At 42.4% G+C, this 72,089-nt stretch overlaps 2 gene segments (V, D, J or C); both read right to left on the bottom strand.

Moving 5' to 3' along the window:
* Positions 1 to 33,319: 33,319 nt before the first annotated feature.
* On the bottom strand, positions 33,320 to 49,964 carry LOC140716193 (Ig heavy chain C region-like). The segment is given in 6 exon segments: positions 33,320 to 33,715; positions 33,890 to 34,210; positions 38,099 to 38,416; positions 40,109 to 40,411; positions 41,447 to 41,767; positions 49,895 to 49,964. Coding segments are annotated over 5 exon segments (1,557 nt in total).
* Positions 49,965 to 51,206: 1,242 nt separating this feature from the next.
* LOC140716175 (T cell receptor alpha variable 41-like) lies at positions 51,207 to 54,037 on the bottom strand. The segment is given in 2 exon segments: positions 51,207 to 51,520; positions 53,989 to 54,037. Coding segments are annotated over 2 exon segments (363 nt in total).
* Between the last annotated feature and the right edge of the window lie 18,052 nt (positions 54,038 to 72,089).

The following is a 72,089-nucleotide window of genomic DNA, read 5'->3' as shown; positions in this document are numbered from 1 at the left end:
TTCGGAGAATACGCAAAGAAGAGGCAAATGGAATACAATGTTGTGAAGTGTATGGTCATGCATTTTGGCAGTAGGAATAAACAAAACATTGGCTGACGGGGTGGCGGGTTGTCTCATTCAAACCTATCGAATGAGTGGATGTGGAGAGGATCTTTCTAGTGGTGAGAGGAGTCTGGGACCACAGTGTATATCCTCAGAATAAAGAAATGTCCATTTAGAATGGTGATAAAGAGGAGCTGTTTTAGCCCGTGGGTAGTGAATCCATGGAATTTGCTGCCACATGCGGCCATAGAGTTCTAAACAGTTTTAGGAAAAATCTATCATTTGTAATTTTCCCACTTGTGATGCAAGGTTATTAATCTGAAATGTCACCATGGTTTCCCTCTCTACAGATATACTGAGCTGTCGATTTTGTTTTTACTGCACTTCCTACTTTTGAGTTCATTTGTGTCATGTCTTGTTTAGACCTCATCTATGGTACAGTTTACTTCAGACCAGAACCAGAATACATACAACATAGAATATTGCAGCCTATTTCAGCTGCTATGTATTGACAAATGCTGAATTCAACGGATACTCGAAATATTAGCCTCGCAGAAAAGACAGTGGAACAGCAATGGCAGGTATTCTTGGGAATAATGCACAAGGTGCAACATCAGTTCATCCCCCAGAGAAGCAAGGATTCAAAGGGGGGAAAGGGGCCACAGTGGTTGACAAAGGAAGTCAGAGATTGCATAGCATTAGAAAAAAGGAAATATGATAGAGCTAAGGTGAGTGGGAGGACAGGTGATTGGGAAGTAGTTAAGGAACAACAGAACTTAACTAAAAAGACAATACGGGGAGAAAAAAATGAGGTACGAACGCAAGCTAGCCAGGAATATAAAGGAAGATAGCAAAAGCTTTTTTAGGTATGTGAAGAGAAAGAAAATAGTTAAGAACAATGTTGGGCCCTTGAAGAATGAATTGGGTGAAATTATTCTGGGAAACAGAGAAATGGCAGAAGAATTTAATGAGTACTTTAGATCTGTTTTCATTAAGGAAGCCACAAGCAATCTCCCAGATGTATGGATGGGCCAAGGACATAGGGTAACAGAGGAAATGAAACAGATTGACATTCGGAAGGAAACGGTGATGAGAAGACTGATGGGACTGAAGGCTGACAAATCCCCAGGTCCAGATGGTCTGCACCCTAGGGTACTAAAGGAGGTGGCCCTGGAAATTGCGGATGCGTTGGTAATTATTTTCCAATGTTCCTTAGATTCAGGATCAGTTCCTGAGGATTGGAGAATGGCTAATGTTATCCCACTTTTTAAAAAAGGAGGGAGGGAGGAAACAGAGAACTATCGACCTGTCAGCCTGACATCGGTGGTGGGAAAGATGCTAGAGTCCATTATTAAGGATGAAATAGTGGCATATCTAGATAGCAGTGATAGTATTGGGCCGAGCCAGCATGGATTACCAAGGGTGAATCATGCTTGACTAATCTGTTGGAGTTTTTCGAGGATGTAACCAGGAAGTTAGACGGGGGAGATCCAGTGGATGTAGTGTACCTCGATTTTCAGAAGGCATTTGATAAGGTCCCACATAGAAGATTGGTGGGTAAAATCAAAACTCAGGGCATCGGGGGGAAGGCATTGACATGGATAGAAAACTGGTTGGCAGATAGAAAGCAAAGGGTAGCGGTGAATGGGTGTTTCTCGGAATGGCAGGTTGTGACTAGTGGGGTGCCACAGGGCTCGGTATTGGGACCACAGCTGTTTACCATTTACGTTAACGAATTGGATGAAGGCATAAAAAATAACATCAGCAAATTTGCTGATGATACTAAGATGGGTGGCAGTGTGACATGTGATGAGGACGTTAGGAGAATTCAGGGTGAATTGGATAGGCTGGGTGAGTGGGCAGATACTTGGCATATGGCGTTTAATGTGAATAAATGTGAGGTTATCCACTTTGGGAGTAAGAACAGGAAGGCAGATTATTATCTGAACGGTGTGGAGTTGGGTAAGGGAGAAATACAAAGAGATCTCGGAGTCCTTGTTCATCAGTCACTGAAGGTGAATGAGCAAGTGCAGCAGGCGGTGAAGAATGTTGGCCTTTATTACAAAGGGAATTGAGTACAAGAGCAAGGAAATCCTCTTGCATTTGTACAGCGCCCTGGTGAGACCACACCTGGAGTATTGTGTACAGTTTTGGTCTCCAGGGTTAAGGAAGGACATCCTGGCTGTAGAGGAAGTGCAGCGTAGATTCACGAGGTCAATTCCTGGGATGTCTGGACTGTCTTACGCAGAAAGGTTAGAGAGACTGGGCTTGTACACGCTGGAATTAAGTAGATTGAGAGGGGATCTGATTGAAACATGTAAGATTATCAAAGGATTGGACAAGATAGAGGCAGGAAATATGTTCCAGATGCTGGGAGAGTCCAGTACCAGAGGGCATGGTTTGAGAATAAGGGGTAGGTCATTTAGGACAGAGTTAAGGAAAAGCTTCTTCTCCCAGAGAGTTGTGAGGGTCTAGAATGCACTGCCTTGGAAGGTAGTGGAGGCCAATTCTCTGGATGCTTTCAAGAAGGAGCTAGACAGGTATCTTATGGATAGGGGAATCAAGGGATATGGGGACAAGGCAGGAACAGGGTATTGATAGTAATTGATCAGCCATGATCTCAAAATGGCGGTGCAGGCTCGAAGGCCCGAATGGTCTGCTTCTGCACCTATTGTCTATTGTCTATTATTTTATATAACAGCAGCACAAAGTGCTGTCAAGCCAAGCTGCCTCTGCAAGTGACACACAAAAAAAACTTTATAATGCATGGTCGTTTATCATGTCAGCAGTTTTGTTTTATTTAGGGGTATGTTATCCATGGGGAGACTGAGTAGAATTAATTGAATAATATGAGCTTTTGAATTGTGTAGAACGCGAGAGGCCTGCTATCTTTGAAGTTGAGAAGGACATGACTGATTACAATGAAACTTTAAAATGTTGAAACTTGTTAGATCAAAACGGAATAAAATAACACTGCTGTGGGAGTCATTAAAGAGACCTAATTGAAATCAGGAGATAGGTTTCTGTTTCTTTCCATTCACACACTATCAAAAGTATTGCCCAATGGTAAGCAGATGAAGGAAAGGATGAAATTCAGGCACACTGAGGCCAATAGTTTATTTCTTTTACATAAATTTATCAGATGCCCTCAGATAAATCCGATAAAGTGAATTAGAATACAGAAATTGAGCACTTTGTGAATGCTCACCTCCTGAGATGCTATACCAACAACAATTACTAGATGGGGTAATGGGATTAAGTTTAATTTTTTTCCCAGCCATTGAATCATCAGCTGAACATTTCTGATTAAATTATGAAGGTGTTCAAGCTTTTCTGCTGGGATCCAATTAATGTGGATTAGTATCTTTCTAAAGACGTGGGCTATATTTTTTATCTCGATAATGGCTGAGAAATACAGATAGTGAGTCTGAGGAAACTGGGTTGGGAAAGCTTGCCAGTATTCTTTCAGGAAGGGTATTGGAGAACTACATGAGCATTTATGTTAATGTGGTAGTGCCTTGCGGTGTACTGAAGCTAACTTTAAATCAAAATTCTGGTTGTCTTTCGTTAATTTATTTACCATAGAAAACATTCTGATTCCTCGTGTACCTAATGAAGCGGCCAGTGTATGTTGGTGGTCTTCTGTTGCGGTAGCCCGACAACTACAATGTTCGATGTGCTGTGCATCAGAGATGCTCTTCTGCATTTCACTGTAGAAACACGTGGTTATGTGTGTTACCGTCGCCTTCCTGTCAGCTTGAATCAGTCTGGTTATTCTCTCCCGACCTTTCTTACTAGTTAGAGGTTTTCGCCCATAAAACTGCCACTCAGTGGAATTGTTTGATTGTTTCTCGATCCATTCTCTGTAAACTCTACAGAACGATCTGCATGAAAATTCCAGGAGATCAGCAGTATCTGAAATACTCAAACCACAATGTTTGGCACTAGCAATCGTTCCACGGTTAAGTAACTTAGATGACTTTGGCCCTGACCTTGGCCCTGAGATTCATTGGTCAAGTAGGGGACAAGCTACAGGCAATGGAATCTGTTCTGAGTGAAGTTACTTAAGCAATGAGGCAGGTAATCTCGTGCTGATGAAACCCAGTCTCATCGGAATCAGGTGTCTGTGATTTCTGCTCTAACGGCCGCCGTTCACGAGCTCTCTGTGGACATCCAGCGTCAGATGATTGCTGTTTACATTCCCGCCAATACAATTCAGCAGCTTCTGCCCGCTCAGTCCTACTCCCAACATCTTGCAGGTCCTTTTCTGCTGCCCCGACAACCTCCGCTACTCATGCTCCCGCTCCCGCTCCCGGACAGGAACCAACTCCCTTCGGGCGCCACGGATCCCCGCGTCCCTACAAGAACCGAGTATTCCACAAGCAGGGAGATATTCTGGTGATCCCGATTGATACAGGAATTTTATTACTCAATGTGAGCTGACATTCCAGGCCCAGCCTGGTCGTTTTGGTAAAGATGTTCAAAATCTGGCGTTCATGATCAATCTTCCAGGTGGATCCATTCTCAACCTGTTCAACGCTTTACGGGAGTAAGGATACCCCGCAGCACAGTCGTTCCGACATTTCGTGGCAGAGTTATGAAGAGTTTTTGACCTTCCAAGACTGGGTCAGGAGGCTGCCCACCGACTCTTGGACCTGCGCTAAGGCAGAGGAACGGTGAGAGACTACGCAGTCAAATTCCGCATGCTTGACGGTTTGGAATGAAGGATCGCTCATCACTACTTTTTAGCGTGGACTGATCGCGGGGTCCGGCAGAAGATCGCTGTCCGGGACGAGCAGGATAGTCTGGATGATCTGATTCATCAGGCTATCCGAGCTGATGACCGAGTCATTGAGTGGCACAGGGAAAGTATGTTTCAAGCATCCTGTGCCCTGTCTGATCACCGTCTTTCATCGCCCTCTCTCCATCCGTCACCTTCAGAACCCAGTCCACAGAGGAGCCTATGCAAATAGGGCGCATGCGCCTCTCTCAGGAGGAAAGGGAGCGGCGCAGGAAAACATGTTCCTGCCTCTGATGTGGCGATCAAAGACACTTCCGGGCTGCAGGTTTCAAGCGTCCGGTAAAACAGGACACCCGTCAGCAGGGAGCGGAATCCTGACGCGTCAGTTCTCTCTTCAGTCAGCCTCCCCTAATTGTGTAATGCTCGCAGCTACCTTGTCGTGGAAGTCTCAGACCCATGAACTTAAGGCGTTTATCTACTGTGGTGCAGCTGGGATTGGGAATCTCATGGACACCTCTCTAGATAAAACATGGGGAGTTCCAACTCAGGAATTAAAAGAGAACATCAACGTCAAGGCGCTGGACGGTCGACCTCTGGGCATAGGCTCCACTAACATATGCTCGAAGTCAACCATCATGACCAACCCTTTCTATCTGGTTGCTTTGCCTGAACTGCCACTGGTACGTGGTCTCCCCTGGTTATCCCGTCATAGCCCTTCTCCCTGCTAGGTGGATGGTTCCCTGGTTTTTACGGTGTGGTGCCTCCTGTCACCTTGCCGGGTAGGTCCAGTATATTGTGGACAGGGAACGGTGATTAACAATCCAGAACAACGTTCTTGGATACCCGCGGAGGACATTTTGGACAATTTCCTCATCCGGGACTTACAGCGGACACAGGACTGTGGGGCCTCGGAATTTTCGCCGAGAGAGGGGTGCCCTGTTACAACCGTCGATCCGGCAGCGCTGAAATACGGCAATTGCGCTGCTGAATATGCACCTGACAGCTGATTAATATTTCATTGTGATAGTATTTAACTTCATTCTTTTCGTTGTAGTACTTGTCGAGACATGTGCAAAGCACAACAACATTTCGGTGTCTGCTTGCTTTCGGCCTTGCCTGAGAAATTGGAGAAATTGGACTGTCGGGTCAACTAACTCGAAAGACTAGCAGTATTCATTTCATATTTAGTTATTCCTTTCAGCCACAGTGTTGGTTTCGTTTGCTATTCGAGAGTTTTAGTTAACGGCCCTGTTTGGCCTAGCGTTTATTGCTTTCTTTTCCCTCAAACACTGTTGGCATTATAGTCTGTGAACTATCGACCTGCTTCAGGGTCTCTCCTTCCGCAGTTGGGCAATAACCGAACGTAGTGACGCATTGGGTGTTTGACGGTCTTCTCCTGTGCCTTTCTTTATTTCATGGCTGCCTCTTCGGAGAAGAATCTCAAGGCTGTAGAATGTATAGGTAGTTTAATAATAATTGTACTTCAAACATTTGAATTTTGGATTGATTTCAACGTTTTGGATAGATTTGCATGTGAGAGAATCTAGCAGGCAGAGAAGATGACTAGACTGGAATGCAAAGCTAAATTTGCTTTTATTTGAACTCAGCAAGTTTAACTCGCAAGGTAAATAAACTGATTTCTTTATCTCAACAAGATTCTAAGCTATGAAGCTCGACATAATCAGTAATTTACACAATTTAGCTCACAGTGTTGCCCTTTCACTTTTATGAAAATAAAGTTAATTTTAATTCGTTAATTTGTATTTCAAATTCTGTGAGGATCGTTGCCGATTTTTGTTTTGTTGGTAAAGAATGAATAAATTAATCCAACTGATTAACTTTGTTGCGAAGGCAGAGTACCAACAATCTTTTTGTAATCATCATCATTCAAGTTTATTTCAATGGTGTAATATTTTTGGTTACTTCTGCAGCAGGCCCAATTCTTGGCAAGATGACTCGATTGATCCTCAGTCTTTAGGATGCCAGTTTCACTGTTGCATGCATGAATCAAATCGCCACCTTGTTTTTTTTAGATATACAACATACAGCTTTAATTATTATTGTGGGAAGTTTGACTAATATCAAGCAAAGTTAAACGCATGTGGAGGAGCATGAGATTTAAACCAGAATTTTCAGTTAAAATGCACCTGCATGGAACAATTTTATTGCATTCTCTTTGTTGATATTCTAGCAGGAATTTACTACATGTAAGGAAAATATTATTGTTTAGATCACCGACAGGATATAATCTGTTGAAGAAAGCATTTATTATTCCCCTGACTTTAGGTCCTCGGAAGAATCAACACAAGTTCGGCCTTGATGGCAAAAAGATATCAGGATATATGGAATTAAGGTGAAGGAATATAACTAATGTATAAATAGACGTGTTCCGAATGTAATTGCCCATGACTTAATCATACCTGATATGTCAATACAGTAATAACGAAACTTTATAGATTCAATTGATTGGCAATGTTATCATTGCGCAAAACTCAGGCTGCACAGGTGAAATTGAATGAGAACAACAACCTGATTGTAATCACAGGAATTTTTTTGTCATTCAGGTTCTGATGCAGTATCTCCTGTGTTCTTTCGGGAATGTAAGCCTTTGATTCTGACTTAAATGGATGAAGATTTTACTCATCTTACTTCACTCGCGGGAAGTGCTCATCACCAAACACATCTGCAGGATGTGTTTCCTCCAGTCACTAAGTAATTCTGGAAATTGATAGTGTGAACAAAGGCATGTTTTTACTGCTAGATTTTAATTACAATGTGTGTTGCCATGTAATTTTGGAGTCACAGTAATGCTTTTTATTGCCCACGGGGAACATCACAACCTGTGCCCATAATGTGATTCGGACTGTTATCAATATCCGGCAAAAATCTTGAAGCTTTTGAGTCTAGGACGGTCGGGAACCATGATGGGACTATTTCCACTGAAAGCGTCACTAACATCCTGACAGCAGTTTTCGTAGAGAACACACTATGCAATGTAACACGTTGTGGTATGTATCACAATACATTCGTTGCTAATTTTTGCCGTTAACTGCTTATGCTCTACCAAGGCACACGTGGATCTCGTCTATTTATTCTACAATGTGTCAGCAAATATTTTACATAGGAATCACTTTAAAATGCAACTTAATCTACATTGACCAACTTCTTCGTAATTCAGCGAAGCATTTAGGTCTCATGTAGAAAAAAAAATGTTCTCAACTGGAGAATGGAAGTCGCAGCTGGGATGTGTTATTCGAGGTCGTTGAAAGAAATAACGTGATTCTGTAATACCATGGGTGATTGATAAGTTCGTGGCCTAAGGTAGAAGGAGTCAATTTTAGAAAACCTAGCACAATTATTTTTCAACATATTTCCCTCCTACATTTACACACTTAGTCCAGCGGTCGTGGAGCATACGGATCTTGAACCTCCAGAAAGTGTCCACAGATGGGTGATTGATAAATTTGTGGCCTAAGATAGAAGGAGATGAGTTGTACAGCTCTCGTTACATGCACCTGCAGGTCAACTCTTTGAGTGATTATGCAGAGAGTTTGAAATTAATAACTCATCAGGGGTGGATGATAAGTTCGTGGCCCAAGGTAGAAGAAGACTTTGCCCTCTATAGATTTGGCTGCATCTACAAACATCTGCATCCTCTTTCGATCTTGTGCATTGGAGCCTTCATAGCAGCCGGTGATACAACCAGTCCTAATGTTCTCCACAGTACATTTGTAGAATTTTGTTCGAGTCTTTGGCAACATTTCAAATCTCCCGAAACTCCTAATGAAGTATGGCCGCTGGTGTGCTTTCTTACTGATTGGATTGATATGTCGAGCCCGGAATAGATCGTCGTTGATGTTGATGCTCAAGAACTTGAAGCTGCACTCTGAGATTTTGAAGTCTCAGAACATGAAGGAGATAGACAGCATAGTGGCATGGAATCATGACAACATTTCCCTCAATAACAACAAAACAAACGAATTGGTTATTTACTTCAGGAAGGGAGAAGGTGGACATGCTCCTCTCTACACTTACTGTTGACGAGACGGTTGAGAGCTTTACGTTCCTGAACCCATTATTGACTCACCAGCATAATTTTCCAGTGGTCCAATATTAGCTCTCACCTCCCTTTTACTTTTCATTTAACTGATATCTCATGCACAGCATATCTCTGCTAGATGCATCTTTACCATCCAGTTTCTACTGCTAATATCCTTCAAGGTATCATTGTGTCCGTCCAGTCCACGCAATTTCACTTTGCTTACTTTGTTACTTGCCCTTTCTTTGCAATGTACGCATTTAAAGCAATAACAAGCTCCACCAGTCAGTAGGGTCACAGCCGACTCTTTTCCTCTACTGCATATTCGTGATTGCTTTACTATCAATTTAGTCTGGAATATTCCCATCACCTAAACATCTACGTCCTGTATGAACGGCGAATTCCAAGCAATCCCTACCAATTGCTTGAAACACTTTCTGTGCTTTTTAAACAGAAGCATCATCATCCCCTAATTATTCCGTGGATCCCCACGTGTTTCTTGTACCTCCAATGCTATGAATCACATTTTTGTAAATTTTAGAGAGATTTTTTCTAGTATCTTATCAATCGACTCCCAACGTCACATCACCACCTAGCGACTGATGCTGAGAATAAACATGATGTGCTCCGATTATCCGGGAAATTGACAGAATGCTACCGTTTATTATCGAGAAATTTGAAACAAAATAAGTGAAGTTTGCTAGAGTTTTATTGGACGTTGTTGAGATAACACCTGGAAATCTGTTTACAGTCATATATTGCTTCTTTGGAAATAAAGGCTCACTGAATTCATAGATGTAACGGTGGGGTTGGGTAACCTGTCTTAAAATGGAATATTGAATAGGTTGCGAATGCATTCGCTCGGCTTTCAGAGAGTAGTATGTAACAATTGAAAAAAAAAGTAAGATCCCGATGATATTTGGCAATATGTACGTGAGCATGTCGTGTCCTGTAGAAGTTGGATGTAAATAAAGATTGCTACTTAAATTAGAGAATTGGTAAATTGACATCCCCCCACCCCTCTCTCTGTCAGTCTGTCCCCCTTTCACTGCTTCTTTCTGTCTGTTTGTCCCTGTTTCTCACACAAATACGCAGTCATACAGACCGTCTGCCTCTCTCTAATTTTTCTCTCCCTCTCTCTCTCTCTCTCTCTCTCTCTCTCTCTCTCTCTCTCTCACACACACACACACACACACACACACACACACACACACACACACACACACACACACACACACACACACACACACACACACACACACACACACACACACACACACACACACACACACACACACACACACAGACACTCACTCCAAAACAATCTTTCATTGTTAGCGTTCACATTTCTAATTCGAGGTTATCAAATTCAAATGTTAACATTGAATCTTTCCTACAGATGCAGCGAGCTGCTGATTATTTCCAGCGTTTTCTGCTTTTGAGTTCAGTTGTAGCTTACAGATCCCAACTGTAGGAAAGTTTCATTGCTCACCACAGTTAATGCAGCAAGCACGTAATTCAGCAAGCATTCACAAATGCTGAATTTCACGGATGCTGGTAACCCTTCGCAAAATAACAGACACGTATGTCTGTAAAACGTGTCAGATGGTACTGCGCCTGGAAGAGGCACAAAGATTTATTGTGAACCATGGTTCTTCCGAGCTGTGCTTTTATTTATGACAACATATTCCCTGGGCATTCAGTGCTGAATTGGTGAAATGATATCGGTACCCAAATATGTAGGAAACGGAGAGGTCCATTGTCTTCTCTGCTCTTCATTAGAATAAGAGAGATTGCATTGAAGTGTGAAGTGTGAATAAAATTTATGCTAAAACAAAGGCTGGTGTGGGATTCTATAAAAGGATATGAATAAAATGAATGAGATATGAGTAAAACGTCCTATTTTTTCCCTCACAAGTTCAAGCAAATATTGCGTAAATTTTACCTGTGAAATTTTGGGTAGGCTGAGTCCGATAGCTTTTAGTTTTTTTAGATGAACGTGTTGATATTCATGAGTTAAGGCGGATAAATGGATTTAGAACACATAAATTTTGAACATGATGAATGCTTAAATCTTGTCTTGGTATACCAACAATGATCACAGGATGGCAGTAATGGGGTCTACCTGAACTGAAATATATTCCAGTCCATAAGGGAGAACTGGAGATTTCAAATTCAAAATCTTATGGTATTCATTTTTTTTAAAGTCTGGTTTCAATTACGGTGGATTATTATCTTTCTAAAGACGAGGATCCTAAATGTTCCGTGATTATGGTCAAGAAGATCAATTCGTGACACTGGAGCCAGCTGGGGAAGGAGAAGAGATATTCTTTCCTACAGAGCATTAATTTTCTTCCTGTCTTTTTAGCTCATGCCTTGCGATCTGCCAAAGATAACTTTAAAATAAAGCCATTTATTTTTAATGAGATGATGATCTCAAATTCTCGAGTTGTCATGGTTGGATTTTAACTCATATTGCTGGCTCTAAGTCTAGTGACATATAGGTTTTGAAATTAACCATCCGTTCTATCAAAGCTCACTCATTTTTCTTTCCTTCACCCACTTTCACAGCAACATGCCCGAATTTTATACCGGCAATACCGACTGAACGCTGAAGGAACTCAGCAAACTCGGCAGCATCTATTGAAGGGAAATATCTACACGCTTTTTTTTTCCTTTTCCGGTGTAGCCCGTCTTCCTAAATCCATTTCTATTCTCTTTTCCATGCTTTGCGACCATACAGCATGCTAGACCATGGACTCATCTGTCTAACGACAGCGACGACATCTAATTAGATGTCATTACCGCGTCTTTCACTCATTGAAGGAAATAAATTCTAGTATTCAAGAATCACCCCCCCCCACATTAAACTTAAACTAACCCTCAGTTCCAGCATGTGTATTTTCCTTGTTACCTTTTCCCATGTGATACTACGTGTTAATATTGCCCAAATGTATCGCATTATGCTGTTCCAATTCTGTAACCAGAAACTTGATCCCAATAATTCAAAAACATCTTTTTATGGAGTTAAGTCGTGGATGAATTTACAACCTTCTGGTAAGGATGATCGCAGAGAAACGGGACCCTACTTGGATGTTCATATGGCAACGTGCAATCACCTGGCAGAGAAAAAGTGAGTACATTGGTTGGCAGAGCTGATGGGTTATTTTCACATTTTCTCGTCTCTGTTGAAGTTGTCAAGTGGTTTTATTTTCACTCCTGGTCGTTTTTGACATTTCCACGCTTGAAACCTCATTGAGCAAAAAAGTTCAGGATTCATTTTCTGTTTATTTCTCGCCAAATATCAGTGATATTTATGGACGCAAACACACACAACAGACGCTATTAATACCTATTGGCTTTAAGCACGACGCAGTGTTAAGCGGCCATTTCCCCATCCAGCTCTTTGGAGCTTACGACAACGTTTTACATCATTCAAACCACCAGTGTTCGTGCCTTCTGCAAACTTACTACCCAAGCATTCCAGTTCCTCATCAGAATCATCTGCAAATTTAGTAACTCACCCTTCTTCTTCCTCATCCTGATTAATGATAAAAATCACAAAAATTAGGCGGTCACAACAATCCTGTCTTCTATGGGAAAGCCGATTTGAGTCCACGCAGTCAAGTTTCCATGGATCTCACCCCTCACGTCTGTGCGGAAAAGCCTGTCATCGGTAACCTTGCCAAACACGAATCTAAAAACACGTGCACCACGCTACCTATCTTCATCAATTTGTTTAGTCACATTCTCTAAACACCGAGTAATGCTCAGGAGGCGCGATCTACCCCGTACAAATTCATCAAGATTTCGTGAGCTGAATACTAGTGCATCTTGGTGTGAGCAAACCTGTGAATCGTAGCAATAACATTTTAAACGTCAGTTTATTCGCTCATGTTAAAATTTTGTAACTTGAATTGAACGATACTATTTGATAATCATTTCAATGAAAGAAAACTATTTTGACGAAAGTCTTCAGATATCAAATAGTACGAGTATACTACGAAGCACATCGCCTTCAGCAATGTATATTTGCATTATTTATTTCCCAACTGCTACTCGTACAATTTAAGTGCGTTTAAATTTGACATAGTTGTTCTTGAAATGATTTAAAACATTTGTTTGGAAAGTTAAGTGAACAAATTACTTAAAATTATTAATGTTAATGCTAACGTAGAATAATTGAAATAACTTTGTACCAGTTATAATTAAAATTAATTACACCAGTTTAATCATTTCCTTTTGATTTGCAACACGGCAAATTTTCCAAAAGGATCCATGAGGATCTGATTGATCCTCAGCCTCAAAGTACATTGCTTGTCTGAGTTAAATCTTCCTTATTTTCTTTACTCAACACGTAGGTTTAATTGGTTTTGTGGTTCAGTTTTATCAATAGTCAGTGGATCATGTTAAGAAAAATAGAATATTTAAAAAAGAACTCGTAGGCGTGTGAAATTTAAACCAGAGATCCCAGTGGCAAAAAAGCAATCAATGCGCATTTTACCTTGTATTGCATGCTCTTTGTTGTTATTCTGACAAATAAGTCATATAATATGTTGATATGTCTCACAAATAAGAAGCACATAGTATTGGCCAACACAGCGATAAGCATAAAATCTTTTGGGGATATTATGTAATTTCCCTGTGATGTTAGGATTTTAAGTGATTCAACCTGTTCTGAATTGATCGCCAGAAATATCAGATTTTGGCGTTTTCCAGCATTCTCCAAGGAAGTAAGGCTTAGATCCTGACATAAAGGAATTGGGATTTCAGTCCCGTTACTGTGGCGAGAGTATGGATTCTCCATCGGGTGATCTTATTGTTACACACCAAGCGCCCACGCAATGTCTCCTTTCACGGGAAATTGAACAACCTTAATGCTGTCACACTTTCGTTAAATTTGCAAATCAAAGTTGGCTACCAATGTAAGTCATGAACCGAGTAATGCATACATCTACAGCTCCATTGTTTTTCAAATGTGAGAAGACATGCACCTTCCGAGTTCCAGTAAAGCAACTTTCTGCCCTCAGTGAAATAGCAGAACTCGGTGATTCACATCTGTGATGACATTTCAACAAGGAAGATGGTAGCCCTTGTTTTCAGCCCAGCAGCTTGGTAGGATTCTTTCAATTTCCATGCTCACTGATAGGAACTGCAGAGGCACAGTCTCCCGGATACCTCCTCTCGTGATAGAGAATCACTAAGCAGAAACATAATAGTAATCAATATCTATCCTTTGTAAAATTCTACTCTGAGAGAAACACGTAAATGGTATAATGTCACTCCTCCAAACGCAAATGGTTAAGATTGGTTATTGGCGGAATTTCTTCATAATAGTTCCACAAGGCTTGCTAATAATGATCATGCGCTCTCCACCCCGACTTTTTAAGGCAAGGCAACTGATTAAGATACAGGACACAGAGAATTTTAATTTAGTTAATTCAATTGCACTTTCTTAGTACCGAGTCTTGAGTATCAAACCTTATTTTTGAGCTGAGTCAACGGAGGAAGATACGAGAACTCATTTCTACACAACTTATTGCTTTGTAGGTGCATATAGATATTAGGACAGGGCGCCCCTCATGATGTCATACTAACTTCATTGTTTCGTTCAAGTTCAAAATTAGAATGCTAGATTACAAGGCGTATTGATTTTTTTTTCACATTTGTGGTAGACTCCAATCTCTCACTGTTTGACAATGATTTAATCCCAGTTTATTTTAAAATATTCAGAGGAATATTCTTGGCAAACTTTCTGTGAAATTCTAACCAAAACAAATGTTTCACAAAGCAGAAATCAGAATCAAACTGATAGAGGAAAGGGAAACAAAGTTGCAATTTCACAAGCACCATATCGCAATTAACACAAATGATACAGAGAGTAGTGGTCTATTGTTATCATCTACACAAGAGATCCTGCAGATAGTGGAAATCCAGAACAACACCCCAAAAGTTGGAGGAACTCAGCAGGTCAGGCAACATCTATGGAGTAGATAAATTTCGACGCTCCATCAGGATGGTCACCATTCGTCACCATTTAACTTCGGGTCCATTAAAACAATAGCTGGAGCTGCGTCTGCTTCAGTATTCTCTACTTCACCTGTAATGACAGAACACGAACAGAGAATCCAGTGAGCAGCTGAGAGAGGCAAACAGAGAAAGCGACCGAATGGCCGAAAAAGCACAGTAACAAAATAAAATTTTCTTATATTTTCCATGTACATTGTTAGATTCATTATCAGCTCCAGGCTGCATCGCCAGCCTATATTTCTGTATGCTCCATTAAATGTACTTATAAGTCGTAATTATACAAGGAAATGATTGGTCGACTGGCTTATTTCAAACCAACATCTAATTCCTCATATGTCAGATATGAAGGAGTTGATGCAGTTTGCAGCTTTCTACTTGATCTGTTACCTCATGTCGCGTGGTGTACTTTCGGACGAAGTCTGACCTTACGTATTTTCTTATCCCGTTGCAGCGAGCGGATATTCTAAAATACACTGTGCGTAATTTTACATATTATTTCGGCGAACAAGAAACACCATCCATGTTAACCAACAAGAATAAATTCTTCTCTGCCCTGGTCTGAACTGTTGTGTTGTTGGTCATAGTCCCTGGAGGTAAAAGTGAGAATGCTGCCGATCAAGGTTGCAGATAATCAGGGTGTTTTATGGCTCGTCCAGCTTTATTGCACAATAAATGGAAGTCGAAAAGTACAACGTCAGGCTAAGGACACTCTTGGAATTCTATCGATATTTCTAGTCTGCATACTAGTCTGCATACTATTTGTAATTACTATTTGTAATTCGTCAGACATTTGTATTGAACGCACTACAGTAAAGGTTTGTAGTTTATTCGTTTATATGAATAGCTTGTCTCAGAAACGGGAGTTGGAAAAGAAATGCAAGTATACATAATAGAATTGAGAATCACGTGCGTTGATGCTTTGAAACAAAAACAAAATCGCATTGTGAATGGTAATCATGAATACTGTGAAAGTTTCCACGTATGAGTGACATAGAACTAAGAGAAATAGAAACAACATGATGGCGGAACTCAGCAGACTGGTGGGGTGTAATTAGTAGTTGCCGTCCAAAACGGCGACTCTTCATTCCACTCCATAAATTCTGCCTGGCCTGCTGAGTTCGGTGAGGATTTATTGTCCTTTGCAATGGATTTCCAACATGTGCAGAATGATCTGCAGCTAAGAGATATAGTTTCAGAAGAAAGAACAATTAAGTAAAGATAGCAATGGGGAGGAATATTTAAGACCGTTTTACAGAATACAAAAAATATTGCATCTTTATCGATATAGTTGCGCCGAGTGATTAGATAGGCGGGGTCGAGGCGAGTACGTTGCCTGTGTAGAATACAGACAGGAAGACTGTGTGTGAGGCCGGTGTTCTGTACTCGCTGTCAGATGTGGGAAATCCGGAAGACGCTCAGCCTCCCGAACGGCCACCTCTGCGCCAGGTGCGTCGAGCTGCAGCTCCTTAGGGACCACGTGAGGGATCTGGAGATGCAGCTCGATTACCTTCGTCTGATCAGGGAAAATGAGGAGGTGATAGAGAGGAGATAGAGGCAGATAATCATACTGGGGCCTCGGGAGACAGAAAAGTGGGAAACAGTCAGGAGAGGGAAGGGCAGGAGTCAGATGCTAGAGAGCACTCCTGAGTCTGTGCCGCTTGACAATAAGTGTTCCTGTTTGAGTACTGCTGGGGGCACGGCCTACTTGGGGAAAGGAGCAGAGGCTGCGCCTCTGGCACAGCCTCTCGCCCTGTGACTCAGAAGGTTCGGGAAAGGAAGAAGACGGCAGCAGTGATAGGGGATTCTATAGTTAGGGGGTTAGACTGGCGATTCTGTGGACGCGGGAAAGAAGCACGGATGGTTGTTTGCCTCCCAGATGCCAGGATCCGGGATGTTTCTGATCGCGTCCAAGATAGCCTGAAGTGGGGAGGAGAACAGCCGGATGTCGTGGTACATATTGGTACCAACGACATAGACAGGAAAAGGTAGCACGTCCTGAACGCAGACTACAGGGAGTGAGGAAGGAAGTTGAGAAGCAGGACAATAAAGCTAGTAATCTCGGAATGACTGCCTGTGCCACGTGACATTGAGTATAGGAATCGAGTGAGGTGGAGGATAAATGCGTGGCTGAGGGATTGGAGCAGGGAGCAGAGATTCAGATTTCTCGATCACTGGGACCTATTTTGGGCCAGGAGTGACGTGTACAAAAAGGACAGGCTGCACTTGAATCACAGGGGGACCAATATTCTGGCGAAGGCTATTGGGGAGAGGATTACTAGGGGGTGGGAACAAAACTGAAGAGACGGAGGAAGAGACGGTTCGCTCATAGAGAGAGATTGGAGACAGTGCGAGAGGGAGTATAGGCAGGTGATAGAGAAGGGACGCGCTCAGACCGATAATTTGAAATGTGTCTATTTTAATGCAAGGAGAATTATAGACAAAGCGGATGAGCTTAGAGCGTGGATCAGTACTTGGAGCTGTGATGTTGTGGCTATTACAGAGACTTGAATGGCTCAGCGGCAGAAATGGTTACTTCGAGTGCCAGGCTTTAGATGTTTCAGGAAAAACACAGGGAGGGAGGCAAAAGAGGTGGAGGCGTGACACTGTTGATCAGAGATAGTGACACGGCTGCAGAAAAGGAGGAAGACATGGACAAATTGTTTATGGAGTCTCTGTGGGATGAAGTTAGGAAAAGGAAGGGTCAATATCTCTACTGGGTGTTTTTATGGAGCACCCAAGAGTAACAGGGTTATCGAGGAGCAGATAGTGAGACAGATTCTAGAAAGGGTAATAATAACAGGGTTGTCGTTGTAGGAAAATTTAATTTCCCAAATATCGATTGTCATGTCCCTAGAGCGAGGGGCTTCGATAGGGTGGAGTTTGCTAGATGTGTTCAGGAAGGTTTCTTGACACAATAAGTAGATAACCCTACAAGAGGAGAGGCTGTACTTGATCTGGTATTGGGAAATGAATCTGATCAGGTGTCAGATCTCTCAGTGGGAGAGTGTTTTGGAGATAGTGATCACAATTCTATCTCCTTTATCATAGCATTGGAGAGGGATAAGAACAGACAAGTTAGGAAAACGTTTAATTGGAGTAAGGGGAAATATGAGGTTATTAGGAAGGAACTTGGAAGCATAGCTTGGGAACAGATGTTCTCAGGGAAATATACGGAAGAAATGTTCAGGGTATAAATGCGTTGAGTTCTGGATCGGTACGTTCCAGTGAGACAGAGAAAGGATGAGAGGGTACAGGAGCCGTGGTGTACAAAGGCTGTTGTAAATCTAGTCAAGAAGAAAAGAAGAGCTTGCGAAAGGTTCAAAAAGCTAGGTAATGATAGAGATCGAGGAGATTATAAGGCTAGCTGGAAGGAGTTTAAGAAAGAAATTAGGAGAGCCAGAAGGAACCATGTGAAGGCTTTAGCGGACAGGATTAAGGAAACCCCAAGGCATTCTACAAATAGGTGAAGAGTAATACGATTAGACATGGGAGAATAGGACCAATCAATTCTAACAGCGAAAAGGTGTGTATGGAACCGAAGGAGGTAACAGAGGTACTTAATGAATACTTTGTTTCAGTATTCACTATGGAAAAGTATCTTGGCAACTGTAGGGATGACTTACAGTGGACTGAAAAGCTTGATCATGTAGATATTAAGACAACCGGAGCTTTTGAAAAGCATCAAGTTGGATAAGTCACCGGGACTGGGCGATCTGTACCCCGAGCTACTGTGAGAGGAGATGGCGGAGATTATTGAGACTCTGGCGATGATCTTTGCATCATCAGTTGGGACGGGAGAGGTTCCGGAGGATTGGAGGGTTGCTGATGTTGTTACATTATTCAAGAAAGCGAATAGTGATAGCCCAGGAAATTATAGCCCAGGGAGTCTTACATCAGTGGTTAGTAAGTTGACGAAGAAGATCCTGAGGGCCAAGATTCATAAACATCTGGAGAGGAATAATTTGATTAGGAATAGTCAGCATGGCTTTGTGAAAGGCAGGTCGTGCCTTACGAGCCTGATTGAATTTTCTGATTGAATTTGTTGATGACACAAATGTTGGGGGTCTTGCCGATAGTGTGGAGGGCTTCAGAATTCACAGCAGCGCATTGATACCATGGAAAACTGGGGTGAGAAGTGGCAGACGGAGTTCAACCAGATAAGTGTGAGGTGGTTCATTTTGGTATGTCAAATATGATGACAGAATATAGTCTTAATGGTAAGACTCATGGCAGTATGGAGGATCAGAGGGATCTTGTGGTCCAACTCCATAGGACACTCAAATCTACTGCGCAGGTTGAGTCTGTGGTTAAGAAAGCATAGGGTATATTGGCTTTCATCAACCGTGGGATTGAGTTTAGGAGCCCAGAGGTAATGATGCAGTTATATAGGATCCTGGTCAGACCACACTTGGAGTACTGTGCTCTGTTCTGGACGCCTCACTACAGGAAGGATGTAGAAACCATAGAAAGAGTGCAGAGGAGATTTACAACGATATTGCCTGGATTGGGGAGCATGCCGTATGAGAATAGGTTGAGTGATCTCGGCCATTTTTTCCTTGGAATGACGGAGGACGAAAGGTGACCTTATAGAGGTGTGCAAGGTGATGAGAAGCATTGATCGTGTGGATAGTCAGAGCCTTTTTCCCAGAGCTGAAATAGCTAGCACGTGAGGGCACAGTTTTAAGATGCGTGGAAGTAGATACAGAGGAGATGTCAAGGATAATTCTTTTATGTCGTGAATGGTGAGTACATGGAACGGGCTGCCGCCGATGGTAGTGGACACGGATAGGATCGGTTCTTTTAAGAGACCCCAGGACAGGTACATGGAGCTCATGAAAATAGAGGGCTACGGGTAATCCTAGGTAATTTCTAAGGTAAGAACATGTTCTGTATTGTGCTGTAGGTTTTATATATTTCGATGTTTCTAACCGATTATGAGTTCACCTGTGATCTCAGTGAATAACATTTCGGGGGTCTGATTAGTCAACCCCTTTTTCTATCTTGTCTGCTCCCTTTTTTTCTCTTCTAAAATATTTGGTTGTATTCAGTTTCTGAGCCTTCTGGTGAAAGTTTCAACATATAATTCACAAAGGCGTACTGGTTAGAGAAATGCTTTACAGTAGTAGCTCGCGGGTTTAATTTCTGGCGCTGTCCTGTATGGATTTTTTTACATTCTCCTCAGTGACTGCATGGGTTTTCTCCGTGTGCTCAGGTTTCTACGTGCAGTTCGGTTGGCAGATTGGTCCATTCCACACGGAATTCCGTTGGTAGAAAAATTGGTAATTGTAAATTGTCGTGTGTTTTAGCCACGTGTTACGGGGCGTTGCGGCTGGAAGGCGGATTTAAGTTTAATGAATCAGGTTCCGAGGTTTAGATAAGAAATAATAGAACTAAATACCAAAATATGCCAACATCACAGTGAACCTGAAGTATACTCCAGCTGCCTTGCGTACAATTGGAAGAGCTGTGGGGTATGTGATGAGACCCACAGAATCAAAGTGACTGGCTGCTACGATGATGTGAATCTATATTTTGGTGCGAATTAGAAAATGTAAATAATGACAATAATGAAACCTAATAGTACATATATCACTATTAAAAATGAAATTTGATAGAATCTTTCGTGTAAAATTATAATTAATAGATTTAAAATGACGAAATGTTGGACGCACTGAGCAGGGTACGTCCAGCGACGCATACTGCTAAGAAGCTAACGTTTTCAGTCCAAAACCATTTCTCTAGGTGGTGGTGAATTGGTTAACGTGACAGCCTGCAGCCCATTGCGCCAACTTGCCATGGTTGTTGCAAATGGCACGGCCGTGGAACGTCCCCAGCTGGCTAGGCTGTACTAATGGTGAGAGAAAATTTGAACGAAATCACAGATGGATTACTGATAGAGGTTATCAATTCTGATGCAAAAAGAAATAAAGTGCCGAGTCACATCAAGCTGGATAATTTGACAGTCCAGGCACCAGAGAAGATGATAGAGTAGAAAGGGTAGAATAAGTGTACTTTGCCTGACAGTGTTGAATAATATTGTGTTTACGTCCAGACAATACGAACAGAAAATGAAGGAAGGAAAGGTATGAAATAAAAGGTTGAGTTCTAATGCACAGAAACGGGCCCTTTCGTCCACTTTGTTCTAAAAGAACCACCTATACATATCCGACATTTGTCACATTAGTTGCACAGCATGCGACATCTTGTCTATTCAAGTGATTGGCCACATGTTTACTGTACGTTGTTGTTTAATGTTCTCCACCACTTCCTCTGGAATTGTCTTCGTTTCCACGTTAAATGACCGTCCTCTTCTTCCATGCAACAAAACATAACAAACATTCCAACTAACTACCCCAAACATACTTATTCATACTTAATCATATTTCATTTGATTATATATCTTTGAAGCCAGCCTCCTTCGCTCCAGGAAGAACAAACCAAACCTATAAAATTTCTTCTGACAAACTCCAGTCAAGGGAATAGAGAAATCGACAAATGTCGTTTACATTCTGTTCAGTGCGATCAAGTGATTATCATATAATGGTGACCAGTACTGCTCAGAATACTCCAATCCCGGCCCAGTGAATCTTTTGTGAATTGGAACCACGTCGTCCAAATTTCTTTAATCTTTACTAGTCCAGTGAAGAAAACTGCCACATCCCCTCGTTACTGCCACATCCTCTTGTGATTCCGCCTACAGGGAACAATTGACTTATACACCAATGTGTCTCTGCTCATCAAAATTTCGTAGTGTCTTATCCTGTCCCGCATATGCTCTAATCTCAGTGTATTTCACGTTCCAAAATTCATCCCCTGATCTGTCACAGGACTAACTTGCTTCTGCCAACGTTCTGGTCAGCTCTGCTACTGATATCCTATTTGTATCCGTTAATAAACATTTTGGGCAAACTTACTTATAAGATACTCTACGTCAAATTCAAGTCATTAATAAATGGCACAGTCAACAATGGTTTCAGAGCTGACCATTGTGATGACCACTCCAGAGATTTGCAATTAGAAAATCACTACGTTCTACCTCCTATCTCCAAGCCAATGATAGATCTAGTTTTCCAGTTTGCTATGGAGATCGTTATCAAATGTTTTACTAAGGTCCATGCACACACATTCCAAGAGTGAGACCTGGATGTAGCATTAAATAGAGAGGTAAATGGACGTCCCACATCACTTTTCAGGATGAAACGCAGATATTCTGCAAAGTAATCATCCAACTTCAAGTGGTGGCTCCATTGTGGAGGAGGCCACATCGTGAACGACAAATATATTACACTATATTAGAAGAGGTTTGAAATAGACTGAAACTCTGCTTTATCTGCATTGTGTGGGTCCCTTGATAACGGGATGAAAGGACTTACGTTCTGTAGTGGCATGAGGAAATGTCAGAGTGGTATCCGGGAAGCAATTGCGGTGTATGGAGGCGCAAAGGACTTGGTGCAAAGGAAGTATATGTATTAGTCTGGAATGTTGTTGGAGTCAACGGAAATAGTGAGGCATGATTTATTGACAAGGGCGCGGGTAAAATTGAAGCTAAGGATCCGATTTACTTAAGTCTTGAAATAGAGGCGAAGTGATTCCGAAACCAAAGGGAAAGGTCATAATTAGTCCTCGAGAAGACGAGAGCAAAATGATTCGGAAAGCTATAAACTTTATGAGCTCTTTGTCAACGCATGAAGCAGCAATATTGTAGTAGGTAATAATGTAGTTCGTAGTTCAGGAAAGCGCGTTGATGGAGGTGGCGAAACAAAGGCTGTACCATCTTTTCCTCGAAAAGACGTTCCTAAAGTGCCCCGGTTTCATCTGAGATCTCATGATAATACCTTTCATCAAGTTACGGTAAGAGATATTGAAGGATATGTTGTTCCATGTGAGGATGGTTTCAGCCGCCAGGTAAATGTGTGCATTAGAAACGCCCGTTCAAAGAGCTGGCCATAGTGTCCGACTTTTCCATAGTGGATCAAGAACATCCTTTTTGCTAAGTGACAGCCATGATCAGGCTGCAAGCTAGATTAAAACGTAACGGTATTGATAGTCTCCTCTCCTTTCAAAGAACTTCACAGGCACACAGCAATGCTTATCCTGTGGTCAATATTGCAATGTCAGACAAAGCCGCAGTGACCTACGCACAACTTTGCTCCTACAGAGATGACTGGGAGCAATATACTGAGAGGATTAAAATGTGTCCGTACCTTGAGTATAGGTTCGCCACCCTTCTTCTGAATATAGAAAACAGAGCATAGAAAAGTGCTGCACAATGCAGGTCGTTTGGCTCACATTGCTCTATCGACTTTTAAACCTACTCTAAAATCAATATACCGCTGCCCTCCAGCATAGCGCTGCACTTTTCGTACATCCGTCTATCTTAAAGTTTCTTAAATGTCCCGAATGTACTTGCATCTACCACCACACTATGGCAGCGTGTTGCGCAGACTGACCATTCTCTTGGTAAGAAACCTAAGTCTGAGATTCTCCAATCAGAAACAAGAGAGAATCCGCAGCTGCTGGAAACCAAAGCAACACAACAGGCCAGCACGCATCTATGGGAAAGAAAAAGCACAGTCAACGTTCCGGGCCGAGACCCTTCATCAGGTCAGAAGAAAAGAGATGAAGAGTAGATTTAAAAGGTGGGGGAGGAGAGGGAGAAGCACAAGGTGATGGGTGAAACCGGGAAGGAGGGATAAGTTCACTGGAGAAAGTAGGAGAGGGCAGAAGGCCATAGAAGTAAGAAGAGGGTGCAGGAGCATCAGAAGGAGGCCATGCAGGCAAGGAGATAAGGTGAGAGAGGGAAAAGGGGGTGCAAAATGGGAAAGGAGGATGGCATTACCAAGATTTCATGAAATCGATATTTCCGCTCGCTGTTCTTTTCCAGCCCTGTATCTCTTTCACCAATCAACTTCCCAGCTCTTCACCTCCCTGTTTCACCCACCAGCTTGTGTGTCTGCCTCCCCTCTCCCCCCACACCTTTTAAATCTACTCATATTGTTCTTCTCCAGTCCTCCAAATGGTCTCGGCCCTAAACATCAACTGTACTTTTTTCCATGAATGCTGCCTAGCTTGCTGAGTTCCTCTTATATTCTCCATATTCCTTCCTCCAGTCATCTTAAAAATATATCTTCTCCTGTTAACCAATGCTACTTGGAAAAGGGCGTTTGGCTTTGCACTTCGTCAATGTCTCTTAACATTTTTTTACACTCTATACAGATGTCCGTGATTCCTTTGTCCACTCGTCACTCCCCACTGATATTCATTCTGGCATTTCCTCTGCATCCCTCCGGGTTTCAGTTCTCATCTTGCGTTTCACTCTCCCCTCCCCCACCTTTTAAATCTACTCGTCATCTCTTTTCTCCTGACTACTAAAGGGTTTCGGCCCGAAGCGTCCCTCTGCACCACCATTCAGGGCCCTAAACCGTCCTCTAAATGAGGCAGCAGTTCACCTGTGAGACTGTTCGAGTCATCCATTGTATCCCGTGCTCCCGCTGTAGCCGCCTTTATTGGGGGATCACTTTGACGAGCACCTACCCTCAATCCACAAAAAACAACCGGAAAATGGTAGCCAACGATTTTACTTCTGATCCCTATTCCCATTCCGACGTTCGTTCATAGCCTCTTTTACCGTCAAAATGACGGCACTCTCAGGTTGGAGGAGAAACACCTTATATTTCATCGGGGTAGCCTTCACATTGGCAGCATGAACATCGATTCCTCTAACCTAGTATTTTTCTGACGTCCTCTTCCTGCCTTTTTTCCATGATCCACTCTCCTCTCCAATCCAATTCATTTTTTCTTAAGTCCTTTACCCTTTCCGCCTATTACTTCCCCGATTCTCACTTCATATTCCCTCTAGCTGTATTCAGCTACTTACCTTCCTCACAACCTAACTTTACCTATCACCTTCTAGCTTGTAAATCTTCCCCTCCACTAACCTTATTCTGGCCTCTTTTTCCTTGCTTTACAATTTTGATGAATTTCTCGGCCCGAAATATCGGTTCTTTACTCCTTTGCATATATGCTGCCTGATATGTTCTTCCATCATTTTGTGTGTGATAGTTCTATTAAGTCACCATTCTTCCCCCATTCTAAAGAAAAAAAGTCCAAACACGCTGGGCCTTTCATCCGACGATATGATCTCTAATCTCGCCGAAATCGTGGTAAACCTTTACTGGACACTCTAAAGCAAACACTTTATTACTATAGCGAGGCGATCAGAAATGAACACAACACAATCTGGTAAACCAGAGTTTTATAGAGCTGCAAGATTACCTCGCGGCACTTGAGCTCAATCCTCCGACTAATACAGGCCAACACAGCATAAACTTACTTAACCAATTTATAGAGATATGCAGGAACTTAAGAACGTGGACACCAAGTCCCCTCTGTTCCTTCAAGCTACAAAGAATCCTACCATTAACCCTGTTTTCTGTCTTGAAATTCGACCTTCTGAAGAGAACGTCCTCACAGTTTTCTGTATTGAATTCCATCTGCCACTTCTCAGCCCAGCTCTGAATCCTATTAATATCCAATTGTAACTTATGACAACCATCTGCAATATCTACAACACCGCCAATCTTCATGTCATCTGCCAGCTGACTAAAGCACTCTCCCACTTCTTCACCTAAGTCATCTGTAACAATTCCAAACTACGGGGATGTCGTAACAGTCCCTTGCAGAATATCACTACTCACAGCCCTCCAGTCGAAATACCCTCCACTTACTTACTACCACAGTTCTTTTTCTCTGGGCGAGCTAATTCCGGTTTATTCAGCAAATGTCCCAGGATCGCCAGTCTCCTGACTTTCGAAATTAACCTACATGGGTAACCTTGACAAATGCCTTCCTAAAATGTATATTTACTGCATCAACTGCTCAATCTTTGTTGTTTCTTGTTTTCACTTTGTCTAAAATGTTAATCCCTCTCGTGAGGCAATACCTCAACCTCACAAAGGAATGATCATAACCATTAATCAGATTTGGCTTCGCCAAATGCTCGCAAACTCTGTCTCGAAGATTTAGCTGTAATAGTTTTCCCACCACGGACATAAAACTCAACGCTTTATAATCCCCAGAATAATGAGTTCGATACATTTACGTAACGATTTTTCTGTCTAATTCAGTACTTGGTTGGTAGTATTGCCCCAGCTTGCCACTTTCTCCACTTACATCGCTTTGATTAGAGGACACTCCCAGAAAACCATGCTGTGATGGTAAACCTGCTGAGCACTTCAGAGCTCTTACATTAATTTCCCGCTTAATCGTATCCCTTAGTTGTTAGATTCCAGCAAGTATGGCCCTTCTATCCCCGCTTGTCACCCTCCATCCTCTGTCTCCATTTTCATCCAATCCTTCCCATCTGGCTACATCTGTATGATTCGTTACTTTACCTTTGTATGCCTCCACCTGTCAAATTAAAACACCTTAGCTCCATTTCCCACATTTATCTGAAGCTGTCCATGTCCATCACCCCGGCTAGGTAAGATTTTCACCTCCAGCTTTTTGGGTCAACTTCCCGCTCTCTTCTTCATAGAGGCTACTTTCCTCCTCCACACTCAGTTCTGATATACTGCCTCGATATCCGAAACTCTCCCCTCACAATCTTGCATAGCCCAGCGAATTCCTCCAGTGGTTTGTTTCTGTGCCAGATTCCCCGCATCTGCAGTTTCTTGTGGCCCGTTCCTATCTCTGTGTACCCCTCCTTGCGTTCTAATTCTCGAACGGTCCTCATTCACTCTTACATCAGACAATCCTGGTCATATCTTATCATCGTGGTCATCCCGGTTTTATTCTATCAGGAACACTAATTACTCACTATGCTTTACAAGTTTCTTAACCTCCTCTCGAGTTCTGAAGAAGGGGTTTCTACCTCAATTGATCACCGCATTTCGCTTCCCACAGATACAGTCTAACCTGCTGAGTATTTCCAGCGTTTCAACGTTTTCTATTTTAATTCTTCGCAGTATTGAAGGTTAAGAAAATATGACACATTTCCTCCAGATGAAGATACTGCAATAAGATAAGAATAAACTTAAAATATTCCTTAGCCACTGGCACTGAGGTTCGGATGGAATACTTTCGCCCAGGAAGATATTACTGCTGTGGGTGAATGATTCAAAGGTAATTGTTTAATTTGTATTAGTCGTATAAACTACACAGGTTGCTCATTCATCCGAATCAAGAATTATTTAAAGGTGTATGAAAAAACGAGAGAAACTATCACTTGTGCTCTGTCTCTATACAACATCCTCACATCCAATTTTACGATCACTCTGTTCTTTGTTTGTGGAGTAGGTGTTGTTAGATTATATTCAACTTTATTGTCATTGTGCCGAGTACAAATACAAAGCCAAATGAAGTGCAATTAGCATCTAACCAGAAATGTAAACGATAGTTTTATTTACAAAATAACTGCGAATAATAATTAAGTGCTACAGCACACAAATATAAAAGTACTAAGACAGTACAATATGGGTGCAATACTGCTTAGCGCTGTGATGTGAGTTTCAGCAGGGTCGCAGCGTCAGGGAAGTAGTTCTTCCTGTGCCTGCTGGTGCGGGAGCGGTGGCTCCTGTAGCGCCTACCGGTTGGGAGGAGAGTAATACTTCCATGGTTAGGGTGAGATGCATCCTTGATAATGCTTTTCGCCCTGCCCAGGCAGCGCTTGTGGTAGATGTTCTCAATGGTGGGCAATTGGGTGCCGATAATCCGCTGGGCAGTTTTCACCACACACTCGTGTGCTTTGCTCTGAAGATGAACAGAATTCTATAGTGATTTCATTATAAAATTTGATTACCACTTTCCATTCGTTGTTCAGTTGTCAATCCTGTCAACGTCACCTATGTTGATTAGCATAGCTCAACGTTATTTGTTAAATCCTAATTTAGTAGTCCCACCATTCAACTTTCTAATTACAATACTCCTGCATTTGGACACGCTGATAACCTGCTGGAAAATTACTTTGTTTTCCCATCAGCTTCCCAACTGAGAAGTGTCCCACCTCTTCTCCATCCATTGCTCCTCGGTTCTTCACCACGAAGAAGTTTAAGCATAAATAATCGTTTTATTTGCCAGTTCTAGTCTCCGTCCCAGCTCTTAATTCTCTCCGTACCCCTCTCTCTCTCACTCTCTCTCACTCTCTCTCTCTCACTCTCTCTCTCTCTCACACGCACACACACACTCAAACTGACAATGATAGATGCACATGTGTGAGCACGTGTACACACACACGCACGAGTGAATCAAAGAATCTAATGCATACGCAATCAAATAATTAATTAAAAAGTGTCATTCTCTCAGCTTCTTCCCTCTCGTTTGTCGCATTTTCCCGGCAAATCCCGCTGACATTGTCAGTAATTCGTTCCTTTAGAGTTATAATCTTCGTGCATGGTATTTTAGTTAGTTTGGGCAGTGACATCACATTCATTCGCGTTATTAGGTATGGAATGTAAACACCAGGGAATCTTCACCGAAACCCAACCATACACTGGGGAAAACCTGAATTGCTTATGTTAGAAGAATTAATTCACAACTTGCACCGCGATAAAATGTGAAATATGCGTCAAACATTCTAATGTGTTTGCTTCGGCTACTGGACCATTGAAAGTTGTTATTACCTTAACAGTCGTTGTAAATGCGCTGTACATCATACTCATCATAAAGAGGATCACAAAGACGAGAAGCGTTGAAGGAGAACAAACATCTTCATCTAAGTTTACGAATTCTTCTTCACCACCTGAATAGTCATCCAGGTCTACCGGAATTTCACCGACATCTGAAATCGAAATATATGTTTTCTTAGGAAAGCAACATACACTGATGACCCACTTCCCTTGAAGCACCTGTTTATCAGACCGTTCTGAACTTCAGGTTTCATTTTAACATTCGTTCAATGGCATTTAATAGGTACTGGATTCCAAACTTAATTCGCAGCGTGCATGACTCATTTGGTTAGACCATATCCTAACTAAAGAAAATAGTTCTGTGCGGTCCTTGTCAATTTTACTTGATGTGTTTTTTTAAATTACTGACCACGTATCCACTCGATCCAGATTTCGGATAGTACAATCCCAGACGGTGAAATTCCTTTCTCTAGTTTAACTTCTGGTAAATGCCTAGTGCCTAGAATTGGAGTTGGAATTAATTAGGCGTTGTGGAAGTGGAATTCATCTCCCACATATAGGAAGTCGATTATATTCATTTGACGATGTAGAGTTCTACTTATCATAATTACAGTTAAATTCATGAAAGTGACATCAAATGAACAAGAGCACTGTTCCAACAGGCGCTTGACGCTATTGACCTCCCCACCCCTAACATATTCCGAGCAGTTGCCTCTGTAGCCCATCCCCATAGAGTAAAGGAAAGAGATAATTCAATAAATACTGTGATATTCCTTTCTTCTGGCGAGCTTTGCTTTATGTAGTTGCTGCTTGACTTCCACTTGAGCGTTTTATTCTTCTAAATGCAAACTTAAACTTCGATATTGACGACTGCTTTAGTCTGTCACATTTCCGTAATCTGCATGCATGAATTTCCTTCTTCTCTTTCGAATATCCACGACTTCTAACACACTGTTGTTTTAAATATGTTTTTCACTTACCCTCTAAACTCAGCACCTGACACTTAACAAAATTCGCTGGAACATAGCCCATAAATTCATTCATTAATTTTCCTTCGTAAGATCACATTGTTTACAATGCTGGCAATATTATAGTGTTACGTACCCCGTAACTGGGTCACTTACCAGCAAAGATAGAGAGGTCCGTTGAAGTCTGATGGTACTATTTTTAACAGTATTTATTGATAAAAATACACAAAAATAATATCAATGCAAACATACAGATAATATACGTCGTCAATACTAAATCTAAAAGCGCGGGTATAATAATAATCAATAAGAAATAGCTCTATCGTCGTCTAGGGGATAATGTATTGTCCGATGGAAATATAAAAGTCACTTTAGTTCATTCAAGCTGCAGCTTTTTCTGGTTGGAGAGAAAGACGGGTTAAAACTTGCCCATTCCTTTTATGATGACAATCCTTCGAGAGTCGTTGGGAGTTGATTTCCCCGTTGTTAGCTAAAAACCGTTCTTCCGTGGTAAAGGCCTACCGATTCCGGGGCAAATGGAAAAGGACGCACGTGGCCTTCCCACCGGCTTTCGCTAATACGGGATCGCTAGCGTTTCTTCTGGTGCGTCCGAAGGGGCTGTTCCCCAGACCCTCTTTTATCCTGACTCACAGGGTCCCAGATGTCATTCAGGGTGGGATGATGCAATCCCTCCACCAACACCCTCCCCCCCCCCCCCCGGTTCATTGCCTGGGGGCTTCGAGGCAACGTACAGGATTCAATACACAATTCCGTCTCCAAGAGACAATAGCCGTTATCAATGGTTCCGCCTTTCGGAGGCCAGGACACATTCCAAACTCTTTGTGGATTCTGCATGTCTTTCTCTCAGTTCCTGGGTCTCCTGACTCGAATCAATAGCGATCCTGCGATTCTCAAAAAGGAGGGGACCACGGGCGTAACAATAGCCATCAGTCAGTTGCACTTCTCTATACAGTGAGCTGAGGGGTTAATAATTGAGGAAAGGAGTGCTAAAGGGAATGCATTGAGCCCCACCAAGACCATGTAATCCTCAAAACTCAGTACCTGCAGCCGAGCCAAGATAATAAAATACTGACTTATATCACCACTCGAGATATCACATCTCGAGAAGCATATTAGGGTTCATCTGGAATTCATAAGGACCGATACAGTAACATTGGATTGATTTCAACGGCAGATGACGCACCGATACTTACATAACTACAAGTTGCATCTCCTTGAAAATCTATTAACTATGGACATGCGATTGTCCATTGCAGCTTCAGACTGTGCTTTCTTTATTTTTAGCACCGTTGGCGCTTTCGAAATAAATTTGTTGCACATTATTTTTAATGTATTCACCAGTATTTTTCAGAATTATTGCAAGGAGTTGAAGGTTCCTTGCAAGGAGTTAAAGGACACCAGCACAGGGCAGAAGTAGGACTATTAGGATAGGTCGCCAGAGATCCAATTGCCCGTTGATGTTCTATTTGTCTCGTGCAGCAAAGGAAAGTGCAGGGACGAATGGAGCAGTTAGATGGATGTTAGTACTCAGTGATTTGTAGTTATTTAGTATATCACAGTACCATTCACCGAAAAACATCACGGGTAATATTTAACAGCAAATACCTTGGGTTTTTAAAATGCATGATCTAAACGTCGAGATGTAAGTAGCATATCAATAGAAATAGATGAGAAAAGTTGCAAACAGTTTTTGAATTATTTGCAATGTTTTGGACTTTCACGTGACTGCCCAAAAAGGGGCTCACCTTGAGATATCTGGTCGGGCACAACAAGATTGAGAGGACAAGGACGAGGCTGTGGAGCTCTGAATTTCAAGACAAATATGTTCACAGAGAGAGTTTGGCAGATCTTTAACTCGTGTGTGTCAATATGCATAGGGAAGATAAGCCAAATACCCTGTCTGCTGGAACACAATGACACACTCTCTGTTGTATAAAAGGGCTCTCGGGAGGGAATTGCCACAGTTGTGGGTTCTCAGAACTAATGCAAGGATAAGCTTGTAGTGGCAGTTCAGTTGAGACAGACGTAAAAGCAGGTGTTGAATAAGTGCACGTTATAGCGAGAATTGATATCTATTTCCGTTTCAACAATTACAAGGAATAGGGATGGTTGCAGGGGAATGACTTTTGTATTCGCTGATGTCGAAGGCTTCGGTCTTCTTCATTCTCTTGAGCACTGGATGAAGTATACTCAGCGTCAAAGGTCAAATAGAGCTTGGACGACATTGCTATTTACTTAGCATCAGGTATGTTTCTGCTTGAAATCAGCAACCAAGCATCATGTACTGTATTCACAAATATTCCCCACGGAAACGGTAGAGATATAATCCGGAAGTAAGAAGAGATATTACGGAAGGAAACTTCTTGGCGAATACTGGATAGACTTACGTGAAATCTAAAAGAACAGCAGCTCAGTTGATCTTTTCGAATGCGATTTCGGCATAAACATGATTTATAAATTTGCCGATGAAAACTGCTCTCGGCAGAATCTCACAGTTTGATGAAGAGAAGTACAAGAGTGAGATTAATCAGATGGTTAAGTGGTGCCACAACAATAATCTTGTTCTCAACATCAGTAAGAGAAAGGAGTTTATTGTCGACTTCAGAAAGTGGAGGCGAAGGAACACACATCAGTCCTAATCGAGGGGTCAGCAATGGAAAGGGTGTGAAGTTTAAGCTCCAGGACGCCAATCTCTCTGAATATCCATCTTGATCCCAAAATATATATGCAATTGGGAAAAACGCCCGCCAGTGTTATATGTCATTTGAAATTTGAGAAGATTTAGTATGTCACCAAAGAAAATTTCTGCGGAAATCTAACATTCTAACTGGTGGAATCATCATCTGGTAAGTAGGCGCTACCGTAAATGATCGGTAATAGCAGCAGAGGGTTTCATCTAACTACTTCATGGACACGAGACCCCAACATTGAGAACATCTTCAAAAAGCCGATTCCTCAAAAAATTGGCAAATGTCATTAAGGGCTCCCACCACCCAGGACGTGCCCTCTTTTCACTGCCGTTACCAGGGATATAGGGGTACGAAGGCACGCACAAGAGATTTTAGGAAAAGATTTTGTTTCCTTTACCAACAGATTCTAAACAATCCATGAGCTCATGAACATAGCACACTCGCTTTGCTCTCTTAAGTATCGCATTATTGTTGTAATTTTTTATAAGTTTGATGTATTTGATTGTGCTGATACCGCAAAATTCACGACATATGTACATGAAAATAAACTTGATCCTCATCCATATTCCGAGCTGTTTTATGTGGACCTTTTGCTTTCAAAGTTCAGATGAGAGGTACAGATGCACGAAAGAGTCCATCCGTCAAACTAGATCACGAATCGCATCTCTACGAACTGCTAGGATCTGAATAATCTTAGTAGTTTCCCCTACATCGTTGACTGCCCCGTCTCCCTGCCATATTTGCAACATGTCAGAAGAAAATAGCAGTATACTAGATGTATTAATGAAGCTAATATATAAAACCGAGTCATGGATTACTCTTAGTTGCAAAGATAAGAGAACACACCTGGACGGTAAAAGGTTTTCATTCTGAATTTATTTCAAAGTAATGTGGCATACAGAATAAATCACTGTCTGCTATCTATTCCATGCCTTACTAACATCTCCGAAGTACTATATTTTTAGAATCACTGTAAATCTAAAATCATTCTAATGTTATCGAGAGCTCATCACAATGTTACTGAACAGATGACATTAATGGAATATTTCACTTGTGGGATAATCTGAAGAGTGAATACTATGCGTGGTCTTCTGTGAATCTGCAAAACGATAACTCAAACAGCTACGCAGTAAGCAAGAAATACTTCCAAAGTATTAGTCATTGAATCAAGCAAAATTAGACGCACGATTTAAAGTTGTCAGTTAGTACAAGTGACACGTTAACTAAAGTAGGTTTACCGTGGGATTTATTAATACTTCTGACTAAATTTGTTGGTAGCGACGGATGTCCAACCAAACAGCTATAGGTGGTTCCCTTCTCCCAGTCTTCTGCGCTGATCCTCAGTTTGCTGGTGACTGAGTTAGAGCCGTTTTCCTTATCGCTGTTAAACTGGATGGAGTATCCCGAATGCAAAAGGGTGTCATTAGCCATCCAGCCGACATATATATCTTCTGGATAAAAACCGGTCGCGAGGCAAATTAGGGTAGCTGCTTCCTCTGCTTGAATCTCCTCAGCTGATGGGTGCAAGAGGTAGACTTTCGGACGGTGCACTTCAGTAACTGGAATAGAAAAATATATGTTAAATTAGTTTCGTCTGTGACTTGCAGATTACTCCGTAATCCTCAAGATTAGAGATTTTATTTACCATTCTATTGACTGGTTCATGAATGTCACTGTCCAACAGTTTATTTAATGCACTCTGCGGCCTCAACACGGGGTTTAATTGCGCTTACCCTTGTTTTTTTTGGTGGCGATTGTCAGTGGTGTTGGCAGATCACGGTCTTCTACGAAGCAGAGGTATTCGGTTCCACTGTTCCACTCCTCTACACTGACTTTCAGTTTGGTGATGATGACGGATTTACTTCCCCTCCACTCTGGACCGCGAGTCTCTACTCCGTTCATTCTTCGACTTCCATTTACTCGCCAAGAGACTGTGACATTCTCTAAATCTGTGTAAACCACTTCGCACACAATGGTTGCTCTCCGAAGCGTCCAAATCTCTTCAAAGGAAGGCTTTTTTATGATGACATTAATATCAGCCTCATGGCAGTCTTCTGGCAAAAAAGTGGGAATGGTTATTTTCATTTTATGATACTTGAGATGTGGATTATACCAACTGTAACCAGGCCACAGTAGCTCATAATCCCACTTTCTATGCATTTCTCTGTGTTATTTTCTGCTTCGCTAATACCGTTTCTCCTGCCTTATCAGATTGATTCCTCTATCTTCTTCAGGTGATATCCTAAATAATACTCCCGTTTATTTATACCACAGCGCAAAGATTACATTGACATGAATTTAACCGTGGCTGCATTCGGGAACGCGAATGTTCACCCTAAGATCAACAGAATACTGAGGGTAAACGTGGCTCGTTGGCCTGAACGTGGCTGCATTGGAAGAGATTCACATAAAATGAGCAAAACGTTTGTCTTTCAGTTTCTATTGTGATGTTGAAACAAATTGACCGAATAGGATAATTAAGTGTAAAGCTATACTCAGTAAAAACTGCAAAGTTTGAGAGCATTGTCTCCATTATGTACAGAGTGGAATGCTGTTCAAAATAAGGAAACAAAATATAAAATATCTATAAATCCTAATAAGAGCGCTGTTGTGTGTTCAGGACAGCAACAATTTATGATCCCAGTACTGACTGCTATCTCCTCAATACTTTCCATAATATTTTGCTGGAGGAACTCCACTAGAAATAGGAAAACGTGCCAGTATAGTGAAACCGAAGTGGCCACAGTGTCTGTGTAGGTTACCACATGCCACAAGATATAATAGAACCACGTGTTCACAGCGAACAATTGCCACATAATTGATCTTGAAAATTACTAAAGTCTACTGCAATGTTTGAGCCGACAGCTGCAATATTTACGATATCACGATATCTAGTGTTAGGGAAATACTGTTAGAGTAGCTTAGGTGAATAAGAGCAGTCCATTTTGTGCATGTTAAACCGTACACCAATCATGTAACAGAAGCGACTGAAATAAGAGTTTACGGTCGTAAAAGCAGCGATTGGTACTGGGGCCTCGGCTACTCTTAGTCTATTTCAATGATATAACTGTTGGATATGCTGTAATATGTCTGTTTGCTGGGAATACAAGCTAGGCGGCATCGTGATCTGTGAGAAGGATTCCGGGAAAATTTAGAGGGGTGTGGACAAGAAAATAAATTGCTAATACTTAGCTGATTGAATGTAAGGTGGAAAACGTGAGGATATCAACTTAGGAGAAATGAGTAGAACGGTAGTGCAAACACGAGGAAATCTGCAGATGCTGGCAATTCAAAGAAAAAACACACACAAAATGCTGGTGGAACACAGCAGGCCAGGCAGCATCTATAGGGAAAAGCGCTGTCGACGTTCTGGGCCGAGACCCTTCGTCAGGCCTGACCGAAAGGAAATATAGCAAGAGATTTGAAAGTAGTGGGGGGAGGGGGAAATGCGAAATGATAGGAGAAGACCGGAGGAGGTGGGATGAAGCTAAGAGCTGGAAAGGTGATTGGCGAAAGTGATACAGAGCTGGAGAAGGGAAAGGATCCAAATTGAGAAGCTCGAAAACGGATCCTGAAGCCAACTAGAATCAGTTGGCGGCGGAGACACGTTCCAAGGAAGGATATATGGCTGTAATAGCGGGTCTGGGTCAAAATATGATCGAAAAGTTGAAGGGCCGAAGGAATTGTAGATGGGGAGCAGCGAGAGAGGGTTTCACTGAACTCCCGTCGAAGAGAAGATTTAAACTTCTTCAGTGTAGACATCACTGGCAGAGGCTTCGCAGTAGAATTTAAAGAGTAAACACGAGGAAATCTGCAGATGCTGGAAATTCAAACAACAATACACACAAAATGCTGGTGGAACACAGCAGGCCAGGCAGCATCTATAGGGGGAAGCGCTGTCGAAGTTTCCGGCCGAGACCCTTCGTCAGGACGAACCGAAAGGAAAGATAGTAAGAGATTGGAAAGTAGTGAGGGGAGGAGGAAATGCGAAATGATAGGAGAAGACCGGAGGGGGTGGGATGAAGCTAAGAGCTGGAAAGGTGATGGGCGAAATCTGAAAAGTGTTGGGGTTCATCGTGGTCTGCATGCTCTTTTACGTAAATAATTGAATATCAAGAACAGGTTGTTGCAATTTCTTTCTGGAACTAATAATCGTAGAAATTCCACTTTCCCTTGCTACATAGATCATCCCGCAATAATACGTTAACAGCTTCATTTGATGAGGAGTTGTGATTAGATTTGAGCAATATACATTCGTAAGCAACCATCTGTCCTTATCATGGAAAGGAGGTAAAATTCATGAAGTTCCTGAAGGGTACTTAAGAACTGCCCTGACAATCTAATACAATGATGTCCTTGTGCCGGTATAATGATTTTCATAGTTTCTTTTGGTGCAATTTATGACTCCAACCGACAAGACGACACCAAGGCAGCGCAGAAGTAGAGCGACGTTATTACAGGTCGGAGCGTTCTGGATTTCGGAGTTCAATGCCCGTGTCATTCTGTAAGAAGTCTTTAAGTCTTCCCCGTAGAATGTATTGGTCTTCTCGGATGCTCCACTTTCCTCACACAGGCAAAAGACCGACAGGGTAGGTTAATTAGTCATCGTAAATTGTCCCATGATTAGGATAGGGTTAACCAGCGTTGTGCAGCTGCTGGGGCGACGTGCCTCGAACGGCCGGAATGGCCTACTCCGCGTTGTAGCACTAGGTAAATGTATTGCACTTCGCTGTATAATGGGATCTAATTGTCCAAACGATTGATGCAACTATGTTGACTTTGCATTTTCCTGTAAACTACATTCCATCTTTTCCGTAAAAGCGAACGATAGTCTGAACTCCCTACAGCGTGGATTCAAGAGTCCCCGTAGACATTCGTGGATAGCATTGTGCGTTGTTGTGAGATCAGGGCCGAGCATCATCAACAGCATGCGAGATAAAAATAAACAGGCCATAAATGAGGAATCACTCTCTACACCGAGAGGCATATCTACTTTCCTGTTCCACGGAGGAATGGTTTGCATGCCAATATTTCAATGTAACATAAGTTCAAAAAAGAAGGGATGTGAGAACAGTTTCAACTCAGACATTGCCTCACATGTCCTGGTCGGATGGCTGCTAGTGGTGTGGACGATTTCAATACTTACTGAACACCAGTTAGTTTGGCTCACATTTATCTATCTATCGATCGATCTATTTAATATGCAGTTATTTACTTACTTACTTATTTAAAGATATATGTAGCCATCGCCCTTCTGACCATTCGGACCGCACCACCAACAACCTCCGATATAACCCTGGCCTAATCGCTGGACAATTCAGAATGACCAATTAACCAAATACCCGGTACGTCTTTCGACTGTGGAAGGTAACAGGAATACTAGGAGGAAACCCACGTATTCTATAGGACGATCTACAACTTCTTACAGAGGACGATTCTCACCCAATTATTCACGCCGGCCATGTCGAAGACTTACCATTAAAGCACCACTCTATCACCTGCGAGGTATTAATATGCTAATTCATATCTATTGATCATATTGCACTTTAAACAAACCTGTTTACAAGCGTGGTCCATTGGTGTATGATCTTAGGGTATAATTACAAACGCCAAGAATGGCTCCGTTCATATTGCCATTCATCAATTAATATTTGCACACGTTCTTCCAGCTTTACCCTATTGAGGTCCTATTGGTGAGGTACGTTAACATTATAATTCAGTTTGTCTCCCCATGTTCAACAGAGATTCGATTATATAACACTAATTATAGTTGACGCTCACATATGTTACCTTATCGGACCGACGGAGAGGTCTGATTACTAATAAAGTACTACAGTAATGATCGTTTCAATCTGCTCATTGCCGACCTTTCTGTAGTTTTATCTCTTGACTGGGATGTAAAGCATGGAAAGGATGTGTGCCTTTTGACAAATTGTACTTACTTCTCGGGGTGCTGATGTTTGCTTTCACAGTTGACTTTGAAGGTGGGTGCGTGACGACACAGGTGTATGTTGCGTCCTTCTTCCAATCGTCTGCAGTCAAGTAAAGGAGGCTTCTCGTGCTGAAGGTCATGTCCTGTTGAAGTGCAGTTGGGAGGCTGGTTGCGTTCGAGTGGAATGCGGCTCTGTCCTTCTGCCACAAAACGGTTATGTCATCGGGGTAGAATCCCGTTATCATGCATGTGAGCGTAGCGATACCCGCAGTTTGAATCTCCTCTGGAGACGGGGACAAGAGGCGTACCCTTGGTTTCACTGGTTTGGCTGCAAGAGAAGGTCAATCAGTCTTAATCTCCAAAACAAGTTGGACAAGTTTCCTAACTATGCGCTGGACAAGTTGTTTAAGAATCCATGGTGAGCGTTCTACTTGTTAGTCAGCTGTTAAGGATAATGGTAGTGATAACTTTCTGCCCGGAAGTGTATCACGAGCGGCGTACCACGGTCCTGAGAGCTATGTTGTTTGTGATATAACGATATGAATGTGCATATAGAAAATATAATTTCTGAGTTTATGGATTAGAGTAAACGGTGGTGTTTTCAAACGCGATGATGGGTATCAAAAGCTGTGGCAATACAGATCAAATACAATGTTAGAGTTTGCGGAAGCAGATTGAGAAATGCGTGTCGATGCAGTTTGGGAACTGAAGAAGGGGTACGCCATGAATAGAAAATATTTCATTATTAAGGAATGTTTATGAACAGAGAGATATTAGGGTCTAAGTCCATAGTTCCCTGAAAGTAGCAGCACCGGTAGATGGTGCGTTTTCAAAGGAACACGGCATACTTGCTTTCACAGGTCCAGATTAGCATATGAAATTTGGGACGCTCTGTTTTAAATTTACCAAACACTGGTGCACTAGATTTAGAAATATTTGGTCGCCTCGTTGTAAGGTAATGGCATTGCGCTGGAAAGAGTGCATAAGAGATACAACAGTATGTTAACTGGGTTGGAGAACGTCAGTTATGGGGAGCAATTAGAATCGCTGGGCTTGTTTTTTCTGGAGTGAAGGAAACTGAGTAGTGACCCAACAACACCATGCAAAATTATCAGCAACATGGGTAGGATAAGTAGACAACAGCATTCGCATGTCTAGACTATGAAATCCAAAGATGGCATGTACTTAAATTAAGTGGGAAGAGCTTTAGAGGGTACCTTAAGGAAAGCTAGTACAAACGAGACTGTTGATATTTTAATCACGCTGGAAGTGGACACGCTCACCGCATTTGGCAAATATTTAGACCATCACTGAATTAGTAAAGACATTCAAAGATATTTTTTTTCTGTTGCTGAAAATTGGATTGAGGTAGATATGAAACATCTTTGAACATTGGGTTCGGAGGGCCAACTGTATTTCTGTGCAGTATGATTTTATGACTACAACTTCTCAGAGGAGTAGTAGAAGGATACAATTATTAGAATGCCTGTTGCAAGTCTCCAGAAACCTGGTTTCGGTCATAACCTGCTCTACTGGAGTTTATTCGGTTGCCGTGTAGCTGTGCGCGTTTTGTTTTAGGTTCTCCGATTTCCATATCGAACAACATGCCGGTGCTTGCCAGGTCCACTTACCATTACTTACTCTTCAACAGAGTAGAATCTGCGAGGAATTGTTGAAGCTACGAAACAATAAAATAGATTCGAGTGGAAATCGTTGAATGAGTGTTGAAGCGGGTTTGGGTTCAGTCGACCGAAGGGTCTGTTCCAATGCTGTCGGGCCCTAAGCTTTCAACATTTCATTCGACGAACTCTTGGGTGGAACGCTATCGGTGCACCATTTGTCAGAAAACCTGTCTTGCCCTGAATAAGATTATACATTATGATTCTAGCAGAGGGCAACTCGTTCACCATCATGCCTGTTTTCCCTGAATACTGCGGCCTGGCAGTTTCTGCTCCTCTTTCTGTACCAAAAAACAGATTATTGTTTTTACCAACATTTTGATTGTTGGTATTGCACCCACCTTTTGCGTTTCGTGTCCGTTTTGATAACGGAGCAGCTGATTGATTGTCCTGCACCGAGCAGGAGTATTCTACCCCGCTGTCCCACTCGGCCACGCTGCTGGTCAAACGGCTGACTGTCACGTACTGTCTCCCGATCTTTGCTGCTTGTTCTGTTTCAACACCATCAGCCTGTTCCTTTCCACCCACTGTCCAAGAGATGGAAACCTCAGCTGGAATCGTGGCGATCACTTCACACACCAGTGTGGCAGTTTTGTTTATCCACATTTCTTCAACGGTAGGATCTCTGAGAAATAATGCGAATTCTAGAAGATATAATTGAGAGGGCTCATGACGAATCTGAAGTTTAGCAAGGATTTCAATATAGTAATAACCTGCTACACGTTAAGAGCTTAAGGTGGAATTTGTTCGATTTAAATGATGCTTAAGTCGTCTTTTCGTACACCCTTGGGTCAGATCATGACCACACGCTACTCTTCCACACTGAAAGAAAGGAAAATGGTTGAAAATGAATAACATATAGTCATTCATAGATAAGTGTGGCGAAGGATAGAGAGAGAGATGCAGCCGGCCATACCCGGAAAGGAGGACAGTGATAAAACACCGGCGTGGTGAAGGGGCAGTGGCTTGTGGCAGAACAGTCAATGGGTTGCCGCGAGACAGAGAGATTGACTGAGGGAGGACAGAACACATGAAGATAGAAGGTGGAAGTGAATGTAAGGTGGAAAGAAATGCTAAATAAATATGCAGTATTCAATCTATTTATGCAAGAATGATGGACCAGTTTAGCACAAGGTTTAACTGTTTGATAAGTCAAGTGGTTGCCTCGACTACTTTCTTCTTTTTATTTATCTATTTTGCAACATTTTCATTATTGCATGCTGATACCAGCCACAGATATAACATATCAGTAAAAATTAACGTGCTGTTAAAATTGAAAGTTAAAGGGAATCATGGAGGATGTTATATTACTGCCCCTTTCCTATGCTTATTTTTTAAAGAAGTCCGGATTCTTTAGAATCATTTCAGATATGCAAACTCTATTCGATGCATTAACATGATCAGAAATCAATATTCACTGATGCGCCATGACGTCTGCTGACTACTCCTCGCAAGATTTTCTTGTCATTCTTACCTCTGATATTTTAATGTTTGCTGCCTAATCATTCCGAATCACACTCCTATCTTTCCCTTATCCAAACTTGATACTGACACGCATCTCAATCTTTAGTAGTCTGGTTATTTTTAAATCTTGTCCGTAGATCATTACAGCCCACCAAATGAAATATTGAGGAGGAAAGTGGAAATACTGCACCAATGGATTGGGAACTCATTCTTACCTGACTCAGCTCGTATTTCTTTGCGGATGTTGCTGCTGGTTGCAGAGTGGGATACACTACACGAGTACACAGCACCACTGGCCCATTCGTTTAGAGGCACTTTGAGCACACTTGCTGAGGTAAACGTTTCGTCTGAACTTTTAGTGGAAGAAGTGGTGGTAAACCCGGACTGTACGGCTTGTCCGTTTTTCTGCCAGGCCACTGCAATGTTTCCAGGTCGGTATTCGCTCATGAGACAAATCAATTCCACAAAGCCCTGTGCTTTTTGTTCGGCAGTTGCAGAATAGACAAGAGTGATGTTTGGCGGGGTCGGTTGTTTTACTAAAATGAACAAAAACAAAAGTCTTTGAAATGATTGGATCAATTTTACGTTGTTCTTTTGACAATCTGTAAGGCATAAGACAACTACAATATTCCTTGCGTCATAGGAATTTTTACACGTCAAGAACTACGTTAGCATTTCTAAGACCTTTTGGCTGAAGGGATGACTGAAGCTGAAATATTTCCTTCAGCGTAGTGGTATCACAGCTTACGGTTATTTTATTTTTATATACCTTGAATAGTATTTCGAAATTTCGCCTGATTATTCTTTGTGGTATCAAAGCTGTCGTGGGCCATACGAATTGACTGGAGGAGAGAGATTTAAAATCTAGCTGTCAGAATAAAATCTCTCACTCAATGGCAGCAAGACCAAGCAGCTGATTATTGACTACAGGAGGAGAAAACCGCGGGTCTATCTGCCTGTCATCATCTAGGGGTCAAAGGTGGAGAGAGTTAGCAACTTCACATTCCTCTGCGTTATCATTTCAGAGGATCTATCCAGACTCCAGCTGGTAAGTGCCATTAGAAAGAAAGCACGGCAGCGCAACTACTCTCTTAAAAGTTTAAAAATATCCGGTATGTCATCTAAAACGTGATAAACTTACGTAGATGTGCCGTAGAGGGTATACTGACTGGTTGCATTACGGTCTGATATGGAAATATCAATGCCCTTGAACGGACATCCTGCAAAAAATGGTCGTGAATACAGCATAGTTCATGGCGAATGCAACCTTCCCCACCATTAAGCCCATCTATTCGCCGCGCTGTCGCAGAAATGCAGCATTTATCTTCAATGACCCAGGGTTCCAGGCCACGCTCTCTTCTCGCTGCCGCCATTGGGAAGGAGGTACCGAAGCCTAGGTACCCAAAATAATTGTTTCGAAAACAAATATTACCCCTTCAACATCAGTTTCTTGAACCAGAAGGAATACCTTTACTCAACTTCATTTCCCCAGACGTTGAACTGTTCCCATAACCTCTGGGCTCAGTTAAAAAAAAAATATATATATATATATATATTCATCTCATGTTGACGATATTTATTGTTTATTTATTTTACTTGTTTTGTTTTCTGTTTGATTTGCACAGTTTGTCTTTTGCCATTTGGTTGTCCGTCTAAATGTGTGCGGGTTTCGTTGATTCTGTTGTGTTTCATGATGTTTGCTGTGAATGCCCGCAAGAAAATCAATTTCAGGGTTGTGTATGATGACGTATATGTACTTTGAAATTCGATGATAATGATGATGATATGTAGGCTTGTTAAATGGTAGTCGTATCTGAAACGTCAGCAGTCTGTCCATATTACAGAATATAGTATTTTATAGTCTGCACAATTTTAGACTAGGTTTACCTGAACGAGACAAAAGTTATCTTTCAACTTCAGCTCGTTTCCATTTTTCTCAAACTGCAAGTTGCTGTTGATGATTGCTGAGGTGCACTGAATGTGGGAATCAACAATGGCAAGTTGACTGTGTTTCTACTCAGATAGAGCAGGCAGTAGATAACATGAGTTGATAGCATGAGTTAAACATGAGTTTAAACTGAGTTGGCAAGGGGAAGGAAACCAGGGTGTTAGGGTCGAGGAAGAGGAAAATAGAAATAAGTCAAGGAAGTCCTGCTGTTCTGGAGGATTTAAACTAATGTGGCAGGGGGATGGAAACAAGTGCAGAGAGACAGATGAGAGTAGATGAGAGTAGAAGCAAAAAGTAGTAAAGTGAAAAGTAAAAGTGGCAGGCAGGCAAATCCAGGGCAAAAATCAAAACGGGCGACTTTTCAACATAATTGTATAAGGGCTAAGAATGTCGTAAAACAAGCCTGGAGGCTTTGTGTGTAAATGCGAGGAGCACCAAGGTGGATGAATTGACTGTGCAGATAGTTATTAATGAATATGAAATAGTTGGGATCACAGAGACATGGCTCCAGGGTGACAAAGGATGGGAGATCAACATCCAGGGATATTCAATATTCAGGAGGGATAGACAGGAAAGAAAGGAAAGTGGGATAGCGTTGCCAGTGAGAGAGCAGATTAACATAATAGAAAGGAAGGACACTAGCTGGAGGATGTGGAATCGATATGGGTAGAGCTGCATAACACTAAGGGGCAGAAAACACTGGTCGGAGTTGTGTACAGGCCACCTAACAGTAGTAGTGAGATTGGGGATGGCATTAAACAAGAACTTAGAAATGCGTGCAATAAAGGAACAGCAGTTATAATGGGTGACTACAATCTACATATAGATTGGGTGAACCAAATTTATAAGGGTGCCGAGGAAGAGGATTTCTTGGAATGTATTGGAATGGTTTTCTGAACCAAAATGTCGAGGAACCAACTAGAGAGCAGGCCATTCTAGACTGGGTATTGAGCAATGAGGAAGCGTTAGTTAGCAATCTTGTCGTGCGAGGCCTGTTGTGTAAGATGGATAATATGGTAGAATTCTTCATTAAGATGGAGAGTGACATAGTTAATTCAGAAACAAAGGTTCTGAACTTAAAGAAGGGTCGCTTCGAAGTTATGAGACGTGAATTATCTAAGATAGACTGACGAATGATACTTAAACGGTTGACGGTGGATATGCAATGGCAAGCATTTAAAGATCGCATGGATGAACTACAACAATTGTTCATCCCAGTTTGGCAAAAGAATAAACCAGGGAAGGTAGTGCACCCGTGGCTGACAAGGGAAATTAGAGATAGTATCAAGTCCAAAGAAGAAACATACAAATTAGCCAGAAAAAGCGGCACACCTGGGAACTGGGAGAAATTCAGAGTCCAGCAGAGGAAGACAAAGGGATTAATTAGGAAAGGGAAAAAGGATTATGAGAGAAAGCTGGCAGGGAACATAAAAACTGATGTAAAACCTTTTATAGATACGTGAAAAGAAAAATATTTATCAAGACAAATGTAGGTCCTTTACAGTCAGAAACAAGTGAATTGATCACGGCGAACAAGGAAATAGCAGACCAATTGAATAACTACTTTGGTTCTGTCTTCACTAAGGAAGACATAAATAATCTTCCGGAAATAGTAGGGGACCGAAGGTCTAGTGAGATGGAGGAACTGTGGGAAATACATGTTAGTAGGGAAGTGGTGTTAGGTAAATTGAAAGGATTAAAGGCAGTTAAATCCCCAGGGCCAGATGGTCTGCATCCCATAGTGTTTAAGGAAGTAGCCCAAGAAATAATGGATACATTAGTGATAATTTTTCAAAACTCTTTAGATTCTGGATTAGTTCCTGAGGATTTGAGGGTGGCTAATGTAACCCCACATTTGAAAAAAGGACGGAGAGAGAAACGGTGGAATTATAGACTGGTTAGCTTGACATCGGTGGTGGGGAAAATGCTAGAGTCAGTTATCAAAGATGTGATAACAGCACATTTGGAAAGCTGTGAAATCATCAGACAATGTCAGCATGTATTTAAGAAGAAAATCATGTCTGAAGAATCTTATAGAATTTTTTGAGGAGGTAACTAGTAGAGTGAATAGGGGAGTACCAGTGGATGTGGTGTATTTGGATTTTCAAAAGGATTTTGACAACGTCTCACACAGGAGATTAGTGTGCAAACTTACAGCACACGGTATTGGGGGTATGGTATTGATGTGGGTAGAGAATTGGTTGGCAGACAGGAAGCAAAGTGTGGGAATAAACGCGACCTTTTCAGAATGGCAGGCAGTGACTAATGGGGTACCGCAAGGCTCAGTGCTGGGACCCCAGTTGTTTAGAATATATATTCATGATTTAGACGAAGGAATTAAATGCAGCATCTCCAAGTTTGCGGATGACACGAAGCTGGGCGGAGGTGTTAGCTGTGAGGAGGATGCTAAGAGGATGCTGGGTGACATGGATAGGTTAGGAGTAGGCAAATTCATGGCAGATGCAATTTAATGTGGATAAATGTGAGGTTATCCACTTTGGAAGCAAGAACAGGAAAACAAATTATTATCTGAATGGTGGCCGATTAGGAAAAGGGGAGGTGGAACGAGACCTGGGTGTCATCGTACACCAGTCATTGAATGTGGGCATGCAGGTACAGCAGGCGGTGAAAAAGGCGAATGGTATGTTGGCATTCATAGCAAGAGGATTCGAGTACAGGAACAGGGAGGTTCTACTGTAGTTGTGCAAGGCCTTGGTGAGACCACACCTGGAGTATTGTGAGCAGTTTTGGTCCCCTAATCTGAGGAAAGACATTCTTGCCATACAGGGAGTACAAGGAAGGTTCACCAGATTGATTCCTGGGATGGCAGGACTTTCATATGATGAAAGATTGGATCGACTGGGCTTATACTCGCTGAAATTTAGAAGATTGAGGGGGGATCTTATTGAAACGTATAAAATTCTAAAGGGATTGGACAGGCTAGATGCAGGAAGATTGTTCCCGATGTTGGGGAAGTTCAGAACGAGGGGTGATAGTTTAAGGATAAAGGTGAAAGCTTTTAGGACCGAGATGAGGAGAAACTTCTTCACACAGAGAGTGGTGAATCTGTGGAATTCTCTGCCGCAAGAAACAGTTGAGTCCAGTTCATTGGCTATATTTAAGCGGGAGTTGGATATGGCCCTTGTGGCTAAAGGGATCAGGGAGTATGGAGAGAAGGCAGGTACAGGGTTCTGAATTGGATGATCAGCCATCTTCATACTGAATGGCGGTGCAGGCTCGAAGGGCTGAATGGCCTACTCCTGCACCTATTTTCTATATTTCTTATGTTTCTACATTGAACATAATACCACTTTAATTCTCCGAGTCCACCCTGCCAATTAAGGATCCATTTTTATACTACGAGAGACAATTTGCTGTGCCCAGTTCAATGATTGATTGATATTGCGTATTTGGATTTTCAGAAGGCCTTTGACGAGGTGCCACTCATGAAGCTGCTGAACATGCTAAGAGCCCATGGAATTACAGGAAGTTTCTAGCATGAAAGCAGTGGCCGTTTGGCAGGAAGCAAAGCAAGCCTTTTCTGTCTGGTTGCCGATGACTAGTCGTGTTCCACTAGTGTTGGGATCGATTCTGTTTTACGTTATATTTCAATAATTTGAATAATGCAATTGATGGTTTTGTTGAAACGTTTGCAGATGATACGAAGATAGGTAGAAGGGCAAGTAGTTTTGAGTAAATAGAGGGGCCACAGAGCGGCCCTAGACAGATTAAGAGAATCGGCAGGCGAAGAAATGGCAGTTGGAATACAGTGTCGAGAAATGCACGGTCATACACCTTGGTAGAAGAAATAAAAGAGTTAACTACTTTATAAGTGGGTAGAAAATACAAAAAAAAAACTGTGGCGCTATGTGACTTGGGAGTGCCTGTGCAGGATTCCCTAAAGATTAATTTGCAGATTGACTCTATGGTGAGGAAAGAAATGCGATGTTCGCATCCATCTCAAGAGGACTAGAATATAAAAGCAAGAATGTAATGCAGAAACTTCATAAAACACTGTTGAGTCCTCAGATGGAGTACTGTGAGCAATTTTCAGCCCCTTGTCTTCGAAAGGATGTGTTAAAACTGGAGAAGGTTCATAGGAGGTTCACAAAAATGATTCTAGGATTGATTGGCTTTTCATATGAAGAGTGTAGTGTTAAATGGCTCTGCCAGTATTCGCTAGAATTCAGAAGAATGAGGCGTGACACATTTTCACCTATCGAATAGTGAACGGCCTTGATAGAATGAATGGATGTGGGGTGCATGTTTCCTATAGTGGGAGAGTCTAAGACCAGAGGACACAACTTCAGAATAGACAGGCGCCCTTTTACAACGGATATGAGGAGGAATTTATTTAGCTAGAGAGTGGTGAATCTGTGGAATTCTTGCCGCATGAAGCTGTGGAGACCAGGTCTTTATGTATATTTAAAGCTGAGGTTGATAGATTCTTGATTGGTCAGGACACGAACAGGGAGAAGACAGGAGATTGAATAGGAGAGGAAAATTGGATCAGTCATGATGAAATGGCGGAGCAGATGCGATGGGCCAGATGGCCTAATTCTGTTCTTATCTCTTATGGTCTAATGGCCTTATGGAATGAAATAGCAGCAAACTCGTGAAACGAGCAGTTTGCGTCAAATCCATTGAGTCAGGAAGGTGCTGGGCAGCCTGCAATTGTCGCAAAGTTTCCAGCGCATGCCCAAATCCACTAATCCTAAGGAGACATCTTTGGAATATGGCTGACATTGTAATAGGGCAATGCTGCTCACTAGAATCACAGGATAGGTGTTTGGGACCAGAATGTTTATAATTAGTCTCAAAGATATTTTGGCGAAGGCAACATGGATATTTGGAAAGAGCTATGGAGAAGTACAAGGCACACAGTAGCTTAGCTGTTAGCGCAACTCTATCACAACTCGAAGAGTCAGGGTACAAAGCAGGGATCTTTGCGGACATGCAAAGCAAAAGGTAATCACATATTACAGAAGGAGGGGAGATATAGAGCTTATAACAAAACTGATGACAGTGAAGTGAAAGGGTAGTCCAATACACTTTATTGGACTGAAAAACAAATTCCCTTCAATTGGAAATAGCACAGTAAAATAGAAAGGGTGTTGATGGTGTTTCTAAGTATTTAATACATTCACCCTCTCGTACTCATCTCAAATGCTGATTCCTTCCCAGTTTCTCAGTTAAGTGCATGAAATAGGCTGTGCTTGACGTCTGAAAAGTTCCTTTCCCAATGAGATCAAAACCCAGGGGGATGATCTACATTAATTTGGGAGAAAATGGGCCGGGCCGACGGAGTAATACTCCACAGCGCTATATACAAACAAAGACGATGCTGTTTACTTGCCTATTTAACAAAAAAACACACACACACACACACATGTGGAATTGGACTGGGTTCCCACAAAAATCCATTAAGAACGAGATTCAGAGGACTTTTAAACACGACTACGCTCGGACAAAGGAGCGTAACAGCATGATTAAAACTAAGAAAGATGAAGCAAACAAACAATAATAAGTTCAAGCAAATTGGAAGAATGATAGATATTTTTGCGAATTGCTTCGCTGACATTTGTGGATCCCATAATATTGTCGGAGGTCTGCTTTAATTTGAGTTTGTTTTAGGAAGGACCTACTTGTAAACGCTATCATTCAATTGATTGATGAAAATTAAAACCCGTTTCGCAGAAACGTTTCCATTGCAACCCATATTTGAGCATACTGCTTCAATGACGACAGTTTTATATTTTGTACCATAGCACGGTCTGTTTACCAATGTAAACCCTTATAATTGGTGTCATGAGCGACACTGACACATCTAGAATATCATTCATTAAGATCTGGAGTGTAACTTTTAATTAAATGTAGTGCCCTGCCAATTGACTAAAGCATTCAGCGAGATGGTAGAGACTTGATATTTATTGTGCTCTTCTTTCAAAGAATACATTGATTATTTTGACCTTGATTCAGTATCTCTTCTGGCCTTGCGCACAGACCTTTTGCCTCCCTCTGCCCTCCCTGAATCTTCTGACGATTGACACTAAAATATAACCAAAGTTATACAATTCCAACAATTCTGACAACAGAAAATATGTTTAATCCTGGTCGTCTAGGCGCTCACTAAATGTATGGATTTGTTAGAGCATGATATGTGTTTCTAAATAGAAGACATTTTTTCTTCTATTCCAGCTAAATGACAAGTTTTTTATCGCAACGAATATATGTTTTAACAGCCCCTCGAAGTATCAAGTTATTAATCTGAACTGAAACCTATTTCATCTTCAAAGTTCTTTCCTACTTGGGTCTGCGACCATTGGGGAGTAAATCCACACTCAAATATGCAAGGATATGAGGACCTCGCACTTATATCAATACAGCAGGTAATACTTTAAAGTAACCATCGGACGGGGTTAGGGTGTAGCAGGTCGAGGGTAATTTGTGCGCTTCGATTTGTAAAAATATTTCAAGTTCAATTTTCGTCTTTTTAAACGAGCGAAAGTATAATCTTGGGAGGATAAAAGCGTGTACTTAAATTCTTCTGGGGTGTCTTAGTCAATTAACGTGTTTCTAATGAAATGCTTATATTCCAAAAATACATTATCATATTGCCCTTTTCGGTTTGCATCATTTAAACGAGAATATAATTATACTTTACTTCGGGGAAAAGTACGTGATTTCTCAAAATGTAATAAAAAAAATCACTTACCAGGTATCACAGTCAGCTTTGTGCCAGCTCCGTCGTAGTAATAATAACACAATGATTAACTTCCTATTCAGCGCAATTCAAAAAGTAATCATTAAAGCTGAATTGTTGACGGAGGCTTTCCACAATAATACACGAACTGTATAAAACACGGCTGACCAATATATTCCATTTCCTTCAGTTTCACTCGCTCCTGTATTTATTCAGTGCACTGTAAGCGCATATGATAATAAAACTGGAATTTCGCTGTTTGAGTACCAGGGACTGTAGGTAGAATTCTATCTAAAGGAGAAGCAGAATTGTTTGAAAAACTATGTTGAGTAACATCCATGAACGTAAAGTCATATTTTGTAATCCCATTTACAAATAGATGATCTTAAAAAAAATAAAACTGTCTCGGAGGTTTGTGCTATGGCATAGACTACTGTGTCACAGTACTGGCACATCAGTTCACATGAGCACAATAACCTCCTTGTTGGAAATAGCGTATAAATCCGTCAGATAATCCCATAGGTCCATGATACGATGGTAGGGGACATAAATGAAATGGTTGCTATGGCCTGTTTAAATCCCGTCGATAATAGCTCTCAGTCAGGTAGATAATATCAAGGCTTTGTTATTAATATGATGATCACATATGCACTGCAATTACACAAATATATAGAGCAAGACTTTGCTTTGTGTACCAGTCTCTGGCAGAGATAAAGAATGTTTGTCTGAAAGCAGTTTTTGTCCCTAAAGGAATATCTTGCATTAATTTTGCGTTAATAACTGTCGAGGTGATTTTTGCATGAAGGGGACTGAAGATTCATCACTGTGGCACACCCATACACACAGTCATCGATACTAGTACTAAAAGGTTCTTCTAAATTAATACAAGAAACCGAGGTCACGGCGGTTGCAATTACAATCTAGCTTAATTTCGTATTATTCTATACAACTTATTTTATAACCAATAATCCTTCGAAAATAGTGTACAGATTTATGCATTGTATATCTGCATTGTACAGTTCAGGAGCGGGTTAACATTGACTTTAGTGCATTAGTGGTTTTTGAATTGCGGAGTCCGAGCTTTGTATCACTGTGATAGTACTGGCACAGTGGTTGATTCAATAGCAAAAAGGTCTCCATTTACATAACTCTGGGAGAATACTGACGCTGCACCTCCAACTGTGTCCACTTGGATATAAGCGGCATTGTGACTGTTGACAACTTACTACTAATGTACACTCGCTCTACATAGGAATCAATTACTGCTCAGTAATTTTCTTTTCCATAAGAACGAAGCAGTCATAGATACTCGCGTGAAAGATTTTCAAACTTTTTGAATTGGCGTGTGCTCAGTTTCGTTACTGTGTTCTTGAGCTTTGCAAAAATACGTGGCTGTGTCTTCAGCAATTAGGTTGCTGATCTTCAGCGAAAAGGTCTTTGCTGGCTTGTTGACTGATTCCGCATAACGTCCTCCAATAGATAGCTTATCCCAACCCGATCGACCCGGTCTTTGGATGAACCATGATGTGCCATACAGGCCACAGCTATCATCTCTTAAAACACAGTTGATGGTCAGAGTTTCGCCTGGTCGTTTTGTTGCTTCTCTTGGTGTCTGTTCTACCCTTGCACTGAAGGCATCTGAAGGGAGGAAAACATATTTAATAATCGCATATCTGAAGCAGCGCAGAATTTAACATAAAATGAAATTTGTGGACGCAACGGCAAGATAGTAACCATTATTCTCTTTAAAACTAAACTGCACTTACTTGGCAACCAGGTTAAAAATATCAAAACACATAAAATATTCATCGTTCCTTCACGACCTGAAAGCCTGTTTAAACAGAGAAGGTTCCAGACACCAGCGCAGGCTGTCTGTGCAACCTTGTGGAGAAGCAAAGACTTTATAAGCCTCGCGAGTCTGGCCTCATTTGCATAATGTAGAATGAAGGCACATTCACTACGATTATAGCTTGGATAATGATATGCATTATATCCGATAATTACATCGGTAAAATATATGACGCATTAACGTGAATGTATAGATAGAAATTTAGAGAAAGATCTTCATTGCTTCCTTCCATCGTACTGAACGTATTTTCTCTTTGCTCTGTTATATGGAGAGAGCTCCGCAAAAATATGTTAAAGGTCTAAAGGTCATTATGACACAGAAAATACTCTGAAAACAATTCAGTTTATCACCACGATTAGCTAAAGATTATTCCTATTGATGCGGGCAAACTGAGCATATCCCTTTCTCCCTATCTTGCTTCCTCTATTCACCATTGGTAATCAACATGAATCTGATGCCATCCATAGTAACAAATTCTGATCCGAAGTTTATTTTCATTTGTAGTTTCTTGACTTCGCTTGCAATGTGCGTGGATAGTAGCAAAGCAAAACACAAGATACTGAAGGAACTCGACTAGACAGAAAGCATTACGATGAAAAAACTCAGATCTGCCTAATTTACGGTATTAATCAGGGTCATTTCTGATCAGAAGACAGAAAGGAGATGGATTTAGGGACGAAGATCGTATCAGGTTGTTCATTGTGAAGGGATTTGTCAAATTCGAACAACATGGCAAACTGGAACCACGTTCCATAAAGAAGTCAAAAGGAGAAGAAGATGGGCAATGAATTTGAATGGAATACATAACTTATAGGGAAGAGTGAATGGCGGCAGACGTGGCAAATTTAGTCAAGATGATAAAAAAAAGCATGCTTAATGTTTAGGGAAATAAAATCCAACAGCGATACTGAAAAAATATAAATAAGCCAGAAAAGAACTCAATATGAAAATTTGGAGAGTGAGAGAGAGAGAGAGAGAACCATATTTTGGCAAGTCGGATACATACATCAAGAGACTAAGGTAACTCGGCAGAGTATAGAACCACTCAAGGATAAAATAGGAAGCATGCTTTTGGAGAGCGATTATGAGCGTTCAGTCCTAAAGTGTACTTTGCATCGGTTTTTACCAACGAGAGAGAATTAACGGGTAGTGAGACCAGAGTGGAGCATGCTAATTTGCCAGGAAATTTTGAGATTAGGATTATCTTTAAAATCATTCATCTTGAAGTGTTTGCAGGGCCTATTGAAGTATTGTAGAGAAAGGCGAGAAGGTGATTGTTGGTGCCATGACAATCATATTTGTACAAGTTGAAGTTAAAGTTGTTTATTGTCATTTGAGTGTACATATATGCAACCAAATGAAACAACGTTCCTTTGGACGACGGTGCAGCCACACAACATATATCACACACAGTACAAAAAAAGCAAAGTATTATACTAAAATAAGTTAGCAAATTATAATTCAAAATATATGTAGTAATGCGCAGCACAGGTAAATAGTAAACAGTACAGTAAGCAGTCCGCTGTCCTAGAGAAGATACATAGGTGTTGGCAGGGTATTGATATTCGCACACCTTGAGGGAAGAAGCTGTTGCAGGGGACAATGTTGTTCCTTTGTTCAGGAATGGAAATGGCGTTAATATGGAAATAATAGATTGGTGGATCTTATTGTCAGTGGTAGGGAAATTAATGCAGAGGATACTTAGAAATAGAATTTATGAGCATTTGGAAAAGCATAGCCTAATTAGGGATCATCAGCATAGCTTACTGCGAGGCAGGTCATCTCTTAGTATCAGTATTGAATGTTTCGAGAAGGTGATGGAGATGATTGATGAAGGTACAGAGTTAGAATATGTCTACGGGGGTTTTCGGGAGATATGCGACAAGGCCATTCAAGGGAGACTCGTACAGAAGATTAAGACGCGTGCTATCCATGGTGACTTGGCCGTATGGATTCATGATTGTGTTGTCTACCGAAGACAGTGTGTAGTACTTGAGTGATGGCTCTGGATGCAAGTACTGTACGTGACTAATGTTGTTCCCTACCAGGACCTCCGAAGTTATTGATGATATATATAGTGGCGAGCATTTGGTCTATGATAACAGACGAAAAAAAGCTCATTAAGCTCGTTTAATTCAACAGCTGATTTTATCGGGACAAGTGCAAAGACTGACCGGGCGCCATAGAAGCGTTCCCGCAACTTCCCAAACGTCTTTGCGACCCCGAAATAGCCTGCCCCAACAGCCCGTGCACCGACCGTAACACCGTGGCCACCGCCAGAACAGCAGCCCGTCCCGCTTCTCCATTGTGCCCACTGAGAGAATAGGGATTTAATGCCTGGATCTAGGGTGGAGACCTCTACCCACTCCGGCTATCGTCCCACGCTCAGCAATCCCTTTACTCGGGCCGGCAGAGGATCGCTAACCTGTTCGCTGTGCAGCTGCAGGGCAATGGTGGGGAAGTCTTCATCGCTGCCACCTGAAGCGCCGCCATCAGCGCTTGCCCGCTGTGTTGCGTTGGGCCATCTCGCGGTGTGCTGCACTGTGGCGGTTCGCGGTGAGACCGTGGTTCTTTTTTTCCGCCCCCGCCGGGTCCGCTTTCTGAAGGTGCCCTGCCGGAGAACCACGGTTTCGGCGCCGAAGTAGAGTACTGCTCCCAGTACATCCACGTGTGCCCACCAGAGGGACAGCAGGTCCAGGCCAATGAGGCAGGACTCCAGGATGTCAGCCATGCGCACCTCGTGTTCTCTTATGTTTTCCCCACTGCAATGCGCAGCCATGTCTTCCCTAACGGCGTCGCACAGTTGCCAGTAACCGTAGCCCGCTGGACCGGCGTGGTTGTCCACACCGGCCGTTTTGCGAGGAAACCTGCATAGATAATGGTGAGGATTGACACCGTGTCCACCAACACAAGACCTCTGATGCCCTCTACCACGCAGTCCACACAAAAGCCTTGGTGTTCACCCAAACGTCCCACCCGGAGAGGCGACAACCGAAGGATTTTGCTGAAGGTTTCGAGCGGCGCAGGGGCTACGGCGTGGCGCTGCGCGGAGCAATCCCAGGCCATGTGGCTTGCCTCGCCGTACCGTTAACAGAGACCGCTCCGTGACACGCGACGGGGCCTGAGCGGTGCTGGTCGGAACTGTCTCACGGGCTTCTCTTCGTCAGTTTTCTCCTTCACCTCGGCGACACAAGCCCAGGCTCTTGGCGTGCCGGGTGACACAAGAATGCCTTGGGGGAGTGAAGTTGCTTCGCCCTTCTGCCTCTGCCAGCGATGATGGTGATGTCAGGGTAAAATGCTGCCGAAGACGCTCCGGCGTGAGCGCCTTTCCGAAGGCGTGAAGGGCAAACACTTCCTCGGCCGCGGAAGGGAACTGGGGTTAGCCATGACGAGCATAGTGGCGGAGATCAGCTGCGAACGCCCTCCAGGCTTTCTCCTAAAAGTCGCCATCTGCTGCCCAATTCTTCTCTCATTGTTTCCTCCAATGGCCTCTGCCCGAAGCACAGCTCCTGCGCCGCTTGGATAGCCCTATAGTCATGCTGCTCAGCCGGCGTTAGGTCGAGCAGGGCACGCGGGGCGTCCCCATCCAGTGCCAGGACAAGGTCCACCGCCGTTTTGATGAGGATGCACATTGTGCCATGCGGCAAATTTGACGCATCAGGAAAGGCTCCAGGCAGCTGGTAGCATTATATCTGAGGAGCTTCAAAGAGGACCATGTAACGTGAAAACTATTGGTCCTCTTCTTCCTCCAGCGGCGTCAGTGGTAACTGCCATGTTGTCCGTCTTCCCATTGCTGTGGTATCTCGGGTTCCCCGGTGCGTTCCAGGAGAGAGTTGGGTGATGTGCTCTGCCATGTCTCCCGGGTTTGAGAGCCTGTGTACGCTGGCCCCGTCGGGGTCCCTTGGGAAGGCATAATGCTCAGTTCCCAGATCCTCCCTCCGGGTCGGCGTCCCATCTTCGGGAGCTCAGCCCGGAGTACCAGGGCAGACATACTTCTCAGTCCCTTGATTAATTCCCCGGGTTTTAAGGTGCTTCATCCGATGTCGTATATCTTCAATCTCGCCGTCAATTTCTAATCCCGCTCCTGACCCCAATATGGCGAGCATTCGGTGACAGACGAGAACTGCTCCTTTAACTCATCAGCCGTCTTTCTTGCAACAAACACAAAAACAGACTGGCCGGTATGACCCAAGGAAAGAACCATCCAGTGACATACTGATGGTGGAGGTCATTATTACACACCTTAGTTACAGTCAATGTGACCCACAAACAAACATACGAATAGCTATATAACCCAAGTTAAAATGTAACGATAAATGAACTTGAACTTCCCATCATAATCCCACGAATGCATTTTAAAACAAGAACAATAAATTGCTAAGGCCACTAGAAATGCTGGGGCGGGCTGCCCATCAGGCCCACTTCGACCTCGCCCCACCCGCCGGAGCCCTACGATATATATTCATATTCAAGTACATTTGTTGAATATAGAAATTATACATCCTTTAGATTTACGTGCTTCCCGGTAGCCGCAAAGCAAGAAATCTGAAAGAACACAATTTAAAGTAAGAAAGAATAAGCATTAAAAAAGAGACCAAGCAACGCACACAAAATGCTGGCGAACTCGGCAGGCCGGGTAGCATCAATGGAAAAATTGAAACACTCGATACTTCCGGTCGAGACCCTTCATGAAGACATGTTTTGTGTATTGCTTGGAACTCCAGCATCTGGGGTTTTTCTCTTATCAACGAAAGACCAATACTCCGTGCACAAGAGCATGAAAAAAATACACGGCATGCGAACAAATGAAGCGCACAACAGCATTCTAAACCACAAATGAGTCCTCAGATCCGAACCCCGGAGTAGACCCAAAACTTTGCTTATCAGTTCTTCTTATTAGCGGGTACGGAGCACAGCAGCCGGAGCAGTCTTCATAGCCTCAGCGCCATGGAGATGACAATGGCGGAGAACGAGCGAAATCGGCACTCGTTCCGACTGATACCCTATCTTGTCCGTCTGTCTGGGCCAAGATTTAAATTGACCCAACGACGGAACAGCGAAATTCTCTGGCGCCCTGGAGAGAGGACTGGCCATCGCGGAGAGAGCGAAATCCGTTCTCGCCTCGGATCTGTGCAGGCGTTTTTAATTCTACGTCGCACTGGGGCCCAGGTACCGCTGACTTGAAAGGCTCTGGGTCAAGAGCACGCTGCCCCGCGAATCGCTCCGGCCCTGATTTCGTCGCCCAGCACGAAGCCGCATTTAACCTCCAAGTCCGCTCGGCCTTTAATCCGCCTTCCTCGTGATGGAAAACTGGCACATTGCTTTGACTCCAGAGACAGGAACCCTCCCCAATCTCCTTCCCTGCCCAGCCCTTCATGTGCACGTCGGGTCTACGCATTGCCATTAATGTACCGACTCCCCGGCCGGTATTTCAGAGAGAGCTCATTAGCAGACAATGCCGACAACCAGTGCCTGTGACATCCAATTTCGCCGAGGTCAGGATATAAGTGAATGGGTTGTTGTCCGTCCACAGCCCATTTCAATGCCAGGAACTCCAACTTGTGTGTGTGTGTGTGTGTGTGGGGGCGGGGGGGGGGGTTGGGTAGCTTCGCTCAGAGGGTGACAGACTCCAGCAGATGTCAACTCTGTGCCATGGTCCCGATACAAAACTCCCCTAAACCCTGTCTGCTGGCATCCGTGTGCAGTACATATGGCAATCGGGGATCTGCAAAAGCCAGTACAGGCTTTTTCGTCAGTAGCTCCTTTAGCAACTGAGAGGCCTCTTCACATTTCGGATCCCATGCCGCTCCTAAAAGCTCCGAGGGGCTAAAATAATCTTTAGCAACTTCTGTTTTCGTCCTTCTCCCTTTCTTCTCCAAGGGAGCGAACAGCACAGAAGCTGATATAAGTGGTAACTCACTTTAGAGTTGTCCTTCACGAACCTCCGATAGTTCCCACAGAATCGAAGGAACGAGGACAGGGCGCTCACAGACTGAGGCATTGGCCATGTGGTCACCACCTCTATCTTAGACGGATCTGTAGCTACTCCATCACATGAGACTATGTGTTCCACATAATTGACAGACGCCCTGGTACTAGTCCATGGAAAGTTTTAACCTGCAGCTTTCAGGCAGCCCAGCACCTTTCAGTAGGCTAACCTCATACTCCTTCAAGATGGACCGCAATACGGTGAGATCATCCAGGTACAGCAACACCTTAAGAAAGTTCATATCCCTCACAGCTTTCTCCATGCCCTGGGCTATCCTTTCAAACTGGAAGAATCCCAGTAGCCGTCTTCTCTTTGTCAGGGTCAATCATGGGAATCTGGTAATATCTATTCCTCACGTCCAGCACACGGAACCACTTCGCACCACCCAGGCATGCAAACGCGTCCACCATTCTCGGAACAGTATACTAGCTGGCGACTGTACGCCTGTTCGGAGCCTGGTAGTTCACATACATCCGTACCTTCCTATTGTTCTTCCTGGCCACCATTACTAGAGACGCATAAGGGCTTCTGGACTCAGGGATGATCCCAGCTTCCTTCAGCTTCCACAGATGCTGCCGAAGGTCCACACCTCTGCAAGCGCCAGTCGCCGCGACCTGTCTCTGAACGCTGTGTTCTCTGTCTACCGAATGGTGTGGCGAGTGCTCTTGGAACAACCCACATCACACTCGTCAGTGGAAAAGACATCTTCCAGCTTCAACATCTTTTCTAACAACCATCCCTTCCAACTTCCAGATACCACAGAGTCCCCAAAGTTGAATGACTCGGCAGTCAAATTTCCCTTTTTTAGAGAGAGTTTCTTCCCAACTTGTCTCACAGGAACACTGAACATTACCGTTACCGGAAAGAGGTGCGCCATTGGCATACGCCGGCTAAGGGTGTCCTCCCTCTCCAACGTGTTCCTAACAATCACAGTCATCCTGATGACTTGTGAAACCGAGAGCTTCTGCAGCTCGAATCTCATCAATACCCCAGCAGGTAAGGATAACTTCTCTTGGTGGTCTTACGGAGCATCCTTGCATTCAAGAATTCCGGGAAATTTGGGGTTTCCCGTCACTATAGCTGCTTACCCAGGCCGTAACACGACTGGTTTGGATTGGGTGTACCACACAGTCCCTCTTTTATGCTCATCATCCAGCCCAGTGCGGCCACACACTTCCTCAAAAGCAGCTCGGAACATAAGGTAAATGGACAATGTTCTCTGAAAACTGTCTCCAACTTTCTCCTTGCAGTCTCCCATTAGCCTCCTCACAATAGGAGGATTCGTCCCCACAAGAACTGAAGCTTCGGCCTTTTCTACTGGGTCCGGACAAACTGACAGAAATGTATCAAGGAACTCAGCCTCTCCCACATCTGCCTCCGAAAACTCCAGATTCAAGGACGTGACCATCACCCAAGTATTCATCTGTACTAAGACTCCAGATCTCTAGCGCACTGATTTGCGTTAATGGTAAATGCGTCAAATACCGGTTGTTAAACAAACTGTACAGCAGAGTAACCCGAGAGCCTGTGTCAAATATGGCTCTTGCATAAATACCCTCGATCCGTAGCGATACACTGGAGCTTGGCCCCACTAAGCCTTCAGGAATAGGATATTTTGCTTTAGAGTGATCGTTAATATATTGATTGAAACGTATTTCCCCCGAGAAGCCAGGCCGTTCCCTCACTGGTTTCCAAGCTTACGACGTCTTTCTCCGCTTAGGCAGCTGGGGGCTCACTCTCCGAAGATTTCCCAGCCTGCACACTCCCGCTTGAAGTGTTTCTCTTCCCCACAGTTATCGCAGACAACTCCGGTCGCTCCTCTTCCCGCGGTACCCCGTTCAATAGCAATCAACTGCTTAGTCCGTCCCCTCAGGGGGTGAGACTGCGAGTCAGCTTTGTCATAATGGGTGGTTGGACCCGCAGATAGCAACATGGATATCTCAGTTCTAAACTCCGCTACGATTTCCCTTATCTCCCCCAAGGGAGGGTTATCAGGAATCACTAGCAACGGAGGCTACTACTGAGGACAGTACCCAGCTGACCGAGGGCTGTACCCCGCTGACCGAGGTCTGACACGCCTCCGTCGCATTCTCCTCCTCTCTTAATTCTCTGATCAGCTCGACAAACCAGTGAGTGGGGAGCGTCTTCCGAGACATTTGGAGACCCCAAGCGATCATTTCATGCGTCTGTGCGCCTTTCAGGTACAGAGCGATCTTGGGGGTCCATGCCCACAGCTCAAAGGTGGCAGCACAATTTGATAGTGCGGTAAAGAAAGCGAATCTCATGTTTGTCTTTATTAGTCAGAGATAATGTGTTCAAGCCTCAGAAAGTAAAGTTGCAATTTGATATGGGCAGAAGAGGTTTATAAGGATGCTGTCTGGATTAGAGGTTATGTAGTATAAGTAGAGCTTCAGGAAACTAGGGTTGTTTATACTTGAGTGGCCTACGAAGGGGAAACCTGAGAGCACTTTAGAAAATTATGGGAAGCATATAAAGTGCAGGAAGCCGAACTGTTTTCAATAGGATTGAAATGTGTAATACTCGAGGGCATGCATTGATGGTGAGGGGGATATTTGAAAAGAGAGGTGCGGGCCATGTATATTACATAGCGACTGATGTGGGTTTGGACTCGTCGCTCGCATCCTCAGGCTTTACTTCATTATGAAATGTTATTTTCTGTTAATGGCAATCGAATGAATAAATTGGATATACAAGGGAACCAAGATCAAAGACCATGTTTCTATGATAGAGCCATGCCTTTTCAGTGACACCATTTAAGGTGGCCGATATTCCAACAAAAATACTTTATTATCTCTTGAAGTGAATGTGCAATAAACAAGGCGCAGAAAAAAAATTGAAAGCATTTTGATCTCGATATTCATAATTTGGTCAGTCTAACAAGAGAGCATATGATGGTTTTGCCATGACTTTATGCATGTGCATTCGTACTGGCAGCTTAGGGTGATTCTTGATTCCCGGTACCATGTTATCATTGTCTGGATGTAAGGAGTTGGTGCTTAAACTCAGCTGATGGAGCTTTGAAAAACAATTCCCCTCTTCGTTGCACCATTCTGTTGTGGAAGAATAGCCCAGTCAAAAAACGTAACGTGCTGAACGACGAGTAAGTGACCGTTGCGCCCTTATCTTAATTCGCCATCTATTATTGTCCATCTGTTGTTCACCGAAAACCGCAACATCTAGGGTCGGGTTTGCCCCGTGCTGCTTTTAGAAAGAGTCGTTCGCTTAATTTCAAGAAGTAAAACTATGAGATGAGACACTGAATACAATTATTGACAGATAGAATAGGTGGGTGGAGGCAGCAGTAGTTTTGTACAGCTGTTTCAGTGAGCGGTGTTGCCTCCTGCACTGCGTTGAAAAATCAAATCCATAAGCATATTCATTCGGCATTCACTTGGTGATGTTGGACGAAAGTGAACATCTGATTCAATTGAGTCTTCAACTTTACAATACAAATGATTTGTACAGTGGCCTCAGAAACTTTTCAGATATGATTTTATAACCGATCACCAGTACGATTAATATACACAGATTCCCAATATTGCATGCGCGCTTCACGTACACGCCGATCAAAACATTAAAATTCTGTTTCTCTAAATTATTTTGGAATTAAGAATGGGAAACACCAAGACGGCAGATGATATTTTAAAAGATATTTTGTGTCATATTTCGTCAGAGGTTACATTCCAGAACGAGTCAGAAGACAAAAATTGCAAAGAAGGAGGGAATTCAATTATATTACAATCGGCAGGTTAGTAGTACTGAGCCAGTTGTTGGAGCACATGATGGCAAGTCTCTGTGTTTGACAGATTCATCCAAAAGTCTGAGAAATAGTGGCTGCTAAGATGGCTTTTGACTTTCCAAACAACATTGGATTGTCGCTGTGAACTTCGTGAATGAACCTGAAGTTCAATAATGGATTGCAATTCAATGTATCACGTATGTGGAAGGAGGTCATCGCATTTGTTCAGCCTTTCTGATTTCTATATGACAAAACTGCTATAAATGCTGTCCTAGACCAATCAACATCTCCGCTGTATCGTCAAGTCTTTAAAATGAGTGCCTGGTCCTATGGCAATTGATGGGTCAGTGGTAAAACAGATAACCAGCTTCAAGTTCCTGGGTGTCGCCATTTCAGCGGAACTATCTTGGCCTAATACCTCATTTGTAATGGTCACTATTCTCAAAAATCTTGTGCTGTGCAATTGTTTTCCCAGTGACCACATGTGCGCACTGAATAATTTCTCCAGTAAAAACAGTATAAATAACCCGTTTCTAAAATCTGTAGACAAATCATCACGTACTCCACGCTATCAACAACATTGATTCAGAAACCGGTAAAGGAAACGTTCATGAAATATACTTAAATGCCAAAGAGATAAAGGGTAACAACCTTTTGTGCGCATTTTAAAATTACTTTGTGCGCTCATAGCAAAAGATGCATTGGTGTGCACACGCGCATACCTTACGGGGAACATTGGCCAGCACATTGATGAAATTACGAATTAGGAACTTGCGGAGATTTGTGATATCACCAAATGCACTCGCAAAATTCTTCGGATGTACTGTGGAGTGTATTCGGACTGGTTGTTTCACCGCCTTGTGCTGAGGTTCCAAAGTGCAGTATCAAATGAGGTTGCAAAGGGTTGAAGGAAGACTCAGTCATCTGCTTCACAGACGTAACCATGCCACCATCACGAACATTTCAAAAGGCTGTCTCTCAAGAAGAAGGCATCATCATTAAGTACTCACAGCATCCGAGATGTGCCCTCTTATTATTGCCATCGAAGAGAAAGTATAAGAGCCTGAACACCCACCTTCAGCTATCACATTTCTGAATGTTCCTTGAACCTAGAAATACAACCTTACGATTCCAATTCTATGTGTTTATTTATTGCAGCTTAAGTAAATGTTATGTCTTGCACTATACCTTTGTTGTGAAGAAACACATTTCACGACATATTCTTTGTCAGTGATAATAAAACTGCTTTACATTCTGATTCGAATTTCCAACAGAGTGGAATTGAAACCCAACGAACGGAGCCTTAAGTTACTCCCTGGTGTGCAAAAAAATGTTTTGTGTTGCTGTCTTAAAGAGCCGTGATAGTTTTACAAGGCTCAGTTGTATTGATCGGAGTGACCTGAAGATGTGGTCCAGAAGTCTGGAAAAATGCAACGAAGGAGTAATGAGAAATCAGGACATATATGTACTGAGTAAGATAAAACAAAGGGCTCCGATTTATAGATCAAACGTTGTGGAAAATTTGGAACGGGTTCTGGTTATTGCCAAATGCTGAATCTTGCAAAACACATTTAGGTAAAAAAAAAATCAAAGGAGTTATTAAGGATAAAATTGGATAACACAAAAATGAGAAAATTGAATGTGTGCAGTTGTGCAGTTGTGACATGGCACCCAGCACCTGTGCTTAGACTTCTGACCGAACAAAGCATTCAAGTCCTACACTTTTTAAAACACCCTGTCTACCTGCGTCACAACATTCAGGCAACTATACCCTCGAAATGCATTACTTCGCACGTGTCTGAGATATATTCGACTTATTTTATTTTGAGATATGCCCAGTTTCCCCGGAAATCTGGAGACCGAACTTGGGTAAATGTCTTCATTTTCCATTTTGTGCTAATTTTCCTGTTAACCACAAGTTTACAAATCATGGCACCGATATTCTCATCCAAATTACAATCGACAACAAGGATATTGCTTCCTGAATACCCTTAGGCATATTTCACGGATGTTGCGCTGCTGATCATGCAAATCACCAAGAAATGTCCCCAACGCGCACCAGAAGCTCTGCAGGACAGATGCTGCATGGAAGGACTTGTTTTGGAAAGGCGATAAAAGCATCACGCACGCACTATTCTATGCACTGCGTTCACTTGTATATCGGTTTGCGATCACGTTAATACGCATGCTCTATGCGCTTAGCATATTGTGTGTACTCATTATAATGAAGTAACCGGGTTTTTTTTTAGGAGTATTTGTGATAGAAAGATGTCTAGCAAATGTTGCAACAGCCGTGATATTTTCTGTTGCATTTGTGGCAAGTACACGTTTAAATGTCAAAGACGGAGCAGGACTCCGCTTGTTAATAAGACATATAAGCTATACTTTGGGAATAAAATTCGTGATCAAGAGAAGGCCTTGTCTCCTCACATTTGTTCCACAACACCCGCTGTACTTTATAACTTGCCTCAGAGGCACTTGGAAGTCAATGGCGTTCGCTTTCCCGATGATATGGCGAGAACAGAAAGATCATGTGACAGACTACTACATCTGTCTAACCATTGGGTCTGGTTTCTCTGCTAAAAATAAGAAATCCATCGAAATTCCCTGCAGCGGATAGTGAGGTCAGCTGAGAAGATCATCGGGGTTTCTCTTCCTGCCATCACGGACATTTATACTACACGCTGCATCCGCAAAGGAAACAGCATTATGAAGGACCCCATGCACCCCTCATACAATCCCTTCTCCCACCTGCCGTCTGGGAAAAGTCTCCGAAATATTCGGGCTCTCACGACCAGACTATGTAACAGTTTCTTCCGCCAAGCTATCAGACTCCTCAATACCCGAAGCCTGGACTGACACCTTGCCCTACTGTCCTGTTTATTATTTATTGTAATACCTGCACTGTTTTGTGCACTTTATGCAGTCCAGTGTAGGTCTGTAGTCTAGTGTTGCTTTCTCTGTGTTTTTTTTTTTACGTAGTTCAGTCTAGTTTTTTGTACTGTGTCATGTAACACCATGTTCCTGAAAAACGTTGTCTCATATTTACTATGCACTGTACCAGCAGTTATCGTCGAAAAAACAATAAAGGTTGACTTGACTTGAATACCTCATTCTCCCTTCAGCCATGTGCCGTATGACGAATGTCTTCCAGTACCGAAGCCACCAGAGACATGGAGTCCAGAGAAGGCAAACGAAGCTGCCACGGTGCACGCTCCGGGTATGGAAAAGATACTGATACAGATTTTGAACCTTTTCTGTTGAGAGAGCCTCATTTGATAACTCAATCTGAGTTAAATGACCTGGTCAGAGACTTGAGTTTGTCATATACAAAAGCAGAATTACGGGGCTTAAAACTGCAAGGATAGAATCTGCTGTCATCAGATACAAATATTGCCTGAAGGATTTCGATATTTGATACAGATGATTCCCAGAAATACTGATGCGAAGATTAATGAAGCTTTTTTTTGTTGGACCACAAATCAAACAGGCCATTAATGACAGGCAATTCGGAAACAAACTTTTAGCTGGACCAGAGAGAATCGCATGGAAGGCACTCTAAGGGTGTTACTGAAAAGTTTCTTGGCAACTACGGTGCACCAGTGCTGACTGACATGCTTAAAACATACGAAACCATGAGGTGCAAAATGTCACTAAAGATTTCTTTTCTACATTCCCAGTTAGTCTTCTTTTCTGTATTCTTTTACGCTGTTAGTGGCAAGCATGATTAAAGATTTTTTTTTGTGGGGCATTGCGGGCCAGAGAAACGGTATCAGGGCAAATGGGATCCGTCAGAGCTGACCGATTACTGTTGGGCACTTAATCGAGAATCCTCAGACGCTGAGTACAAACGAAAATCATCACCAAAACAGTGAAGCCACTTTCAATTCCTATGGCACACTAGTCAAAGACCTCTAATCTGAATAGCAACATTGCACGATCTTTTCATGCCTTCTACCCACCAAATCAATGGTACATCCATTTTCCAGTTCATAGTTGATCCTATATGGTGAAACCAAACTTCCGGAGCAGTCTGACAGACAGGACCTTTTCACATTATTGCTAAATTCCGTGGAGAAATCATCTATTCTCAATCATCTTAGACACCTCCTCAAAAAGCTCAGTCAAATTCGTGATATACAACTTTCTACGTACAAAGCCATATTGCTAGTTCTGCAAATTAGCAGATTGATCAAAAGAAGGGCAAGTAAATACAGAATGTGGAGTTTGAAACTTTCTTGGTAGCCGAAAGGTATGTGTAACAGTGGATAGGAATTGTTCTTTGCTACCATATACCTTCCCCTTCAGTCCTGTGGCTCTTCCACTTATCTTGTCCCATCTTAACACATCATTGCCACTCTCCCATCCTCCTCACTGTTACTTCCCTTCCATCTCCCACCTGGGTTCACCAACCACACGCCTGTTTGTGCTTCTACCCTCCCCACAATGTTTCATGCGGCTTCTGTCCTTCTCCTTTTCAATCTTCATAAAGGTTCTGAAGTTTCGACTGCACCACACGTAAAATACTGGAGGAACTCAATAAGTCAGGCAGCATCTAGGCCATGAATAAACAGTTGACATCTCAGGCTGAGACCGTTCACCAGGACAGGAAAGGAAGAGGGAAGATGCTGAAAATGAAGGAGGAGGGAGGGGAGGAGAACAATAAAAATTGAAGGCAGCTGGGTGAGGATGGGGGATGAAACTGAGAATTTGGGAGGTGATACGTGCAAAAGGGAAAGAGCTGGAGAAGAATTTTGATGGAAGAGAAGAGTGGATTACGGGAGAAATGGAAGGAGGTTGGTCACCATGGGAGGTAATAGGTTGCTGAGGAAAAGCGGGAAGAGGCCAGAGTGGGGAATTGAAGAAGAAGGAAGAGGAAAGGAATGAACTACCAGTAATTCCAAACATCGAAGTTCATGCCATTTGGTTGGAGGCTACCTTGATGGAGTACCTGTTTTTCGTACAACATGAGAATTGCCTCATCATGGTAGAAGAGCACGCCATGGATCAACGTGTTGGAACAGAAATGGGGATCAGAACTGAAATGATTGGCCACCCAGAAATTCCACTTTTAGCGATGTAGCTGAAGGGCTCACAAAGCGGTCCATCAATACGTCAGATCTCACCAACGTAGAATAGATCATGTCCAGAGTATCGGACAGATTAAACACCGATTTGCAGGTGAGGTGTTGCCTCAACTGGAAGGGATGTTTATGGCCCTGAATGGAGGTGCTGGAGGAGATCAATGGGCAGGTATTTCACTTCTGCCGTTTGCAGCGTAATTGCTACGATGGAGATTGGGGGTGGGGGGGGGGAGGAATGAATGCACAGAGAAATCACGGAGGGAGTGATCCTTATGGAAAGTGGGAGTAGGGCGGCGGGAGGTCCAGATGTGTTTAATGGTAGCGTCCCGTTGAAGATAGCTGGAGTTGCAGAGAATGATGTGCTCAATACGGAGACTCAGGGGTGGCAGATAAGAAAACTGCAATGATTATCCTGTCAAGGTGACGATAAGATAGGGTGAGCACAGATGTCCAGGAAATAGAGTACATAGGGGTGAGAGCAGCATTAATGGTGGAGGAAATATCTTCTGTTCACTACCCGCCATAGATACCACCTGAACTGCTGAGTTCCTTCAGTAACTTGTGTTGCGTTTTCTTCTTAACTGCCCTCTTCACCTTTCCTGAAAGCTCCCTAACCAGGAACGCAAAGCTTCCAGAGGTGTCATTTTTTACAGATAGGTATTATCTAAGAAATTATACGTCTTGTTTCCAATGTCGCAGCTCATATGCGTTTTTACTATTTTCTGTGAAGAAACATAACCCATTTTTACAGAACAGACGGTAGTTTAATTCTGAAATGCAAAAAGTACAAAACAAATCATCAGTATTTACAGCAAATTACAAAATAAATCTTTTCAGAACCTCAATTTTCGTCCTCTCTGTATAATTTCAAGCTGCTAAATATTGACAGGTATGCAGCCATTTTGATTCTGATTATTTTCATTGCAAAAATAAATCAGGGTCTGCCCCGAGGCCATATATAGCATAGAGCTTCCAAATTATAAAGGAACTAAAACAAGGAACTGGCATTTTCGCAGAAAGTTATTTCGGCATCCATTTCAGAAAACCTCAACAATTGGTCCAGAACAAGGTGTGTTATCTTGCCATTGACAAAGAATGGCATGATTCTTACAGTTATTCCATATTCCAGATGAGTTTGTTTAAAGTTAGTGGACTTGTAGGTCTTTGGTACAATTGAGAGCATAGGATCGCAGCCTAAATTTTGGGTGTTCCCACCCTTCCGAAAGCCCTTCTGTTAGAAACATTTCTCATGATAATATATCTGACGTTCATGTCAGGTAAACTTGGAGGGAAGTTAGGATATACCTTTACCAAACAAACCAGATCTGAAATTTCTTCCTGGCAAATGGGTACAAATAGACTTTGATGATCATTGACTGATGTTTTAAGAATGGATGAATCCCTTTCATGGATAAGACACGCCACTGACAGTCACAGATGATTAACAAATAGAATTTGGAATAAGGCATTCATCATAACCTCCAGAGAGCTAGTGAGCTTTTAGTATTAGGCTCTGGATATTAACATGACAGGACAGGTGGCTGCATGGCTCCAATGCGCAGTTACGTGCCACCAGCTACCACTCGGCCAGCTGCGCGCTATTTTCCTAACATTTATCAGCATATTATCTAAGATGAACATTTTTGCAAACTTTATTTCAAATCATAGGGACCTACGTGCATTACGTACCAACAATGCTTGCTTTCTACTTACAGACCGAGCACAGTGTAAGTAAATGAATTATTGTACTAAATCTCTTCGGTGTTTTTACTAACTGGGGAACTATGTATGACTAAATTCTAGATTCTAAGATTCTGCAGGTGCAAAAATACTATTATGTAAATCAGGGGCAAACCCACGCCATACACGCATTTCCATATCCGCAATGAAACCAACATTGCTATTCGGAATATGACTGAGCTATGAAAACCGGAATAGGAGCAGGAAACAGCAAGAGGTGCAAGGCAGTGATAACAAAGGCAAAATCGTTATTAACTCCTTGTGAGTAGAATGGCAAGATAAATAAATGATTTCAACACCATCTTGTGAGATTAGGCTGTAGCTCTACAGATGTAATGACAAAAGTCAGTAGCCTAGTGGACAGTTTTTAGAGGTGCAGAACAGCAAGAATGCATTAATCTGTCAGTATTTGTTCCTGTAAAGTAGAGACAAATAGACTTCCTTAATTTATGCATCGAATTTAAGTTATGCAGTTTTGCCCGTGATGCGTTGGGCAGTTTTGACTACCCATTACAGAGCCGTTCTCTTCGTCTGAGTGCAGTTTCCATCCCACCCTCCATCAAAGAGATATATACAGGGAGGTGTCAAAAAAGGGCCAGTAAAATCATGAAAATCCTTCCCACCCGGTTCATGGAGTGCCTGTACCTCTCCTATTAGGGAGGACGATATGTAGCATTCACACAAGGACCGCCAGACTCAAAAACAATTAGTTTACACAAGCAGTACGGCCGATCAACACCTGCAACCACAAACCACCCCTCCACACCCCAACCACAACTACTTAAAAAATATCCTGTCAGTCATCTTACGCTCAGACAATATTGTGCATCACATGATGGATACAATCAATTCAGTTATATAAGCTACCTTCCATACTTATATTTAATATGTTATCACTAATTATATTTTCACAGCTCAAGCTGGTAAAACCTGAAATACGGGCATAACCAAACACGCTCATAGCAACATAGAAACTAAGAAAACCTACAGCACAATACAGGCCCTTCGTCCCACAAAATTGTGCCGAACATGTCTCGACGTTAGAAATTACTAAGCTTACATATAGCCCTTTATTTTTCTAAGCTCCATGTACTTATCCAAAAGCCTCTTCAAAGACCTTATCGTATCCACCTCCACCACCGTTGCCGGCACCCCTTACCACGCACTCACCACTCTCTGAGAAAAACTTACCCCTGACATCTCCTCTGTACCGACTCCCCAGCACCTTAAACCTGTCTCCTCTTGTGGCAACCATTTTAGCCCTGGGAAAAAGCATCCCACTATCCAAACGATCAATGTCTCTCATCATCTTATACGCCTCTATCAGGTCACCTCCCATCCATCGTCGCTCTAAAGAGAAAAGGTCGAGTTCACTCAGCCTATTCTCATAAGGCATGCTCCCCAATCCAGGCAACATCCTTGTAAATCTCCCCTGTACTCTTTCTATGGTGTCCACATCCTTCCTGTAGTGAGACGACCAGAACTGGGCACAGTACAACAAGTGTGGTCTGACCAGAGTCCTATATATCTGCAGCATTACCTCTCAGCTCCTAAATTCAATTCGACGATTGATGAAGGCCAATACACCGTACGCCTTCTTAACCACAGAGACAACATGCGCAGCTGCTTTGAGCGTCCCATGGACTCGGACCCCAAGATCCCTCTGATCCTCCACACTGCTTAGACTTTTACCATTAATACTATATTCTGCCATCATATTTGACCTACCAAAATTAACCACTTCACACTTATCTGGGTTGAACTCCATCTGCCACTTCTCAGCCCAGTTTTGCATTCTATCAATGTCCCGCTGTAACCTCTGACCGTATTCCACACTATCCACAACACCCCCAACCTTTGTGTCATCAGCAAACTTACTAACCCATCCCTCCACTTCTTCATCCAGGTCATTTATAAAAATCAGGAAGAGTAAGGGTCCCAGAACAGATCCCTGGGGCACCTTATCAAATACCTTACTGAAATCCATATACATTACATCGACTGTTCTTCCTTCATCAATGTGTTTAGTCACATCCTCAAAAAATTCAATCAGGCTCATAAGGCACCACCGGCCCTTGACAAACTCATGCTGACTATTCCTAATCATATTATATCTTCAAATGTTCATAAATCCTGCATCTCAGTACCTTCTCCATCAATTTGCCAAACAATGAGGTAAGACATTCTGGTCTATAATTTCCTGGGCTATCACTACTCCCTTTCTTGAACAAAGGAACAACATCCGCAACCCCCCCCCCCCAATCCCCCGGAACCTCTCCCGTCCCCATTGATGATGCAAAGAACATCGCCAGAGTCTCAACAATCTCCTCCCTCGCCTCCCACTGTAGCCTGTGTACATCTCATCTGGTCCCGCAACTTATCCAACTTGATGTTTCCAAAAACTACAGCACATCCTCTTTCTTAATATCTACATGCTCAAGCTTTTCATTCTGATGCGTCATCACTACAATCTCCAAGATCTTTTTTCATAGTGAATACTGAAGTAAAGTATTCATTAAATACCTCTGCTATTTCTTCCGTTTCCATACACACTTTCCCACTGTCACAGTTGATAGGTCCTATTCTTTCACGTCTTATCTTCTTGCTCTTTACACACTTGTAGAATGCCTTGGGGTTTACCTTAATCCTGCCCGCCAAGGCCTACTCATGACCCCTTCTGGCTCTACTAATTTCCTTCTTAAGCTCCTTCCTCCTTCTTTATAATCTTCTAGATCTCTAACATTACCTAGCTCTCTGAACCTTTTGCAAAGTTTTCTTTTCTTCTTGACTAGGTTTATTACAGCCTTTGTACACCACGGTTCCTGTACCCTACCATAACTTCCCTGCCGTATTGGAACGTAGCTATGCAGAACTCCACACAAATAGTCCTTGAACATCTGCCATATTTCTTCCGTACTTTTCCCTGAGAACATGTTTCCAGTTTAATCTTCCAATTTCCTGTCTGAGAGCTTCAAAATTCCCCTTACTCCTATTAAACGCTTTTCAAACTTGTCTGTTTCTATCTCTCTCAAATGCTATTGTAAAGGAGATAGAATTATTATTATTATTATTATTATTATTATTATTATTATTATTATTATTATTATTATTATTATTATTATTATTATTTTATATATATTATTATTATTTCTAATATTATTACGATTTCAGCTTGTTGTGTTTTTTACTGCATTGGATTCCGAGTAACAATTATTTCATTCTCCTATATATTTGTGTACTGGAAATTGCATTAAGCAATCTTGAATCTTAAATCCTGAAGTTTGATCATTTTTTATTGTTTATTGATTAGACCTCATCTTAGAAATTAAACTAGAACAGATTTGAAAGGATATTAATACCTTCGGTGATACTGAGCGCAAAATGAGAATATAAGCATACGTAATGGAAATGTGGTTCTCTGCAAGACTGCTCAGTCATTCCAGAGATACTGGGTGTTCTGCACTTGATTTTGCATTTTGTTGCTTGATCACCAGAATCTTTCATAGTTAGAGGTGGAACCAAGTGATTCCTGGCCTTTTCATCTAAGGATAATGGAGATTAAGAGATATTTCACTGACGTATTCGATGTTATTTGGTCATTTGACTGAAATAAAATGAAGAATCATGTTTGAAATTTTGAAGAGCTGAAGGCCAGCGGGCAATAATGTTAAATATTTGACAATAAACCAATGGGAGTATTGCATTTACTCCGCGAGTTCTTATAATCTGGCAAGTAACAAGAAATTCAACAACTGTTTTCGATTGATACACAGTTTGAAATAAAA

Source organism: Hemitrygon akajei, chromosome 25, assembly GCF_048418815.1.
Source record: "Hemitrygon akajei chromosome 25, sHemAka1.3, whole genome shotgun sequence".
NCBI lineage: Eukaryota > Metazoa > Chordata > Chondrichthyes > Myliobatiformes > Dasyatidae > Hemitrygon > Hemitrygon akajei.
The sequence above is the reverse complement of the archived record's forward strand: the minus strand, read 5'-3'. Positions and strand labels throughout refer to the sequence as shown.